The sequence below is a fragment of the Adiantum capillus-veneris genome, chromosome 8, assembly GCF_014529385.1.
Source record: "Adiantum capillus-veneris isolate H3 chromosome 8, ASM1452938v2, whole genome shotgun sequence".
NCBI classification, from domain to species: Eukaryota; Viridiplantae; Streptophyta; class Polypodiopsida; order Polypodiales; family Pteridaceae; genus Adiantum; species Adiantum capillus-veneris.
Window position 1 is genome coordinate 98,675,621 of NC_140938.1, and position 72,089 is coordinate 98,747,709.

Sequence of the window (72,089 nt, forward strand, 5' to 3'; positions counted from 1 at the left end):
GAGTTTTTTCTATATACAATTGTACCACTCTAAACATAAAGTCACACTGCTATTCTTTTTACATAATTCAATTGTCATGTATTGATTTATCTCAAACAGGATGGCACCTTGTTTTATTTCATGGTCAATTATTAGCACAAAATCAACACATTTTAAAATTGTTAACTATACTTTAGTGCGAGTTTGATAGTAGCAGCCCTATCCTACTTGTATCTCTCTCCACACACACACATCCTCCAACTATCTCTCACATTGTGGCTTAAGCTTGTACTAAATGGAATTTATGTTGACTCATTTGAAATTAAGCTAAACCATGAGCTCATTTGATTTGGGATGATTGTCAACATTTGATAAATACTTCACCATTCCAACCTACTCCAATATGGTACCAAAATGTTTTCTCTTTTTATACCTTGTCTAGTCCATTGGTCACTTGCACATAGATTCGTCGATTTAGGCAGTGTGTAAATTCTCATCTCAACGTAGATTCATCGATTTATGCAACACCAGTTGTATGTGCAGATTCACTGGTTTAGGCTGCACGAGTGCAAATTTTCGATTTAGGCAACACACCACAAACTATAGATTAACTATTTTAAACAATATTAAATGCAGACCCGTCAGCATAAGTGTAGATTTGCCGATTTAGGTAGCACATCTCATTGGTGTAGATTCGCCGATTGAGGCAACACCGATCACAAAATCATCCAACAATGTTTGGCCACCACTGTCCTTAGTATGATTTTGTTACCCGGGTATATAAAATGAAAGATATTTGGAATTGGTATATGATGATTTTCTATCGCAACAGGGTTTATGTAATTGGACTTGAGATTTATGACAATTGATTTACTGAACGGTGAGTGTGACCAATGATATCCTGATTCATTAGGTAGGGCATATACTACTTGTTCTGTGGTATGGGACACTAGAATATGGAGTATGTGGATGATGACAGGCATACGCAATGTTGTTGAATTTTATGATTTTTTTAAATTAAAAAATGTGATACTTTTGACACAAATACTAACCATCATTTTTTATAAGTATGGTTTGCAAATTCTTATCCTCGCAATTGAGGACAATTTCTCTCTAACGGAGAGGTATGTAATGGAAATTGATATAAAGTTATTTACTACAGCTGACAGGCGGAAAAAGCAGGACCAATATATGGGTGTTGGGGTATAAAGCCCAATGTGGTCGCCCAGGTAAGTGGGCGGGCCGCCAGGTATGTACACATATTCTTTTGTAAAAACCTAATAAGAACTCACTATGCTCTACACATTACAGTAGAGCAAGTTCACCATATCGTCGTGCTCTTCTTCTCGCACTCTCTCTCGCGTCGCACTTCCGCTCGCACTCCTTCAACTGGTATCAGAGCTCAGATCGAGGCTCGGGGCAGCACTGCAGGAGGCTAGAGTCACCAGCTCAGATTGGAGTGAAATTCGACAGGCAAAGACACGGCCCCAAATCTTGTGAGCTGCTCGTAGGGCTCGGTGTGCTCAGAATTTCATTCTGAGGTCATCTCGGTTACCGTTTGGCTTCGACAAAGTTCTGCGCATGCCATTTTCGACTACGTGGTCTCAGCGGGTGCAGATCCGACTCTGTAAATTTGGGGTTTTCGGCCTACGACTGCAGGTGCTAAGGATATCGACACTCCCAGAGTGTTGATTTGTGGCTGTCTACACATCTAAGGACAGCTCACAGTTCTTGGAGGCGTGTCACATACAACACGGGCACATCTACACACAGACTGTAGGCGACATCCACTAGTTCATCAGGTAGCTTGTGTTTGCTGCTTGATATTCCAGATTTCATCCTAACATTGCAGGTACTTCCACATGGGATGTATTGTCAAAGATGATGTATGTCTGTTGAGGGTTTGCTGGCTGTGAGTCACGCAGCAAACAACCGCCGCAGCGTTTACAGCATACAGTGGGAAATTTGTGGATGTATGACTTTGTGGGAAGTCTATGTACTGTCAGATTTACTGCAGCCTTTGTTGAGGGTTGAGTGAGGTTTTATTGAGCTGGGGGATTCTCAAATGTTGAGATCCTTTCGGTGATACAGGTCTTGGAGCGATCCCTCGAGCACCCTTAGATAGGCAGCTAGGATGTATTGACTGTGAGTTAGACAGTTGGGATTGCATCTTTGCTTTACTGCCATTGAGGCATTGTCGCAGTCTATGCTTACAGGACAGTGACAGGACAATGAGAGACAGTACAGGTGCAGGACAGGTTTACCCGCAGCTTACAGTGTCAGAGAGACAGTGTTTTTTGAGCTGTTTTTTGGTCTGTTTTTTAGTACACCAGAGCCATTTTACAAAGGAGACTCTGCCAAAATTTATGCAGAATCTGAAGCTTTCTTGGTTCATTTGACAGGTTGATATTGGTTCAGAGGTCAGTTTACAAGGGAAACTTTGCCGAATTTTTCCCAGGAAAGTAAGCTACTGTGAAGCGTAGCTATGGCTGGATCACAGGACATTGCTCTTTACAATATCAAGAAGCTGGATGGAACCAATTTCCCATTTTGGAAGAAGCAGATTTGGCACGTGTTGGTACAAAAGAAGCAGATAAAACCTATAAAGCTCAAGGGGATAAAACCAGAAGATATGGACGAAGATGAATGGAACGAAATGGATTAATTGGCACTTTCTACCATTATACTGACTTTGGTAGAAAGCGTTTACTTCAATGTAGCAGACGAGATGTCGGCTTATCAAGCATGGTTAAAGCTGAGTGATCTTTATGAGAAGCAGAGTGCAGCTTCACAGGTATACTGGCTTAAGAAGCTTGTTGACTTGAAGATGAAAGAAGGGACATCTATGTCCAATCATCTGAATGAATTCAACACAATCTATAGTCAGTTGTCAGCTCAAGGTGTCAAGTTTGATGAACCTGTTAGAGCTATGTTCCTGTTGATCACATTGCCGGAAAGTTGGGACACTTTTCGCACAGCTTTGAGTAATTCTGCACCTCCAGATGGTTTGAACATAGCAGGTGTAGAAGGAAGTCTGCTTACTGAAGAAACCAATAGAAAGACAATGGACAAAGGCAAAGGAACAACCTTAGTTGTTAGGGGAAGGACCACAGAAAAGTACAAAGGTGGAAAGAGGAATCAGTCTCGTAGCAAGTCCCGCAGTGTTAAAGGCAAGAGTGACATAGAATGCTACCATTGTGGCAAGAAGGGTCACATGAAAAGAGACTGCAGAGAATGGAAAGCAGAAAAAGGCAAAGAGAAAGATGAAGACCATGGTGAGAAGAACAAGTCCTCAGTGAAGATTCAAGAAATAAATGTGACAAACATTGTTGTAGAGGATGACAGTCTAGTGTCGGGAGACATCTACTTCTTGAAGAATACAATGGACTCAGCTCTTCTTACAACATCTGATGGAAATGCACTGAGTGACTGGATTATAGACTCAGGGGCATCACTTCATGTGTCTCCAAACAAGGAGTGGTTTACCTCTTATGTGACCACTAAAGATCATGTTCGGCTAGGCAATGGGCAGACATGTGAGATCTTAGGTGTTGGCGATGTTCAATTGAAGTTTCAGAATGGCTCTTCTTTCACGCTGAAGAATGTGAGACATGTTCTCGCAATTACAAAGAGCTTGATCAGCACAGGTTTACTTGATGATGCTGGCTACGTCACCACTTTTGGACAGAACATGTGCAAGATATCCAAGGGTTCTATGATAGTAGCACATGGAGTAAAGTCTGGAGGACTTTACATGATCTATGTATCAAATGTCTCTAAAAATGTAATCAATGTAACCGAGCAGCCGAACGTTTCTTTGTGGCATAGCCGGTTAGGACATATGTCCAAGAAGGGAATGGAAATCTTGTCTCGTTCTGGTTATTTGCCTGGCTTTTCATTTAATGATTTTGAATTCTGTGAACATTGTCTGTATGGTAAGCAAACACAGCATCCACATAAGCATAGAAGCAGTAGAAGAGATACACATTTGGCACTTGTTCATAGTGATTTGTGTGGACCTATGCCTAACCTATCTCTAGGGGGAGCTTCTTACTTTATGACATTTATAGATGATTACTCGAGGAAAGTATGGGTTTACTTTCTCAAGCACAAGGATGAAGCATTTAGTGTTTTCAAAATGTTTGTGACACTTGTGGAGAATCGGAGTGGCAAGAAGCTTAAATGCTTACGCACTGACAATGGTGGAGAGTATGTTTCAAAGGCCTTTCAGGACTTTTGTGAGTCAAAAGGTATAAAACGTGAACTTACTGCTCCTTACAATCCTCCCCAAAATGGTGTTGCTGAGAGGATGAATAGGACCATACAAGAGAAGGTCAGAAGTATGTTGTCTAATGCACAGCTGCCAAATGGGTTTTGGGTTGAAGCTGTATCAACAGCTGTTCATCTTGTAAATAGATCTCCTAGCAAGGTTTTGCAGAAGGATTCAGTGCCAGAGATGGTATGGTCAGGCAAAATGCCCTCATACAAACATCTCAGAGTCTTTGGCTGTGAGGCATATACTCACGTTCCAAAGGAATTTAGGAACAAACTTGAGCCAAAGAGTAGAAAGTGCATCTTTCTAGGCTATGGTAATTTTGGTGAGATGGGGTACAGACTTTGGGATCCCGAATCCAAAAAGGTTGTCCGCAGCAATGATGTTCACTTTAATGAATCCAAATATCATTCTAAACTAGAGAGGGTTGAGGAGATTAGAAGAGTTGTCTTCCAAGAAGATGGACTTGCACGTGCAAGACAAAATGTCAGGGCTCAAGAGGAGCAAGGACAGGATAGAGTGGAACCACAGGTTGTGGCTGAGCCTGAGCCACCTATTGTGCGTAGATCTGGACATGTCATGCGACCTCCTGATAGGTTTGTTCCATCTATGAACTATGTCATGTTGACTGATTGCAATGAGCCTTCATGTTACAAGGAAGCAGTGCAAATGAAGGACTCCGGGAATTGGCAATTGGCCATGCAGTCAGAGATGACATCTCTGCATAAAAACTAGACATGGAAGCTAGTTAAATTACCACGGGGCAAAAAGGCTCTACCCTGTAAATGGGTTTACAGGTATAAGATCACCGCTCATGATAGTCAGCCAAAGTACAAAGCAAGGCTTGTTGCCAAGGGCTTTAAGCAAGAACAAGGCATTGACTTTGAGGAAGTCTTCTCTTCGGTGGTCAAGATGACTACATTGAGATGCTTTCTTGCATTGGTTGCCATATTAGATTTGGTGTTGCACCAAATGGATGTCAAGACAGCGTTCTTGCATGGTGATTTAGATGTGGAAATTTACATGCAGCAGCCAGAATGGTTTGTTGAGAAAGGCAAGGAAGATTGGGTATGCCAGTTGTTAAAGAGTCTTTATGGCTTAAAACAATCACCGAGGGCATGGTACCATAAATTCCACAAGTTTATGCTTTCTCAAGGCTACAAACGTAGTGAGTTCGATCACTGTCTATATACAAAGAAAGCTAAGGATGGCAGTTGGCTGATCCTTATTTTGTATGTGGATGACATGTTGATTGCTGGCAAGCACTTGGAAGAAATTTCAGCTTTGAAGTCAAAGATGGCAAAATCGTTTGACATGAAAGACATGGGTGAGGCAAGTCATATACTTGGTATTCGCTTTGAGAGAGACAGATCAAAGAAGTTGATTTGGTTATCTCAAACAAAGTATATCGACAAGGTTTTGTAACGTTTCAATATGGAGAAGGGAAAGGCACTGAGTGTTCCATTGCCACCATATGTGAAACTTAGCAAACAAGATTGTCCTGTGTCTGAGGAAGAACAGGCTGAAATGGATAAGATTCCATATGCGTCTGCAGTGGGTAGTTTGATGTATGCAATGATTGCTACTCGCCTAGACATTGCATTTGCAGTGGGAGTAGTAAGTCGATACATGTCAAACCCAGGCAAGAAACATTGGGAGGCAGTGAAAGGAATATTGAGATACCTGAAAGCTACAAAGAGTATGCGTATATGCTATGGGAGTCAAGAGCCAAGTGTAAAGGGTTTTACAGACTCATATGATGCAGGTGACTTAGACATCCGAAGGTCTACGTCAGGGTATGTCTTTACATTGGCTGGTGGAGCAGTATCATGGCGTTCTAGATTACAAGATTGTGTTACTCAGTCTACTACAGAGGCTGAATATGTTGCAGCATCAGAGGCATGCAAAGAATCAATTTGTCTTAATTGACTAGTAACAGATTTGGGAATCAAAGAAGAGATGCCTGTGTTATATTGTGATAGTCAAAGTGCTATACAATTGGCTCGCAATCCAGTTTATCACTCAAAGACAAAGCATGTGGATGTGAAGTCATTTCATCAGGGAAATGCTCGAGGATAAGCAACTTCAGCTTGTCAAAGTTCACACCACAGAAAATCCTGCTGATCTACTTACAAAAGGACTTCCCTCAGAGAGCTTTGCGCATTTTCACAAGCAGTTAGGTGTAGGGTAGTACATCACTTCTCTACATCTCTTGTATATTAGCTTGTATAGTAGCTTCTCTCACACTTAAAGTACCACATTGGACTTTAAGTGGGAGGTTGTTGGGGTATAAAGCCCAATGTGGTCGCCCAGGTAAGTGGGCGGGCCGCCAGGTATGTACACATATTCTTTTGTAAAAACCTAATAAAAACTCACTATGCTCTACACATTACAGTAGAGCGAGTTCACCATATCGTCGTGCTCTTCTTCTCGCACTCTCTCTCGCGTCGCACTTCCACTCGTACTCCTTCAATGGGCTATGTGAAAGGACATCACATTTACGTATATTTTTATTATTCAAGTGCTCTTTATGAGCTATGACCATTTCTGTCATGTTGGCCAATGTGTATTCATTTTTTAGCATTTAAGAAATCTATAAATAAATATGTGCAAGAGAAAGATGCTGACTCTTGCATGGGGGGAGATTGCACCCACGCCATGTGTCTATTCTTCTCTGCTCTCCTCTCTTCTCTCTCGTCATGCCAGTGTAGCACAGGAGGTGCATTTGCATGTGCTCTCTTACTGTGTGTGTGTGTGTGTGTGTGTGTGTGTTCGTGTACGACTATGATTATATGCTTACAAGATTTGCCAAGTACGCAAATCTGATGTTTATAGCGTGAAGTATGTTGTTTTCAGTATTTTGCAGGGCCTTCCGCGCTCTCGTTGCGACAGATATGGCATGTTGAGAGGAGTTGTGGTTCTTATTGTGTTGATGAGGTGAAGAAAAATTGTCAAATCTCTTCATCTCTTAAAAAATGCATGACTTTGGTTCACGTTCCTACAAAGTAAGCTTGGTGCTAGTAGCTCAAAAATCATCGTTTTTTCATTTGACGCCATTTTTTTTGTCGAGAAATCAATGCTAAGCTATTAGCTTTTGATGAATTGCAAGCTCAAACATATCTACTTAGGGTTGGTTCCCACCTTATTCTCTATTCAGGCATACAAATATGAGCAAGTGTCGGCTTTATTGAACCAAATACAAGAAGCTAATGGACATCAATAAATAAGGTGAGAATCTCACTTTGTAGCACCTTCCTCAACTTCTAGAAGTTTCATCTACACAATCATCAATCTCACATTACAAGCCCAACTATCACATACACATGCTAATGCTATTGCATACAACATGGAAATACAAAGCTTGGACAATATCATAACATCAATTACACTATCTATATAGATAAATGTGTGTGTAGATAAATTTCATCAATGAAGATGATGTGTCACTACAATTGATACTTACTTGCTTGATGCATGGATGTTGGGTATCAATGTTTTGCATGTTGGCATACCACTACACATATACACATATATGTGTGTGTATGTACGATTTGCCGATTGAGGCAACACCGATCACAAAATCATCCGGCAATGTTTGGCCACCACTGTCCTTAGTATGATTTTGTTACCCGGGTATATAAAATGAAAGATATTTAGAATTGATATATGATGATTTTCTATCGCAGCATGGTTTATGAAATTGGACTTGAGATTTATGACAATTGATTTACTGAACGGTGAGTGTGACCAATGATATCCTGATTCATTAGGTATGGCATATACTACTTGTTCTGTGGTATGGGACACTAGAATATGGAGTATGTGGATGATGCCAGGCATACGCAATGTTGGAATTTTATGATTTTTTTTAATAAAAAAATGTGATACTTCTGACACAAATACTAGCCATCATTTTTTATAAGTATGGTTTGCAAATTCTTATCCTCGCAATTGAGGACAATTTCTCTCTAACGGAGAGGTATGTAATGGAAATTGATATAAAGTTATTTACTACAGCTGACAGGCGGAAAAAGCAGGACCAAGATATGGGCTATGTGAAAGGACATCACATTTACGTATATTTTTATTATTCAAGTGCTCTTTATGAGCTATGACCATTTCTGTCATGTTGGCCAATGTGTATTCATTTTTTAGCATTTAAGAAATCCATAAATAAATTAGTCAAGCCAAAAGGCATGACAATGTATTCGTAAAGACCAAATGTAGTACGAAATGCGGTCTTTACAATGTCTTGATCAACTATCCTTATTTGATGATAGCCACTTTTTAGGTCAATCCTACTGAAGTAGGTCGATCCTTGTAGCTTATCAAATAGGTCTTCTACCCGTGGAACGGGAAACCTATTCTTGATAGTGATCCTATTTAGTGCTCTATAGTCGACACACATACGATATGTGCCGTCTTTCTTTTGCACTAATAGCACAGGTGAGCAAAATGGAGATGAGCTAGGCCTAACCATGCCCTTCTCAATTAACTCATGCACTTGCCGCATAATCTCCTCTTGTTGAGCTTGAGAAACTCTATAAGGAGGTTTGTTAGGCGGTGAACTTCCTGGAAGAAGTTCAATTGCATGGTCGTCATTACCTCGTTTAGGAGGTAGCTCACAAGGGATGTCGTCAATAAAGACATCTTGAAACCCCTTGAGAAAATTGGATAACTCTAATTCCTTTTGGTTGCTTTTATTTTCTTTTGCTAAAGCATTAGGTTCATTTTGAAAATCTTTAACAAAAATCATGTACACGAAAATAGAGCTCTTTATTGACTTGTTGAAAGCTGGTGTATGTACAATGGGGATGGTGTTACCCATCTCCCTAGCATCTATATACATGTCCGTTTCCCTGAACTTAAAGGAGATTCTCCTTTCAGGAAATTTAACATGGGCAGCCAGACGGTCAAACCATGGTGCCCCTAGGATTACATCCTCATGCTTGAGAGGAGAGATAAAGAAGTCCTCTTTGTCCACATAGCCTTGGACATGAAGCCTCAATTTCCCGATTAAGGGAGTGACTGAAGCTTCTTGCCCCTTGAAGGCACTGTCTGCGGGTAGGATATCTCCCATCTCGTAGGATTGTATGCCTAGCTTGGTGGCTAACTCCATAGATATGAAATTGTGAGTAGAACCAGGGTCAAAGAGAATAAAAGCATCATGTTCTCTTACCTTTCCCCAAGCATGGCATAGAGAAGATCCTTTGTGGTGAGTTTGGTGAATCTCCTCCTCTTGGATTTCAACCAAAGAAACTCTAGGAGGATCTTGGCGGTTGTTCTTTTGGGGACAAGCGCGGTACGCATGCCCTTGTTCGCCGCACTTGAAACACCGGTTATCTTTACGATAACGCTCAAGCTCTTCAGGAGAGAGTTTATTCTTTCCTTTGTAAACTCCCTTCTCTTTAGCTTTGTTGGAATTGCCCTTAGGAGACTTTTGGACATTGTCCTTCCCCTAAGGCTCATTGGAACCCTTGTTTTCCGGGGGCTTATTATTTCTTTTACCCCCCGTTTGGAAATTGATTCGCGAGGCCACCATAGTATGATGTATTACCGCCGATATGGTACGCGGCCTTTGGGAGTTGACATACTCCGCCATTTCTTCGGTTAAGCCCGCACAAAATTGTTGCTTTTGCTCTCCAAAATCCAACTTTTTGAAGACAGTGGCTTTGAGTTGTAGGTCCCAAAACTTGTCTACATATTTGTGGATGGATTCATTGCGAGAGAGCTTTAAGCTTCGCCATTCGGTGAGTACTTTGTCTTTGGCATCGGTGGCCAAAAACTGCTTCATAATGGAAGCTCTTAAAGCCTTCCATGTTCGTGGAGCTTCATCGTTGGCTCGTAGGCTAGACCACCATTGTCTGGCGGACTTTTGAAAGTGCATAGCTACATGGCGTAGCTTAGAGGACTCCGTGAAGCCCTCATCTCCAAACGCCGCATCGAATTGCTGGATAAAGGCCAAAACTTTGTCTGTAGCACCGAAGGTGCCATCATAGGTAAGGAAAGAGATGCTCTTCCCTCCCTCTTTGAATTTCTTCAGCTTGGACGACCTCTTCCATGCGGCATAGGATTTTCTATGGCCTCTTCTTTTTTATGGTTCAAAAGTTGCACCATCACTTTCTTCAGAAGATGAAGAATTTGAAGAAGGTGGAGAAGAGGGTGACCTCTTTCTCGCCTTTTTCTTGTCTTGATCTTTGTCGTCTTCACCATAGCTTTCATAAGAGGAAGAGGATGAAGAAGATGGAGAAGAGGGTGTCCTCTTTCTCGCCTTTTTCTTCTCTTGCTTTTTATCATCCCTCTTTGAATTATGGCGTGGAGAAGAGTGTGATGGTCTTCTCCGCTTTGGTGGTGATGGAGAGCGTTTAGCCCGCCGTCTTCGTGGAGCCATCTCCGCCGAGGTGGCGGGAGACTCGCTTCTTTCTCGTTCCTTCGGTGGAGGCTCTTGAGTTCTCCTTTGGGAAGGAGATGCATCATCAAGAAGTAAGTTCTTGAGCCCTTCATATGGATTCTCTTCTTCTTCCCGAATCGGAGAGAGACCTCTTTTGGTAGTCTCACAAGGAGGCTTCCTAGGTGTTCTCTCGTCATGGTGATGAGCTTGGAGAATCCCGTGAGCACGGAGCTGCCGTTGCACTTCACTTTGGAGAGATGGATTGCCCATGGCTTGTTGAAGCCTAGAAACAAGATAATTAACAAGCATTGAAGCATCATTAGTAGCTTGCTCATGAGCAAAATCAAAGTTATCAACATTAATTTCACTCTCTTTAATATTGTCAGCCATTCTAACAACTTTTAGGTGTAAACTTTTTAGGTGTACTTTGGCACTTCAAGCCCTAGTTGCTACTCCTCTTTACCCCTTTAGAAAAAGCACTCAAGCTACTGTACCCGCGGCTCGAATACCATTAATTGCAAGGAATAGAAGAGAGGGTCTTTCGACACCAAAACTGCACCGGCTCCTGTCAAGCTTCTAATAGCTCAATAGTGGTTAAGCCGTAGGCAAGCCCCGTAGGACTCCACTATTAAGACCATAGCTCTCGACGGTGATGCCCCGTTAACTGCACAAAGGCAGGCGCACTGAAAGGTTGAAAAATCCCTATTCTACTTACTCACAAGCAATTAATAATACCAACCATTTGTAGCTAGCTTGAGGACCTCCCTTCTTGAGCAAGAAAAGAGAAACCTTGAGCTCTGATACCAATGTAACATTTAATGGCCTAAAATCTTATGTGTAGCGGAATTTAGCATGAACATAGTGGGCATTTCATTAGAGTTGATTCCTAATGAGAATTACAAGAGTGCTTGGGTGGAGAGAGCAACAAAAAGCATAACACCTAGTTAGATAGCATCGACAATACTTTCAAAAGAGAGAGCAATTAAGCTATTGACAACAGTTGAGGACCGGATTTGCATGGAGCCGGTCCCCCCTCCAAAAGGCTTTGTATTATGGTTTCTCCCATCAAGAGAGACATTGTACAATACAATTCTTTGTGTTCCTTCAAGACTAGCTAGTGCAATGAAGATGGAAGCTTCATACACCAAGCAAAACACTTAATCAAACACAACTTGAATTATCCCCGTTCTCAGACCCAAGACCTCACACACCTTCGAAGATGGTGAGAGCTAGCAGGGTATGAGAGTAGATTGAGAGGAAAAAGAAGTATCTTACGAGAAAGAAGTACATCTCCTCACATAATCACTCATATTAGCATAGCTTAGCTTAGTAATTAGCTTGGTAGAGAAGATGAGCATGCATTGAAGCTTGGCTCTTGGTTGGATTTGCATCCACATGCCAAGAGAGTGTTGATGTAGGCTTCTATCTCACCAGCTTGGAGTAGGTGATGAGCTCTCCATTAAAGCTTGGGAGGAGATAGAGTATTTTCCCTTCACACATGGTCAAGTGTGAGAGTGTGTGTGTTAATGCCAAGCAAAAATCAGCCCCCCCCTCTCTTGGGCGAGCCCTAGCTGCTAATTAGGTCTGGCTTTTGCCTCATTGGACCTCCCCAGGTCAAGCCAATAGGAATTAAGCAGCATAAGTGATAGCCTTCTGACATGTGTCCCCCTTTCCCCTTTTGTGAGAGCTTTAGGTAATTAAATAATTAAACTAAACTCTCATTGGACCCCTTTGCCTCTTGGCCAATAGGAATCAGGCAAGCCATGGGGCTCCTGAATGCTCATTGGACCCTTTGGGAGACTGCCCAATAGTCTTCTAGGAGACTTATTTCTCATTGGTTTCTTTTATTAAATGTTTTTAAATTAATTAAACTAGATTTACTCTAGCTTAATTCTCATTGGTCCACTTCAAGGGTCTTCCAATAGGAATTGGGCACACCTTGTGGGCATCTGGCCTAGGGAGCTGACATGTGTCCCTCATTCCCTTTGTGTAAAGGGAGCCTGTGTGTGTGTGTGTGTGTGGCTTTCTCTCTCATCCCCTAGCTTTGGGGCTCGCCCCCTCCCATGTAGGGATGTAGAAAGACTTTTTGGGCACACACTAAGCATCCAATTTTCCCTAGGGTTAACCTTTGGACACAACCTTTGAATTTTGGAACCTTAGCATTTTGGAAGTCTTAATGGGCTGAACCTTAGGGTCTTTTTGGCCCATTGTTTCACATGGCTCTTTTGCAGATGGCCCCCCCTTTGGATCCCTATTTTCCCTCCTTTGGATCCCTACTGTGGCCGGTCTGCTAACTTAACCAATATTCTAGCTTTTTCTCCCTTGGCACTTCCCCACATTAAATGATCAGTTTAATATGAGAAAATCATTTAGGAGAATTAGATATTGATTATTATGACATATTAAGTTGGATTGGGACATCAAATGGTCAAAATTGTGCAATTTTTCCCACTACAACAAATAACCATGTTTGAGTCATGAAGAAACTTTTAGGTGAGAATGTCTACAATGATAGAGATCAAGCATATCAATAAGACGGATATCATTTCTTTATGGTAAAGCATAAATACAAACAAGTGTCACCCTTTTACTACAAAATTAATCAATAAATTTTTATTTTTATTTTGCAAAACTCACAATTGTGAGTGAATTATATTGATCATCCCAAAAAAATTACAAGATCTTGCCATGCTCGTCCCGAGCCATGACATCATCAAGAGACCATAATTACATCGGCTATCTGGGGAGCCACCCCTAACGACCCGCCCCTTTGTCCTTGATACACAAGGTCAATTATGTTCTTCAAAGATCTTCTGTTTTCCAATGGCCAAGATTTCCCCCCTTCCTAAGCATTCTATCTGCTGACAACAAGGCACCGGTAATCCTAGACCAATCATCCGGGTTTTGCTTGCGCACGAGCGTCCATATTAGCACTTTGCTTTCTTGTATAACTTCTGCAAAGCTTGCCACCGCAGGAACTCCTTCAAACACATGGCGGTTCCTTGTCTGCCATACATTATGTAAGAAGAAGTACCTAAAAATTTGAGTGTTGATGAGGAGGGCAGGACTACCCAAATTCTTACCTCCAAGGAATAAATCAGTCTTGAAAAAACCAATTTTCCATGCTCTTTGGACCCACTTGCATATTTCCCCTACGAGGCCTTTGATAGCTGGGCATTCCATGAATAGGTGGGGTAGATCTTCACTAGCCAACCTTGACCCCGAGCATCGATCTATCCCAATCCCTCTCTCCCGAATCTTCACCCGCTTCGGTAGAGCACCCCAAATTACCTTCCATAGAAATACCTTCATGTGCTGCGGAACCTTTGGCTTCCAAATGTTCTCCATTACTTGCTCCCACCTTTCCTCAGGCCATTGTTTTTTCCATATCTTGTTAAGGGGGCTAGACCAATTCTTCTTCAACATCATTGTATGATAAATGCCTTTAGAATGGGGTTTCCATAAGAGACTGCTTTCGGGCCATTTCTAGGCATTCCAATCAAACTCCGAATCACAAATTGGCATCACTACATTGTCAAGCTCTTTCATCACTTTGTTGACTAGCAAAACCTCCAAGCTATTAAGTTGGTATTGGGTTACCAGAAGGTCAATGGTTTTCCAGCTCTTGCTGTCATTGTAAAGTGCCCAAGTCGATTCAGACCCTTATTATTCAGTTTCCTGGTTGTTTCTATCCAATAGGGATTTTGTGGCGGATCTACAACTTTGGAAAGCCAAGGGGACCAATGCAAAATGGAGTTCTTGAAGTATCTGGTTTCCTCCCCCCACTTTAGGACTCCCACTGCTCTCTTGCATTTCCTTACCAATTCCCCTGAGATGCCCCCCAAACTTAGGGTAGACCACATCGGCGCTAATAGTTTGTCATGAACCTTTACCCCTCTCCAATTTCCACCTTTCGAGCCAAGTTTAGCTGCTTCTATCATATCTTTGATCATGATAGCCCAAGCTCGATCCTAGTTAGCCAAGGAGACTACAAATTTGGCACAACAAGCTTCTGCATGGGCCACAAGGTCGATAATTCTGAGGCCTCCTCGATTCATTGGCCGAGAGACTGACTCCCAACAAGCCCATTGCCATAGCCTGGAGGATTTTGTGTTAAAAACCTTTTATTGGTTTTAAGAACTCTTTCTAGTGACACTTAGCCATCTTGAGAAGAGGGCTAGTGAAGGCAATATAAGGGAGCATAAAGGCATTAATCACTATTATCCGGCTTGGGAATGGGAGAAGAGCATACTCCCACCTACTCATTTTTGTTCTGATTTTTTCAAGTACCCACTAAAGTTTGTTTGTGATTTACATTCACCCCCAAGGGACCCCCAAATGTCTGAAAATATTCCCTTTTGTGACAATCTCCCCCGACCAGTCAGAAGGGTCAAATGAGTCATTTTTCGATAGGGAGATCAGCCTTGACTTCTCTATATTACACTGGGACCCCGAAGCTACTGAGAACATTTGAAACAATCTCCAGAGCTTTCTTGACGACCTGGGGACACGCCTTCAAGAAGAGGAAAGAATCGTCTGCAAGTAGTTTTCCTAGTAGTTGGTAATTTCCTGGTAAAGCCAGGCCTTGCAATTCCCCTCGCTCAACACTAGCTTCGAGCGTTGTGACTAAAGGATGTGATCCTATGGCAAAAAGAAGGGAGGCCAGAGGGCATCCCTGCTAAATAGACCTTTTGACCTCAAAAGAGCCCACTATTCTATTGTTAAATAGGAGCTCTAGCTGGCTACCAGCCCCCAGTGCACATATAAGGCGACATAGGCGAGGCCCAAAGCCCAGAGCTTCCATGACTACTTCTATATATGTCCATGTTAATTTTTCATAAGCCTTATCAAGGTCAGCTGCAGCAGAATGCACTCTTGCTTTGTGTAATTTGCGTATTCAATGCCCACCATTGCTGCCAAGATGTTATCGTAAATGGACCTTCCTTTTATGAACCCACGTTGATGGGGAGAGATGATCTTGTTAAGTAAGGGGGCTAGTTTGAGGGCTACTACCTTGGTAATAATTTTGTAGGCCACCGATATCATCGTCATAGGGCGCCAGTGTTTCAGTTGAGAACAACAAATCTGTTTGGGGATGGGTTTGATAAGCCCTCTCTTTACACTTAACTCCGACGACCCTTTAGCATGGCTTTGTTGGTCAAACTTGTGACTGGGACCTTGAGAGCATCCCAAAATTCTCTAAAGAATACCGCCGTCATCCCATCCCACCCAGGGGACTTCTCCTTGCCTAGGGCTTTTTGCCTAGGGCTTGCAATGCTAGTGAACATTCGTCTTCGGAAAATCCCCCTTCCAGGCTAATAGCTTTTGAATGGGGAATCTTCTTCTTGACACTCTGAAGTAAGGTCCCTCTGGCTTCATCCACTTCCCGGGACTGGATCTCTGGCCGTCCAATGATTTGGCTAAGATAGTTCAACATCAAACCAGCTATCTCATCTTGGTTATAAACTCTTAAGTGCTTATAGAACAAGTAAAAGCTATTGGATACTTATGCCATCATGATAGGCAATGCAAATTATGTATCTTGATCTCTTCAAATCATAAGATCTTTTGGTAATGAATGAAATTTGTTTGAAAATCCTTATTTTATTAAATCATCAACACGTCTAAAATATATGATCCTTGCAATGTAAAATGTCAACATATGTCATTTCATATCTCAACAAATCAGTCCTCATAGTGGTGGCATCCCAATCTGTTCTCATCATGCTCACTTGCTCTCTCTATTATTCCCTTTTATTCATCAACAATCAATACTCCATCCTTCAAGGACATTTGACAACACAACATATTACATGCCCATCCTTGTCTCTTGCATGTTAAGCTCATAGAGCTAGGTCTACCAACGGTGATACGCCTTCTTGTGTGCCTAGGTAGCCAATACCACAATACAACAAAGCATGAGAAAAGGGACGATGAGTTGTAGCTTTAAAGATGATTAGCACATGAGGGGAGGTGATAAGGTTGCAAAGCAAGGGTTGAACATAAGTTTAAATCTGAGCCCGATTGTGTACATCTTCAATTTTTAAAGCCAAAGGTGCTTGTGATGGATTACATGTATAGTGCCATCGAACATTGAAGGGTCTACTTATCCATTTTATGGCCATACGTACGATAGAGCCAACATAGAAGAATGGAAACGCTTCTTTATTGAAAATGTAAGTTGTCTTCTCCTCTAGAATCTCTCACCTAATGATACTCCTTGAGAATGGGCAAAAGGCAGTCCGATACTGTTTAACTTTCATTTATCTACAAGCAAGCTTTACTTTTTAGCAACTCGATGCAAAGGATACACTTATGACAATCTGTTGAGATTTAGACTTCTTAAAATAAATTTTCATGATATTAAAAATAATAATAGTGGAGTTGAATTCTTAATAGCCTTAATGAAAAGAGAGCTATGATTTTTAAGTATATTGTAATACATATATCACACATATTATATTATAATTATCGTAAAAATCGATCGCTTCGATAATATATTTGTCTTTAAAGAACATGTACAATTGCGTACACTCACCATTTGAGGACTAATTCCAGGTAAAGAAGCACAATCATGCATCAATTATGCAGACATTAGCTATGTGAACGTAGATATCGGTGGTCATTGAGGAAGTTTTAAAATACTAATTATCACATTAACTATACTCATGTCGATAATGTACATGATAAACACACAAACATACACCAATGAAACCACTATATGTAAGCTTGAGTTTAAGTCTCTCTTTTAACTCACACTACACAGAGAGCATTGTGCATCTACCTTTATGCAGATTCTATGCTTCCATTCTTGCACGCTATCTCATGTTCATGAAGTGGCAATAGAAGTAAAGATGAATGCTTGTAAGCAAACACAACACATTGATTAATCTTTGGGAGGGATTAGGTTCGATCACTTTGGTGAGGTCACATGGGTATGGTAGAGCTTCTGATTTTTCTTTGGTGAAGGGGTTGACCTAAAAGTGAAAATTTTGTAAGGGTCCAAGTACATGGGAGCTCCAGGGTGTGTAAAAACATTTGGGCACATGGAAATATAATTGTGACTTTACTTCTCTTGTCTCTCTCAATTACAATGTAATGCCTCCTCTCTCTGCATCAAACAAACGAAGCACATCATCATAACCTTTGGGTGCTTTTTTCTGAGCTTCGTGTCTTCGTCGTCTCTCGCTTTCTAGCCATTTCTCTGCTTCAAACATCGCGAAGGACATAACTCTGCTGCTGCTCCTTCGGCGAATTTCCTCTCTCTAACAGACGCAATTGTGCTGTTTTTTTTTTTTGTTCTTACGATTTTATTTTCCACGAAATTCTCCCCCTGATCGCTGTAATTTTTCCTGATTTTCGGGGCCGAGTTTTTTTTTTTTTTTTCGCCCCTCCATTCCCTCCCCCTCGCAGGACGTAGCTGCTTAGCGAAGGCGGGTCGTGATCACTTCGATCAACAGGCATTTGCGAAATCGGTAAGCCCACATTTATTTTCTATCAGCATTAGGTCATGCTACGTGTACGATACTGACACGCGTGAGGTCATCATGTACGGAGCTGAATTTGCCGTAACCTCATGCCATACTGGATTTGCACCTTTGTATATATACGCTTGCATCAATTCAGAAGCATCTGTCAGCTGGTTTTTCTGTTTGATGGAAGCCATGGATTGGATGTGAAGCTCTTTTTAATGTGCACATGTGTACTTCGTTTGATGGGCATGGAAGAGTGGCATAACATGTGTGACAATTTATATGCTCAAACGTGTCTACGACTGTGGCATTCATGTACGGTGTCCAGTGTATGATGATGTGGTTATTCTTTTGGGTATGATGTGCATTGCGTATTATCTTCTATTGTGCTACATGATGACATCGGTTGTATAAACAAATGGTCATGTGGCTGATCAACATACCTTCCACATCAGTGTGAGAGGCATGCGATGAGTTGTGTTCGTCTGGCTCTTACAGATGTTGCAAATACTTAACTTGGGTAATCAATCGATGCAGGCTGCTGAAAAGACGTTTTTGAAGGAAGTATCAAGTGCTCAGCAATTGTATGATGACTATACACAACATAGAGGAAGACAATCATATGAGATAGGCCCATTTTGGGCAGCACCAATAGGTGCAGAGGGGGAAGATGGCAACAAATCCTCGCTTTGACATAGCCTCAAGCAGCCTCGACAATGCTGCTTATGGTTATCCAAATTCCCATAGAAGCCATTATTCAACAGGCAGTGGAGGACCCAGTTTGGAACGGGTGTCCAGTTTTCGTGAAAGTCATGATGGAAGCGGGCGGGGTGGTACTCCAGGAGGAGCAGGACCAGCTTTTCCCAATGTAGGGAATGTTATCACACATGGAGAACTTCCTCCATTGTCGCAGGTCTTGTCACTAGAGCAAATAGCAACTGGAGATTCAAAATCTTCAAAGCAGCCTGAGTTGAAGAGAGCTACTGCTGCTGCTTTGGCATTGATAGGGGAGGGCCAAGGAGGCTTCCAGCCAAAGCCCATTGAGCAACAAGGCCCAGAGGAACTTAAGCGTATCAGAAGCAGTTTACTTGAGAATTCATCTAAAGCAAAGTAGGATTTACCTTAGTACAAATATTTCAGAGTTTTTGGCCTTGGATTTGATGTTTTGGATATATTTTTATGCTTCTACTGATTAGTCGCATTTCGTTTGCTGCAAAGTAGCTAGATTACAATTGTTTTATTTGAAAATTTTCCAGAGAGAGATCGCGTGTGTTGTTGGAGGCTATTACAAAGCTTGACAAGTTTCGGACATCTATTGTGTCACGTAGAAGAGTTCGACGTGAAGCACATGCACATGAGCGTCCCCTAATCTCAGTCTCTGGCGAACGGTCAGTGCCTACTCCAAGCGCAGCAATTAACCCTAACAAAGCCAGCTTTTGTGCATCCCCTAGTCATGTAAGCATGGGTGAGGGAAGTATGCCCAAGCTCGAAGACAAGTCTAAAGGACCTGTTCCTAACAGGCGAGTCCGTACGTCCATGTTGGATGTTCGGGTAAGCCTCTTGACAGTCATTTTTGTAGTATGGTTCTACATATTATTCACTACATACGGCTATAAGTATGCTGATTGACCTTTTAATGCAGCTGGAAGGTAGAGCAAATATGTCAACCTTTCAGAGATCATCTGGGATAGCTGAACGTGATCGGGAATCTATCAAGTCAGGTGCCTCTCTTGGGGGCTTACCTGATGAAAAAGACCGCCTGGTAGCACCTAGTGGAGAAGCTTGGGAAAAAACCAAAACAAAGGGGAGACGATCGACAACAAAATCAGATTGTGTCATGACGGCTGCAGCTAGTGGTGTCCCAGATATTGAACGAGAGCATAAATGGGGGGTACAGCATCGAAGCAATACTGAGAATCGGCCCAGGTCTACTGAAGGTCATAGTTTTAGGTAGGGATCATAGCAAAATACATGCTCTAATTTACTCTTTTCAACTCAGCACTAAAGCACTCTTGGATGCAACCACAGGTCTGGCCCTGTGCATGGTGTAATGTCTATCCATAAGTCAGCCATTAGAAATGAGCCAGATAATGCAGGTCCTTCAGGTGATAAGGAGAGTCGTTTCATTATAACAGACAAGGATCAACCAACACCGACAATAAAGAGTGGTGTCAAGTGAGTTCTGGTGTTTGCTTGATCAAATGTGCAAAACCATCATTTGCTTGAGTTTTGCTTAAAATTTTACAGGTTGGCTTCCCACAAGGACGAAGGCACATTGATGAGTCCAACAACTGTTGCAAAAGCAAAGGCTGCAAGGGCTCCTCGATCTGGTACGGGGATTCCTGTCATTCCGACTTCTTCACATGCACCACGCCCACCTTCAAGTGAACTATGGGAACGTGCACCAGCAACAGGAGCTCCAACGAGAGCTCAATTACCTAGCAACCGCAAACGACCTGCTCCATCAAGGTCCTCTTCTCCTCCTGTGACTCAATGGGTTGGGCAAAGGCCTCAAAAGATGTCTCGGGTTGCTAGAAGGATGATTATAGCACCTCCAATGGGTCCTCCTGGACCTGGAGGTGCTAGGGATGAAGGCATTCCTAACATGGAAGTTGCTCCTGTGCGTGAACCGACTCCTACTGGTGTTAGGTCCAACCCTAGTACTTCCCCGGTTGCAGGGCTAGTGAAAAGGGTTGCCAGCACTGCAGCTCTTTCACAAATCAAGTCCAAGCTTGATAGAGTAGCTTCCCCTGCAGGGATCTCAGAAAGTGATGATTCAGAGGGTGCGGATATTAAGTCCAAAGAGAAATGGAAAAAGCATGCCGATTCTGAAGGAAGATTTGCCCCTGTAAATCAGAAGATGGCTCCTCTTTCAGGTAAAAAGTCTCGTGTAGTGCCTAAGGAAGAAGGTGGAGATGGCATGCGTAGGCAAGGTAGGAGTGGGCGTGCTATAATTGCAGTTAGAGAAAGCTCAAATGTAACGCTTATTGAGAAAGGTGATCCCTCTGCAAATGCAAAGCAGCTGAGAAGTGCAAGGCCAGGGACTGACAAGATGGAGAAACCTGTTGACGTGTAAGTCTATAAACCTAGTTCTCATACACTGTTCCTGTGGCCTTTTTTATTGAAAGGCTTTGATCTGTTGGCAAGTCGTTGTGCCTTTTATATGATGCATAAGTTCTCCTCACAGCAAGCCTGGGCGACCACCGAATAAGAAGGGTGGAATAGGGGACCGCAAAGCTCTAACCAGGCCCAGGAGACCTGCCACTAATACTGGCGGTGAAGTTTCTGGTACTTGATTCTAAAGTTTTGGAAACTTTAAAAAACCGCTGTTTTTTGTTTTGTGGAGTCATGCGTGTCTGGCTTCTTACCAGGTGAGTCAGATGATGATCGGGAAGAATTGGCTGCTGCAGTACAAGCTGCAGTCAATGCAAGCGGTGAGACCCTTGTTTTAAGCCTTTTGGGTCCCCAATGCCTGCTCTCATTTTACTCGGACTTATGCGGTGTGTTTTTCCACATTTTCATTGCAACGATGGGTTTCAGCGACAGCTTGTTCGAGCTTGTTCTGGAAAGAGATAGAGCCTTTTTTTGCTTACTTGACGCCTGATGCACGTAACAGCTTAAGCATACAAGTAAGTCTGTCTTTAACTTTCATATTCAGTTGTGTTTAGCTGATCTAATTCCTTTCAAAATATCTGATTGCGATCTTCTATTTGGTTTTAATCAGGTTAAGGCAAGGGAACTTGAAGATGAAGAGTTTTTACCGAGCTTGACAAGTGATACTAAAGCAGAAAAGGCTCAAGTACTAATTTGTTGTTGTTGTGTGGTGAAGTGGTAGTTATTTATTTCAGTTGGATCTTATTTTATGAATACATGCTGCAGAACACTCCTCTCGATTCTACTGCAGTGGGTAGGACCACACACCTTTCAAACGGAGCCATGGATATAAATAGAGGTGTAGTATCGAAGGTTTCAAACTCCAAGAATGACCATACTTTGGATGGTAATAAGGCTGGCTTGAGTGGTGGTTGGCCAATAGTGAAAGAGTTGCCACTTTCTCAAAGGCTTTTAGCAGCTCTTATTATTGAAGGTGATATAGATGATGACAGTAGGGAAGATAGAAGTCAGCTTGAGCTGCAAGGTTATGCGGGGGATGGTTCGTCGCATGATCTTAGTGATAGTGAACAGGCAGGCATGGAGAAGGATCAAGATTCAGAATCAGAGGTTGAGACAAGAAGAGTCACTGTTGGGAAGCTCAATGGACGGACAAAGAGCTCCTCCTATGATGTCTCTTATACTTCTAATGGTCATAGACACTGGGATTCAGAATCAGAGCTTCTCAATTCTCCTGTCAAGTCGGAACTACGAAAGGAGGAAGAAAAACAAGGTTTAGATATGAATGGACTAAATAAATGGGAAGGCAGATACCAGAGCTTGACGCTTGATGAGAGGATAGCTTTGGAGCTTCAGAGCCTTGGATTGTATCCTGAGCAGGTGTTACTACTGTTTGTGGCCCTGTTTACTCTGTATCAAATGTGTTCACATAGGTAGCGTCTTTTATCTTCCCTGGCCAAGTCTCTGAGGATCTTCTCTTCTTGGTACTAGGGGGAATTACCCACAAGAGAAGATGACCAGATTGCTGAGGAGCTTAAGAGATCTCAGCTGGAACTTAAAGAGCTGGTATATTTTGTATTACCTTGATTCAGTAGGCTTGATTTTATTGGTAAATGGAAGTACTTACTTGCAATGTCATAGGTTCATGTGAACAAGGAGAGGCTGTCATCGTTGGAAAAAAATGTGTCCAATGCCAGAGTCATTGAAGAGAGGTAGCTGCAGCTCGATCCTCTTACTATTTGACACTGCTGGGAGTGTGTTCTATATAATTGCTTCACTCATGAAAACGCCCACACATTGGTTTTTTAATTCAGATCATATTTGTTGTGGCATGTGAAGCATGAACATTTTGCATAACAACCAAAAGAAACCAATGCGCACTGATCACACCATGCTGTACATGGTAGCGGACACCATTGGATGTGTACAGTGATAATATAGCATGTGTTTAGGTAAATAGTCTTTTCCTCAAAAATTACTTGAGGACCATGGATATGGCTGCCTGGAGATTTTGGAACCAGGGAAGTACTCGTGGTGCTGCTTTGTGGTTAATCTTGAGCCTTTTCGATTCAAACCTTGACATTATGCTTTGAAATTTGTCTCATGTGTATCTTTCTTTTACAAATCCTTTTGACGTTTTAAGTAGGTTCGTCTCTTTACTAGTGTGGTATTCAGATGGCAAACTTATATCCTTTGAAAACAACCGCTGGTGTCGGTATCATGTAGGGAACGGGAGCGATTAGCTATGATCAAGCTTTTGGAGAATGCCTTCAACAAACGATTGGTATGCTCTCCTTTGGTTGATGCTACCTGGTTTCTTTTTAATTTCTTTATTAAATTTGACACAAGGGGGGCACATTGCTGTTGTGTTTTAATGAAAAAACTTCTTGTAGTCGAATTGCTTATGGGTCTGAATGCTCTGCCTTATTCTGTGGCATTTTGCCTTTAAATAGCTGTCACTGATACACATTGCATGCCAGAATTTCGAGCTAAGGGATAATCTAGCGTGCAAAGTATAGCTAAGGAACTGATAATAAGGACCTTCTTTGCAAACTATTTACTGATAATAAGGACCTTCTTTGCAAACTATTTACTTTTACAACGGTTATCCACTGTATATTTGGTTTAAATCATATGGAATTTAATTTTCAGATGGTTGTCGAAATTTACTTTTATGAGAAGATTTTGTGGTCCAAAGCTGAGTGCAGATACCAGAAGTTTATCTTGTAAAATGCTCTTTAAGGATGATTCTTGCCAAGAGACAGGATCATCGCTGTGTTGAATAGTTGTCGATGAGCGCATCTACATGACTTTATTTTCTCTTCAGTCCTTAGTGTTCTTACGTGTTCATTGAGGGCCAAAGGTCTTAATTCAATTATGTAAATATCTAAAGTGCCCACAAGACTTGGGGGGCTTTTTGTACATAATACAAAGGTGTGTCTTACTGTCCAATGACTACTATACACTCAATCCCCTTGATCTGTCGACAAGGGAGTCGAGTGCCCCTCTATGTAGCAAACATTGCATCACACTCAACTGCGGAAACCGCCTAAATGTTAGGCGCCTGACCAAAAGCCTCATGGTCGATATCCAACAACTGTGGGTGATTTGCCAAGCCCCCTTTCTCCAATTACTTTGCATCCCGACATAATTTGTAAACTTCACCAATCTTACTCTCCAAATCTTCTTATTGATTTCCTTATGTGCCAATGCTAGCTCTGGTTGACTATGTTACTTGAACTTTTGTATCTTTTCAGATGAGCATGCCACGTCACAACCCCCTCGAATTGTAATCACCCTCGATTACGCCTGCAAAAACAACCAAAGGACAAAAACTAGCTTAGTAGACATTGACTCTATGTACCCAGGCACTAGACTGCACACATCCAACACTTGCTCAAAGACACCAGTCACTGATCAATCACATTTCCGTCGAGGGTCCAAGGTATAAATCATGATCATTGTATTCTGTTTAGCAATTCCATCCATACCTTGCTGATCTTTTCACGGATGTATTGAGCCGCTAAATCTTATCTTATCACTATCAGATTGACAAAGTACAACTATGTGGCTTTGCTCTACTTCCCCACGTAGTAGAATGCAAGAGAGAGATGTCTGGGGAGCGGTTCGTTGTATGTTAGAAAACCTCTGAACGACGCAGACGAGATGTCTGGGGAGCGTTTGGTTGTATGCTTGAACCTCCAAAGAACGTAGGCTACAGTCTAAGGGGCGTTTGGTTGTAAAAGGCCTCTATATCTGCTGGCTCGGACCTTTTTAGGTTATTTGCGGGAAGAGTAATGAGGGAGTCGTTGAACAGTTCATGGCCCAGGTTATTTGCAGGGGGAGTGTTCATCGATGACTTTATGTTTCTATGTTTTGTAACATGCATATGTGAGCATTTGTGTTGCATTGTGATGTGCCAACCATTGAATACTCCTTATTGGATGAGTTTTTTCTGGGAAACCAACGACCCAGGATATCAAGAGCTCCAATTTGGAACGAGACTCCTTATTGGATGAGGATTTTTAGAGAAGCCAACGACCCAGGATATCAAGAGCTCCAATGTGGAATGAGAAAACTGATTGTCCCTCCAAATGACCCTTGAATTTTTTTCATCTAACTTGAGTTGTTTTGTAGATATGCTGTAATCACGGGCGATTACTTTCTTTCAAGAAGGGGGGATGTTACAAACTGCTTACGTGTCAAGCCATTGAAGAACGGAGCCAACCTGCAGAGCCCGCCGAGGGCCCTAAACCCTATAAAGAAGCAACAGAAGAAGTAGAAGCGGCACAAGAAGTTTTACCAACTTGCAAAGTCTTGTCGATAGGCCTATTTTTAAAAAAGAGTTCCCACCAACATATGGGACCCCATGCGTGGGGCCCAAGTGACCAAAGACATTAAAATTAAGCACCCATAAGCTTGCGTAAAACTTGATGACGTGGCAGTTGTACGGACGCCCACAAATTGCGCTGACAGTGCCACGTGGCAGCATGTACAGACTTCTGTATTTTACGTTGCAGACATTGACGTGGCATGCTGTACCAAGGTGGAACCAAACGTAAAATACTGTGCGTATTCGTTACGTAAGGTACGCAGTCTTGTATGGATTGAGGTTTAAGGTACATAAAAATACGCACTATTGGTAAAAATCCCTTAAAAGTTAGGAAGAAAATAGGAATTTTATGAGAGAAGCCTACAAATATATCACTCTATATGCTTGTGGGGCCATATGTTTTTAGAACTTGAAGCTTTTCATGTAATTGCTTTTGAGAGGCCAAGGGCCTTTAAATATGTGCCATGGGCTCAGTCTCTGGCACGTCTCCTACTGAAGGTGCAGAGCGCGAGTATCAGCATTGTACTTAGTTCAAGCAATATAAAGAAATACCAAAAGGGGTGTCAACGTTTGGGGCCAGTGCTCTCTTGGGGTGGAACTCCGCCACTCCCCATCTTTTGTGTCGTGCATCTCTTTCAGTTGAGTATTATTTGATGTGCTTAAAGTTGTCCAGTCTGTTCTCTCCCGTTGGCACGTGGTGCCCGTCCCCGGTGACACATGAAACATAGATACAAATGACTTAATGAAACCTCCATACCCTAGCCTTGTCACATGCCCAAGTTCTTTCACACGATGGAAAGTGATGATTTTGACATGAATTCGGTTTGTGATGAAATACATCTTGAGGCAGCTATGGCGGTGGTGGTGAACTACCCATCAATGAGGAGTCGGGAGATTTGTCCTAGGTCTACTTCGGCGTTGGTGATCAACCAATCACGATACCTACCCTCCCTACCTTTCCTCGGACTAGCAATTGAATGGCGATAACTATACCCTTTGGAAAGCGACTGTGATGACTATCTTCAACTCTTACGAGCTTGGAGGCTTTGTTACGAGCAGCTTTCAAAAGCCAAAGGATCCTACGGTAGCGAAGTTATGGTGTCAATGCTCGAATCCTGTCTTTCATAATCCTTAGTACACCATCAATCATAAGTCACATCCGATTGACAAAGGACGCGAAGTTGATTTGGGACTGGCTCTTCACTATATGATCGAGTCTCTCCAATGAAGCAGATAGCGTTTGTCACAAATTGATGACGTGGGAGTGCAAACTGAACACACACACAGCAAAGTGATGAAGTGACTGACTGTACGAAAATCCTTGATTTTTGCACTGACAGTTGACGTGGCAGTACTGTACGGATTTTCGAGTTTTGCGCTTATGTCACAAAGTGATGACGTGGCTGCCAAAAACCCTAATTCTGTTGAAACCCTAACCCTAAAACCAAAAACCCTAATTTTGTTGAAACCCTAACCCTAAAACCAAAAACCCTAATTGTACTGAAATCCTAACCCTAAAATCAAAAACCCTAATTTTGTTGAAACCCTAATCCTAAAATTAGAAACCCTAATTTTGTCTTAACCCTAACCCTAACACTAACCCTAGCCTTGATTTGCTGACATGGCGAGCTGACATGTGGCCTGCTGTATGTACTATGGACACCAGCGTGATTTACAGAAAGCTGGGCAGATTTTGGCTTTTGCTTTTACTCAACGCAAGAGATGAGAGAGAGAGAAGCTTTTGCTTTTATTTTATAAAAGCATAGAAGAATGAGAGAGAAAAAGCTTCTGCTTTATTTTAAAAGCTTTTGATTGGACAGCTTTTTGGAACTTGCTTTATTTTATAAGCAAGAGAGAGAAAGAACCTTTGCTTTATTTATCTTTCTAGGAAGTGCACGCGCAGTGGCAGAAAACCACAGCACCACCCCCAAAACCCGCTCTCAAGAAACTTTTTGCTTACAAGAAGTATATAGAAAAGGAATTAGAAGAGGTGGTTGATGCGCGAATTGCTCAGCTTTTTGACGCGCAGAACAAAGCTAAAAAAGCACGGCAAAAAGCAGAAGAAAGGCACTGACTTCCCGGGCTTTTTGGGTTGTCAGTCGACATTTGAAAAAGCAAAGAAACAGAAGAAGCGTGCTCGATTTGAAGGAGTACCCAATTCTTCTTCTTCTTCTTCTTCTGACAGTTCTTCTAGCTCATCTGACTCGAGCGAAGAAGACCGCAAAGGAAAAAAGCGAAGCAAGAAACAACGCTTCGGAAAGGGCAAGAAAAAGGCGCCCAGTGAGAGGCAGTTCTACAGAGGACTCGTCTACAGACAGTTTAGACTTTGACGACAACAACTTTTATGCAAAGAAGAAGAATTTTTATAAAGCCAACCAATATGACTTTTTGGAAGATAAAAGCAAGAAAGTCCAGAGTTTAAGGAAGGTGGACAGTCAATTAAGTTTGACACGTTTTCGGGATATAGAGATGCTTCGAAGGCTTTGTCTTTTGTACAGCAGTTGTTGCTCATTGGACTATTTTCTTATTTTTAATGATTAATCTCTTTTTTAGGATATTTTATTGTGTGCACTAAGAACTATTAAAAGATTGTAGCTACAGGAACTGCCATCAAGAACGGACAACTCTGATGTGTCATTTGATGGGTGATGGTAAACATCGCGAAGGAGTTTCCGTAAGTTCGGTGGAAAGGGCCGGGTTACGAGTGCCCGTGATGCGTCACATGATGGGTGACGGGTGCATCAGAAAGGGGGCATTCCGTAGGCTAAGGAGGAAATCCGAACTAAGTAAGAAAATACGCGTAAGAACGCAAGCACAAGAATAAAGATGGGTTCAATGAAGCTTTTTACGAAAAGCAGGAACATTCGCGGGAGGGCAGATGCTTTCCCGCGAGGAGTCTGTGTCTGCATTGCATCTGTGCCGTGTTCTGCACCCGGGGACGCCTGGAATGTGTTCGTGTAGCATTGTTTTCACTAACTGAGTGAGTTTTTAAAGTTTGAACAGGTTCACAATTTATTTTATAAAGTGGCCGGTCACTTTTAAGTGACCAGCCCTTTTATTAATAAAATAAAGTAAGGCTTTTCTTTAAAAAAAAGCCAGCGCTAAAAAGCTACGCAGGGGGCTGAATCAGCAATCTCTCTCTCTCTCCTCTCTCTAGGGGGCGCCAGGGTCTTGCTTTTCGGTTCTATTCCCGCCGGGTGCCAGGCCCTATAAAGTAGTAGCCAGCGTTCCAGTTTTAAGACGCCGGAAGCAGCAGAAGAAGCTAGCGCTTGGAATCCTGGAGCAAGGGTTGGCGACGGAAATTGCAAGTGTTCGTGTGACGATTGAGTACGGAGGTCGCTTTTCCGAGCAAGGAGCGACAGGTATAAGGTGTTGATACGCATTGAGAATTGTTGCTTTGTGTGGTTTGTTTTGCAGGAATCTCCCGTCTTACGGGAAAGCCCCTCATGGGAAGTACGGCTTCACGCCTAAGTCCCTTATGGGAAGGAACGGCCTTGTGCCCAAGCCCATTACGAGGAAGCACGACCTTCGGGTCTAAGATTACAGAACGGAGGGGTTTCCTCGGGTTCTAGTGCTTGTATACGAATTCTCCTTGAATAAAGAATACTCTTGACGGGGGGGGGGGGGGACCAGCCCATCTTCTGGTCCCCAATAATGTGTCGATCTTATCCCTTCTCTCACATTTGCAAAGTACTTTATTTTTCAGATTTCTAAGTGCTCGTGTACGCTCCCGTTTTGTGACAGTGGTATCAGAGCTCGGACTCCTCTCTTTCTTTGCAAAGAAGGACAATTTCGGGAAGAACGGGAAGAACCATGTCGAGCCAAGGGAGAAGCGTTGAAGAGGAGCTTCAACAAGTGCAAGCTCAGCTTGCGGATTTGCAACAAATCTTACTATTGCCAGATGTCCAAAAGCTCTTGGGCGGAATGAAGAAAATGAATGGAACTGATGCAGCCAAGCACCCAGACCACCCTGTTGGCGTGAGACCACAGGAGGAAAGAGAAGAAGAATGTGCCGAGGTGCACAAAGGATCTTCGGATCGGAATGAACGGCCTACTCCAAGGAAAGGCCAGGAAAAAGCGCTCTCTTTGCTAGACGAGAGCAAGGACATCTCTATCTCATCTTCATCTTACTCTCCTGATTATACTTCTACTTCTCAATTGTCTCGCCAAAAGAAGGAAGCCGCTACTACTACTACCCTACATCAACCTAAAGATAAGCCTCGATTCAAGAAGCATGGTCGCAAGTCTCAACATCGCATGAGAGTCTTCAAATCGGGTGACAAGGACATCAAGTTCGAAACCTACAACGGACGGAGAGATATCTCCAAAGGACTGTCTTTCATCATACAGTTTGAAGTCTCCTTTACCAATGGGCACTTCACAGAAAGATCCAAACTGTGCCATGTGGGGATGCACCTCAAGGAAACGGCAAGTAATTGGTGGTTAGCCAAGATTCTGGAAGGTTCTCAGGCCAGAACTTGGGAGAGATTCAAATCTGAATTTTATGAACAATTTCTTCCGCCTGACTTCGAGCAGGACATACGGAAGGAATGGGATTGGCTCGCTCAGAAGGATCATGAGAGAGTCATGACCTATGTGGACAAGTATTGGTCGGTTCTTCTGAAGGTCACCCCCTTCATGAAGATTGCCGACGAGGAAAAGAAACGAAAGTTCGAGGCGGGTCTCCAACCGCAGCTTCGAAAGAGTATGAAAGTGTATCTGCATGATACTCTTCAGAGGATGATGGAGTTAGCAATCATTGCTGAGGATTTGCACTCAACTGGTACGCCCAGAAAAATGGAGCATAGCACTTACCGTGCAAGACAAAGAGGGGTCTACGATGACCAAGGGGGCCAAGGAAGAAAACGTCCTCCATCTAGGGACGATGATCACTCTAAGAAGCCAGAGGGCAATGGCAAGCGAACTAAGTATCTTTCTCCTACTCAACTTCAAACCTTCAGAGAGGAAGGAAGATGCTTCTATTGTGGCGAGAAAGGACATATGAAACCGGATTGCCCGTTAAAGCAGCAACGGCAAGAACACGCCCCTACGAGGCAAGATAAAGCAAGGAAGGAACCCGCTCCACCAAGCTCGAACTCTATTCCAGATGTTCAAGGAAACACAGAAACGGAGAAAGGGAAGCGTCAGCTTTTGAAGGGCTGGGGGTCTTTGAACAACGAGCGAGTACTGATTCTTTATGATCTAGGATCCACGGATAACTTCATCTCCCTGGATACTGCAGAACGTTTGTGCCTCACACCGGCTCAGCTTGGCACACCGGTTACATCCGGATCGGCATTCGAGGGGTTGACAACCAATGCAACTCCCGTGCAAGGACAGCTCAATCTTCGGGTTGGCGAGTACAAGGATCGCGAATCATTTTTGATGGCACCCATCGAGGGATGTGATATCATCTTGGGTATGCCATGGCACTTCCATGACACCTGTCCCCGATTATGTGGAAAAGACCCTCACATTTGATCATGGGGGTAAGAAAATAAAGATTCATGCTGATATAGGAGATTGGCAGTTCCCAATTGTAAGTCATATCTCCATTAAGAAAGAAATGAAGAAGTGTGTTTCTGCTTACTTGATTTTTGCACGTGTGAAGGATAAAACTAGTGGGGATTCACTCTCTAGTCTGGAAATTAAGCGTTTTCAATTTATTGAAAAGTACAAAGATTGTTTCACAGAAACACTCCTGATGAACTACCTCTGGTACGCCCGGAAGATCACCGCATAGATCTTATACCGGGTAGCTCGCCTCCCAATCAACCCCCTTATCGGGTGAGTCTTGCTCAGCAAGAGGAAATTTTGAAGCAAGTCAACGAGCTTCTAGAGAAAGGGTTAGTACGGCCAAGTGCTTCACCCTACTGCTCTCCAGTTCTACTGGTGCAGAAGAAAGATGGCACGTTTCGAATGTGCATAGACTGTAGGTCTTTAAACAAGATCACGATCAAGAATCGCTTTCCGATCCCTCGGATTGATGATATACTTGATAAGTTGCAGGGTGCAAGTGTCTTTAGTCGCATAGACTTAAAGAGTGGGTATCATCAGATACGGATCGCCCCTGAGGATGTCCATAAGACTGCTTTCCGCACAACCTTTGGACTATATGAATTTTTGGTAATGCCTTTCGGCTTGACCAATGCTCCTGCAACGTTCAATCGCATGATGGACCGCATTTTCAGCCCGTATCGAGCTTTTACGGGAGTATTCTTTGACGACATACTCATCTTCTCTAAGTCAGAAGAGGAACATCGAAAGCACTTGGACTTAGTGTTTCAAGAATTGCGAAAGCATGAGTTGCATGTGAATGCAAAGAAGAGCGAGTTCTTTCTCTCAGAGATACACTATCTCGGCCATATAGTCTCTCACAATCAAGTGAGTATGGATCTTGCCAAGATCCGAGTGGTAGAAGATTGGCCTATTCCCACTACGGTACATGATGTACGTAGCTTCCTGGGATTATGTTCGTATTATCGAAGGTTTGTCCGAGGATTAGCTCATGTAGCAGGACCACTTCATGATTTGACAAAAAAGAAGATTCTTTTCAGATGGGGATCGAGACAACAAGGAGCTTTTGATCGGCTCAAGTACTTGCTAAGCCATGGACCTATTTTGATAGTGCCTGACTTAAGGAAACCATTTGAGGTTCACTGCGATGCTTCAGGCGATTGCATTGGAGCAGTGTTAAACCAAGAAGGCCATGCAGTGGCCTACGAAAGCAGACGGCTTAAGGATTCAGAGTTGCATGCATCAATCTACGAAAAGGAACTCACGGCTGGGATTCACGCCTTATCCAACTGGAAGCACTATCTTCTAGAAGCGGATTTTGTGATCAAGACTGATCACCAGAGTTTGCGGTATTTTCTTACGCAAAGGAAACTATCTGAGAAGCAGATGAGATGGGCAAACTTTTTGTCTACGTTTCACTTCCAAATCCTTCACACGGCTGGGAGTAAGAATGTGGTCGCGGACGCATTGTCTAGGCGGCCAAGGGTGAACGCTATCACTTCGGTGTATCACCAAGAATTAGAAGCTCTATCGGATTTGTATCCGAATGATCCAGACTTCTCCACCATTTGGGGAAAGCTACATCGTGGAGAGAATGAGTTTCCCTATTCCATTCGGGACGGTTATCTCTACCACCATCAGGCCATATGTGTGGTGGAACCATTAAGAAAGAAGATCATGGATGAAGCACACGCTTCGCCTTATGCGGGTCATCGGGGTATTCTCCCTACGACCTTAGCAATGGAAAGATATTTCTTTTGGCCTAGCCTTAAAGCAGACATTGATAAGTATGTCAGGGAATGCTTGGTTTGCAAAAAAGTGAAGTATGATTGGCATAAGACGCCTGGGTTACTACAACCTTTGCCTGTCCCTAATGAACCTTGGGAAAGTATTGCCATGGACTTCATCACGGACCTCCCTTGAACTCAGACTGGAAATGACGCGATCTGGACCATTGTGGACAGGTTTAGCAAGCAAGCACATTTTATACCAGTCAAGAAAACGATCAAAGCAGATCTGATGGCTAGGGTCTTCCTGGCACAGATCTTTAAGCATCATGGAATGCCTAAGTCTATTGTGAGTGACCGAGATCCTCGCATGACAGGAAATTTTTGGCGTGCCTTGATGGATAATCTTGGTACGAAGCTGAATTTTTCATGTGCCTACCATTCTCAAACGGACGGGCAAAGTGAGATAGCCAATTCCATAGTATTGGATATGTTAAAAGCTTATGTGTCAAACCGGCAATCTGACTGGGAGAAATATTTGCCTCTTGTCGAGTATGCGTATAACAATACCATACACTCATCGACGGGGAAAGCACCTTTTGAGATTCTCTATGGTAAGCCTTTGCTTCCATCGATCCTTTTAACTAAGGATAAGATCTTTGCAGTAGATTTGCTGATGAATTTGTCCGGGATTTGGACACAGCCTACGGGCAAGTTAGGAGAGCTATTTTACGCTCTCAGGAAAAGCATAAGAAAGCTGCAGACAAGCACATGAGGAATCTAGACTTAACAGTTGGACAGTTAGTCTTACTCAAGTTTGAGAAGGCAAGACTTAAGAAACAAGCGTCTCATAAGGGGAAGGTGGTAAAACTTTCTACCCGTTATTATGGGCCGTTTAAGATCACTAAGCAAGTGAATGATGTCACATTCCGATTAGAGCTACCGCCTAATTGGAGGATCCATAATGCTTTTCATATCAGTTTACTCCGGCCGTATGTGGGACCGCCTCCGAGTCAGTCTAGTGCTGAGGAACCTCCTGAGGTTGAGGAAACAGAAGAAATACTCCAACCGGAGCAGATAGTAAGTCATCAGGAGCGGCCCCTCAAGTCCGGAAAAATAACACGGAAGTATTTGGTTAAGTTTAAGAACTATTCGAATCTAGATGCTCAGTGGATGACGCGGGAGGAATTAGTAGCTTATCCCGAGATACTGGAGGTATATGTCCAAGCACTACAGTTGAGGTCAACTGTTTAAAAGCCAGAGGGATGTTGCTAATTGGACTATTTTCTTATTTTTAATGATTAATCTCTTTTTTAGGATATTTTATTGTGTGCACTAAGAATTGTTAAAAGATTGTAGCTACAGGAACTGCCATCAAGAATGGACAACTCTGATGTGTCATTTGATGGGTGACGGTAAACATCGCGAAGGAGTTTCCGTAAGTTCGGTGGAAAGGGCCGGGTTACGAGTGCCCCTGATGCGTCACATGATGGGTGACGGGTGCATCAGAAAGGGGGCATTCCGTAGGCTAAGGAGGAAATCCGAACTGAGTAAGAAAATACGCGTAAGAACGCAAGCACAAGAATAAAGATGGGTTCAATGAAGCTTTTTACGAAAAGCAGGAACATTCGCGGGAGGGCAGATGCTTTCTCGCGAGGAGTCTGTGTCTGCATTGCATCTGTGCCGTGTTTTGCACCCGGGGACGCCTGGAATGTGTTCGTGTAGCATTGTTTTCACTAACTGAGTGAGTTTTTAAAGTTTGAACAGGTTCACACTTTATTTTATAAAGTGGCCGGTCACTTTTAAGTGACCAGTCCTTTTATTAATAAAATAAAGTAAGGCTTTTCTTTAAAAAAAAGCCAGCGCTAAAAAGCTACGCAGGGGGCTGAATCAGCAATCTCTCTCTCTCTCCTCTCTCTAGGGGGCGCCAGGGTCTTGCTTTTCGGTTCTATTCCCGCCAGGTGCCAGGCCCTATAAAGTAGTAGCAAGCGTTCCAGTTTTAAGACGCCGGAAGCAGCAGAAGAAGCTAGCGCTTGGATTCTGGAGCAGGGGTTGGCGACGGAAATTGCAAGTGTTCGTGTGACGACTGAGTACGGAGGTCGCTTTTCCGAGCAAGGAGCGACAGGTATAAGGTGTTGATACGCATTGAGAATTGTTGCTTTGTGTGGTTTGTTTTGCAGGAATCTCCCGTCTTACGGGAAAGCCCCTCACGGGAAGTACGGCTTCACGCCTAAGTCCCTTACGGGAAGGAACGGCCTTGTGCCCAAGCCCATTACGGGGAAGCACGACCTTCGGGTCTAAGATTACAGAACGGAGGGGTTTCCTCGGGTTCTAGTGCTTGTATACGAATTCTCCCTAAATAAAGAATACTCTTGACGGGGGGGGGGGGGGGGGGGGGACCAGCCCATCTTCTGGTCCCCAATACTGTGTCGATCTTCTCCCTTCTCTCACATTTGCAAAGTATTTTATTTTTCAGATTTCTAAGTGCTTGTGTACGCTCCCGTTTTGTGACAGCAATTGGACATCGCTTTCGCGGGAAGATGCTACTCAGAGCACTCTAAGATTCGGGAAGCTGCCTCTTACTTTAAGGGGAATGCTCGAACTTAGTGGTCCACGCTTCTTTTTAACAAGACTGCGCCAGTTAAATGGCTGAAATTCAAGAAGCTTTTTATTTCTTCTTGGCTTACTCGAGAGTATAAACGCAATATACAAGCTGCTTGGAACCATCTTCCGATGACCAAGAAAGATACAGTGGACGCTTATTGCGAGAGATTCTGGAGCTCTTTTCTACCCGCCTCTTCATTCAAGAAGATCTCGTTCAGAGAACAGATTGAGCTGTTTACCTTGGGTCTTCCTACAAAGATTCGAGATCACTGCTTGGAACAAAAGTAAGCTTCTATTCAGGAGTCGATGAGTCACGCGAAACGGGGTTTTGTCATTCACTCTGGCAGTCTGACCTACCCCACATATGAGGCCATGACACAACGAGCCGAACAGACTTCTGGGAATAAAAGTAGAAAGAAAAAGAGCAACCCAGAGAAGCAGGATGTACGACCCAAGCTTACTCCTCAGGAGCGAGCTCGCTTCATCAAGGAGGGGAAGTGCTTTGGATGCGGGGAACATGGACATATCTCCACGAAGTGCCCTACAAAGGCACAGAAAGAACAGAATGATAAGGACGATGACAGGCCTGAGAGTTCGAGAGCAGCTAAGGAACGTGGACGAAAAGGCAAGATGAAAACAGGATTGGTTCTAGGTTGTGTGGGTACCGATCCCAACACCATGGACGAGAGTACAAAACTTTGCCGAGCTTGGGGCAAAGTGAAAGATCAAGAGGCCCTGATCTTCTTTGATGGAGGAGCCAAGGCCAACTTCATTTCACTGGAATTGGCGGCGCTGCTCGAGATCACTCCCGATCGGATGGGACCACTTGCGGAGGCAGTTCTAGCGGCACCCGGCAGGGACGTAGCCATTACACCTGTCATTAGCAAACTTTGGTTGCATTGTCAGGGGTATTTGGGGCACGAGGACTTCTTCATAATGCCTTTGGAGGGTTGTGATGTTCTCTTAGGGATTCCCTGGTACCACAAGAACAACGCCGTGGTCGATTATCGGGCGAGGAAAGCGACTTTGACTACAGAGAAAGGCAGAACCATTGTACTCGATATTAAACTGAAAGGCGAGTCTGTCCCTATTATATCGGCTTCGGCCATTTCAAAATTAATGAAATCTAGTCTGTTTGTTTACTCGATCTTTATGAAAGAATTGAGCAATAATGATAAGACAAATATGTCTAAACTTGATAAAGAACGCCAAGATTTTCTCCACTCTCACGCCAATTGCTTCTCAGAAGGCCTACTAGGCGAGTTACCACCTGCTCGTCCTAAAGATCATACCATTGATCTGATACCTGTAAGCACACCACCGAATCGGCCACCTTACCGTGTGAGCTGAGCACAGAATGAAGAGATTCTGAACCAAGTGAAAGACCTCTTGGAAAAGGGTCTTGTCTAGCCTAGTACTTCACCGTATTGCTCTCAGTGTTGTTGGTTTTGAAGAAAGACGGATCTTGGAGAATGTGCATCGATTATAGAGCTCTCAACAAAATCACCATCAAGAACAGATTTCCGATTCCTAGGATCGATGATATACTTGACAAGTTACAGGGATCCTCGTGCTTTAGCAGGATTGACCTGAAGAGTGGATATCATCAGATCAGGATCGCGCTGGGAGACGTCTACGAGACAGCTTTTCGTATGACTTTTGGGTTATTTCAGTTTTTGGTGATGCCTTTTGGCTTAACCAATGCTCCTGCGACATTTAACCGGATGATGGATAGGATTTTTCGAGAGTACATGCTATATATTGGCACTTTCTTTGACGACATCATTGTTTTCTCCAAGAATGAGGCAGAACACAGAGATCATTTGCTTCAAATCTTTTAGGCATTACGAGATCACAAGTTAGTGATTAATGCAAAGAAAAGTGAATTTTTCCTACCAGAAATACACTTTTTTGGACACATTGTCTAGCAAGAGTGCAAATGGATCCGACCAAGATAGAGACTATACGTGATTGGCCCCATTTGAAGAATGTCCATGAAGTTAGAAGCTTCTTGGGATTGTTGTTGCTAATTGGACTATTTTCTTATGATTAATCTTTTCTTTTTATGATATTTTATTATGTGCACTAAGAACTGTTAAAAGATTGTAGCTACAGGAACTGCCATCAGGAACGGACAACTCTGATGTGTCATTTGATGGGTGACGGTAAACATCGCGAAGGAGTTTCCGTAAGTTTGGTGGAAAGGGCCGGGTTACGAGTGCCCCTGATGCGTCACATGATGGGTGACGGGTGCATCAGTAAGGGGGCATTCCGTAGGCTAAGGAGGAAATCCGAACTGAGTAAGAAAATACGCGTAAGAACGCAAGCACAAGAATAAAGATGGGTTCAATGAAGCTTTTTACGAAAAGCAGGAACAATCGCGGGAAGACAGACGCTTTCCCGCGAGGAATCTATGTTTGCATTGCATTCGTGCATGTGGTTGCATCCAGGGACGCCTGGGAAGTGTTGTTAAATGCATTGGTTTTAACTTATAAGGTTTTATTGAGTTTTTGGGTAGGTTCAGACCAATTTTAAAATATGCCGGCCGCCCACTTAATAGGTGGGCAGCCACTTAGAAGATAAAGCAACAAAACCAGCCAGCGAATTCTCTCTCCCTATTTCGGGTAGAACAGCGAAAAAAAAAACGGCCGCGATCTCTACGCGAGCAGCTATTCGTGCCGTGGCCAGGGAGCTATAAAAGCACCACATGCCCTCAGTCAAAGAGGGTACCAACATCAGCAAGAGAAGACTCTGCTGCAAGAGATCGCGAGACTACGAAGCACGGAAGTCGCTTTTCCCGCGCAAGAGCGACAGGTATCTATTGTGGATTCGCCATACGAATTGTTGTCGCGTGTTTGTGTGGTTTGTTTTGCAGGAATCTCTCGTCTTACGGGAAGGCCCTTCACGGGAAGTACGGCTTCACGCCTAATTCCCTTACGGGAAAGTACGGCTTCACGCCTAAGTCCCTTACGGGAAGGAACGGCCTTGTGCCCAAGCCCTTTACGGGAAAGTACGACCTTCGGGTCTAAGATTACAGAACGGAGGGGTTTTCTCCGGTTCTTGTGCTTGTAAAAAAGATTCTCCCTAATAAAGAATTCTCTTTAAGGGGGGGGACCAACCCATCTTCTGGTCCCCAGTATTGTGTCGATCTTCTCTCTCTCTCTCTATATATATTTTTTTCTCTATATCCTTTGGCTTCAATAATAAGAGATATATTCTATTTATCTGAGTATATTTTATATTGTTATGCGCTCCCGTTTGTGACAACTGTGATCGTACTACAGGTGGTTCATTCGAAAGTTTGCAGAGGTTGCTTCCCCTTTGCATATCTTGACACAGAAAGGAGTTCCTTTCTTGTGGGGATCCACAGAGGTGACTGCCTTTCAGACATTGAAAGAGAAATTGACTACAGGACCAGTTTTGACTGTGCCGGACTTGCAGAAGTCATTTGAAGTATATTGTGATGCTTGTGGTCGTAGCCTGGGTGCGGTCTTAATGCAAGAAGGCCATGTCATTGCTTACGAGAGCTGATTATTCTTAAGCCGGAGATGATAGCACAGATTTATGAGAAAGAGCTTTTGGCGGTTATCCATGCTGTTACTCAGTGGTGGCATTACCTACTCGGAGCGGTTTTTACTGTCTTTACAGACCATCAGAGTTTGCGCCACTTCTTGTCACAGAAGCAGCTTTCGGAAAAGCAGATGCGGTGGGCGAACATCTTGTCACAGTTTCACTTCTAGATTGTCCATGTGCAGGGATAGAAGAATGTGGTGGCAGATGCTTTGTCTTGGAAGCCGTTGGTTCTAGCTATTTCCGCGATACATCATAGGAGCTTCCAGAATATGGTTGACCAGTATGCCACAGATACAGATTTTGCAGACGTTTTCACACGGATACGGGATGGGGAGACAGTAGCAGGATACTCCATTCGGGAAGGCTACTTGATGAGAAAAACCATGTTGTGCGTTACACAGCCGTTGAGGGAAAAGGTTATGACTGAATGCCACTGTCCACCTTTTACGGGTCACCGCGGCATTGCTACCACCATGAAAGAGGTAGAGAGATACTTCTTTTGGCAAAGACTCAAAAAGGATGTAGAAGAGTTTGTGCGCAGTTGCTTAGTATGCCAGAAGGTCAAGTTTGACAGGCATAAGGCACAGGGATTGTTACAGCCTTTACCCATACCCACCCGTCCCTGGGAAAGTATTGCAATGGATTTTATTTTTGATCTCCCGAGAACACAGAGTGATCACGATGGTATCTGGACTGTTATTGACAGATTTAGCAAACAGGCTCATTTCTTTCCAGTGAAGAAAACAGTCAAGCCGGATCACTTAGCGAGACTGTTTGTGGCCCAGATCTTCAGATTACATGGCATGCCTGAGACGATTGTCTCCGACAGAGACCCCAGATTTACGAGTTTGTTTTGGAAGGCAATTTGGGAGAACATTGGCACGCGGTTGCAGTTCTCGTCATCGTTCCACCCGCAGACTGATGGGCAATCTGAGATTGCAAATTCAGTGGTTCTAGATTTATTGAAGTCTTATATCTCAGATCAGAAGACTCAATGGGAAAAGTACCTACCTTTGGTGGAATTTGCCTACAATAACACGATACACTCTTCGACGGGGAAGATGCCATTTTAGATTGTTGAAGGTGCTGCGAAGGTTCCACCCTTCCTAAGCACGAAAGATAAGATTTTTGAAGCGGATGAATATACGTGAGACTTAGATACGGCTTTTGCCAAGGTTCGCGAGACTTTGCAGAAGTCTCAAGAGTGATAGAAAAAGGCAGCGGATCGCCATCGTCGCGACTTGAAATTGAAGGAGGATGATTGGGTGCTCTTACGTTTTGAGAAGGCACGCCTGAGAAAGAAAAAGGGAAAGGAGAGGCTTTTCCAAAGCTTAGTATGCGATACTACGGACCTCCAGATCACTGAAAAGATAAATGATGTCTCCTTCCGACTGAAACTGCCAGATACTTGGAGGATTCACAATGCATTCCATGTGAGTCTCTTGAAAGCTTTTAAAGGTGATGTGCCTGATGATGGGGAGCCTGATGAGCAACCCGAAGTGGAAGAGATCCTTGTTCTTGGACAGATTTTGGCACATAAGGATACGAAGAACAAAGGTAAAGTCCGAAGGGGTTCTTGGTTAAGTTCAAGAACTATCCTGCATTGGATGCAAAGTGGATGGAGGAGGAGGATCTAGCAGATACTCCTCAGATTGTGAAACTTTACCTCGATGCTTTTGGTTTAGCATAGTCTACTCCAAATGGAACCCAGAACTCAGCTTGGCCGGAGATCTGGTGCAGTGGGATGCACAAGAGGGGAGTCACTCCGCTCCTTTGTCAACAGATGCCTTGATTTAGATACTAGAGTCACTGATGTCTCTTTGAGCTTCAGGGATACTGAAAGCTGACAGTATTCTGCTGTATGACTTTATGAAATGGAATTCCTGATTATGATACTGATTTATTCCTCACTTCTTTTAAGTGCAGGAACTGATAGACGAAATGACTGCAACATTTTGGTCTGATTGATCTCGAATAGACATGTTTGCAATAGGGGTTAGTCAATCGGACATCGATAAGGTCTCGGTTGGATCTAGATGCGATTGCTAGCTACATTGCCGATAAATCATGTTCTAAGATCCGAATGAATGTTGAATGTCATGTGATGTCCTCTGATGTCTAGTGATGTCCTGTGATGTGACTGTCGATTGGTACATGTGCTAGATGTGTGTTCCTAGTACGTAGGTACTAACAGTCAGTGTCTGCTAAGACAATTTATGGCTTCTGTCTGTTTTGCAGGCGTAATCGAGGGGGGTATGTCACAAAGTGATGACGTGTCTGCTCGAGAGCATGCGGGAAACCCTAGCCTTTTGACTCCTGCTGAAAATCCTAATTCTGCAAACCCTAACCCTAAAATCTGCCAGAAACCTAAACCTAACCCTAACCCTAAAACCTGTCCTAAACCCTAACCCTAACCCTAGGCAGCAGGACCTGTAAGGTGCAGTGGAATGAATGTTGTATTGTCTCAAGATTAGTGATCTTTACTGCTCAAGGTTCCTTTTAGTTCTTAGGGAAAGAGAGAGTTTTCCGTCTTGTAGAGTGCTGTGGTCATGAACAAAGTGAGTGGATGTTGTGCGTGCAAGTGAATGAGACTGAGAGAAGGAGAGAGAAGAGATACGACACCGAGAGGTTGTAAAACCCTCCTCCAAAGGCCCCACTCTCGTCGGCGAGAGTGGTCTATTCTTTGATTGCACAAAGGTGTACAATGCGTATGCAATGGACAGATGCAATGGACAGATGCAATGGGACTATGCTGATGACGACGGCGACTTGGGCTGAAATCTGAGATCTTCTAGATGCTGAATTTCTTGGACTGTTTCAAGGCTGAAAATGGACTGTTTTGTCTGCGTTTTCTTGGGCTAAACTTGGGGGATCATCTGCAACTGAATGGGGGAATCTGCTACTGTTCTAACTGCTGAAAAATGACTGTTTTTGTCTGGTCGAGAGGATTATGAAAAACGCTGCTGAAAACTGCTATTTGGCTGCGTTTTTGGATGGAATTTCCTTGCTGAAAAAGGCTGGGACAGCAGAGGGTTTCTTGCTGAAATCTGCAGGTTTTCTAATGCTTAATGACTCCTTACCTGGCCATGGTAATCTGCTGCCATTTGCTTGATGAATTCGCTGATTTGGCTGAGGTGTGTCTGGCGTTAGTGGAGGCCAAAAACGCTGATGTCATGCTTGTGAAAAACGCTAGCAAAGATGAGGTCCCCTGCGATGGTGAGGATCTGCAATGGTCTGCTAACGCCTGTGGTTGATGGCGAAGACTGCAAGAGAGAAAAACGCCAATGGTGGGGATCTGGCCCGGCGAGGATGAACTCCAAAACGTTGGGTGTGCTGGGGGGGGGGGGGGGTACTGCTTAGAAGTTTCTTGTTGAGCGGGAAGCTCCTCCTGCCTCTTCTGCCAGAAAGTGTGAACTTTGGTTTGCTTATATATTAACTTAGCAAAATTGCCCTACCTACTTTTGTAGGAAAGTCACTTCAAAATAATAAGTGAAAATCTCAATAAATAGAAAAATAGGCTAAATGCACTGGAAAATTCCCCTAACTGATGCTAATGGATTCTGATGGGAATTTTGATGATCATGCTGTGTGCAACCGGAGGATATGCATCTATGCTAAGTGACTGGGCATGCACGGTCTACGAATAAACTCACAAAAGTGCCAGATCACTACTAATCTAAACTGGATCGGACTGACTGAACCCTGCTGTGGTGTAGCTTGTCCACGGACACATAGGGTTGGGATGTGTCACGTGACATCCCTTCCTTTTCAAAGTGAGGTACTGATACCGAACTGTATGGCGTCGAGGGAGATCGCCAACAGCATCCGGAATCCTGGAAGGGACTCTTCACCGGCCCACTCTGATGTTTGGGTCGTGCGGTACTTGAACTTCATAAAGGTCTGCAACACTTGCTTCTTTGGGCCGCGCCGAAAGCGACTCAAAATCTTCTGTGGCTCCTTTGATGCTTCAACTTCGTCGAGAGTCCTGCTTCTTTCGTCTTCAAGAATCTCCATGGCTGAAAATTCCTGAAACCATCTCCAACACAAAACCATGAACATACCCATTCCATGTAAAGTGAAGGAAACAAATTTTGTCTTCTCTAAAGATTGTGTATGCAATGTAGATGAACATAGAGACGGAGTGACAACCCGTTCATCAAACACATGCAAACAATGCGATCGAATCTTTTCTGTTTGATCAAAATCAATCAACTGTGGCAAATCACAATGGAAATGCCCATGCTTGGTGCTCAAACTATCATGTGCTCTTTCGGAAACTGTGTCATGCCAAGGAAGAAACATGGAATGCGACTTCCTTTCATACAAACTTTTCAGCTTTTCACGAAAAATCCGCATACATTCGTGCTCATCCATGAGAGAAAGGTGCTCAACATACAATATGTCATGCCTAGGAAAAGGGATCACATAACGATGCTGACTAAAATACAGGAAACCTTCACGAATGAAACACTCGAACAATGCGTGCGTATCAATCATGCGATACTTCTTGTGATGGTTCTTTGGACCAAGGCTCGAGAGCCAAGATCGGTTCTTCCTGAAGGGGTTCTTGGGACCTAGGCTCAAGAGCCAAGATCGATCCTTCGTGATTGATCGAATCTGCAACGAGGTTAGCTTCGCTAGAAAAAGCATCCACTAACACCTCATCCTGGTGAACAATCACATCTTCTTCATGCAATTCATCATGCTTGTCTTTTTAATCCAAATCATCATGCAAATCATTATCCTTCAAATCATCATGCTTCTCATAATCATGCAAATCCTGTGTGTCATGTTGTGGAGAAAAAGAGATTGAGAGAATCTCCTTATCCCGAATCCTTTTAACCTTGTTCTGCATATTAGCAATGAGAGATGGAGAAGGAGCAGTGTCCATTCCATGAAAGACAGTAGGAGAATCACTTTTGGCATTGAGAGTTAAAGTGCTAGCCTCCCAATCAACGAGAGGGTTTATTTCACGAAACCATTTCATGCTTAAAATCATATCACATCCTGAGAGAGGAGAAACAACAAATCTTCTAGTGAAGGCAGTCTGTTGAATTGCAAACAACACATCAAGGCACTCCTTCATGATGAGAGCGTCCATACCAAGACGAAAGCCAGAGACCTCGATAGGAGATCTCGGACTAACTTCGAGGCGGGCTCTCTCAACAAGAGAGGGGATGATCACATCATGCATACTACCTGGGTCAAACAATATGACAAAACGGTGCCCCGACGTACGACCATAACATTTAATGAGAGAATCATCAATGGGAGGGTCTTGAGAAACTGTGGGCACAATCGTGTTATCATTCATTGCATTGACAGATGTAGTGGGTGCTGTGGATTCTTTAGATTCATTCGATTCAAGCTTAGGACATGTTCGTTTTATGTGACCCTTAATGTGACAATGAAAACAATGACCTTCCTTAGAATACGCGCTTTGTTCTTCCGAAGTGATGTATCCTCCTACAATTCCTTGTGCTACCTTTTCATCTGGAGTAAGCTTAGGTTTAGCAGTTGTGTTAGCCTTACCCTTAGATTCATTGTAAGAATTCTTTGATGAGAGACTGTTGGAAGATTGGTTAGAAGAGTTATCATTCTTACCATTCTTACCGTTCTTACCGTTCTGAGGGTTCTGAGAAGTCTGCGAGGTACTTGTGGAAGTCTTGTTCTCCTTAGGCTTTCCTTTGTTGTGCTTCATCTCGTGGGCGAGAGCAATTGCTACCGCTTTGTTGAGATCGATTGGATCGAGTACCTCGACATCATACTTGATATACTCGTCCAATGCGTAAAGAAATGCCTCCTTGTGCTTCGCATCCGATTTGCGTAATTGAGTGCCGAGCTGCAAACCCCGATTAGAGAAAGACATAACCGGCATACCATTTTGCTTGAGAGCTCGCCAATCGTCCGTCAATCGTGCAAGGTACTGAGGTGGCATAAACCGCGCCTTGAGCTTGTCTTGGAAATCAGCCCAACTAAAAGAGAGGGGCGTGAAATCGTCGGCTGCCTCTAGGTGCGCGGCTAGCTGTGCCTCTTGCCATGCCTGGTACGAATTTATGGCATCACCGGCAAGGTACATAGCTGCCGTCAAAACTTTGCTATTTGCCTGTTTTCTTAGTTGTCGCAAAATAAGCATTAAATTGATGCAACCAAGAATATGAATAACAGTAGCATCCATCTTACCGTCATACTTACTGAAAGTCAACTTCTCTGTGACTGGATTGTGTGAATCCGCACCGTGGCTTGCGCCACTTGACAAACTCCCACGATCTTTGGGTGGTTCGGTCTTCGAGGCTAGGATTTGGGCTATAAATTCTTGATTGCGAAGCTCCCTTTGAGCTTCACGCTCGGCCTCCTTTTCTGCTTTGCGTTCTTTTCGTTCAGCGCACTTGCGTTCGAGAGCAAGTCGCTGTTCTTCTTGTTTTGCGGCAAGCACAATGCACTCACGTTCCTGAGCAAGTCGATTTTCTTCTTGTTGTGCAACAAGTTTGTCGTTTCGTTCATCGCGCTCGCGGTCCTTGGCTTCTTGTGCACGGTCCTTTGTTGCTTGTTTATCTGCTTTGCTTGCAAGTTGTGCCAAGGCAACTCGATTCGTTTCTTGTTGTTGTGCCATCATGTCCAACATCGACTTGACCATCATCTCCATAGGAGTGAGGACAACTCGTTGCGTAGATGGCGAAGGGGGAGGGTTGGAAAAATCTCTTGGTGGGGAGAATCCTTCGTCGCCTCTCTCATGCTCATCACCTGAATGCGAAGTATCCATGCCGCTTCGGGTGACGACCATGCACTAGGATCTTGGGGTCTTAAGCTCGCGAGGAACTTGGGTTCTTGAGGGTCTTGAGGTTCTTGGGGTTCTTGAGGTTTTCTTTCGCTTGCAAATCGCGTTGGAGAAGGATCTTCTCTTCACCCGAGTTCTACTCCTTTCTGCGGGCGCGCACCTTGGCGGCCTTGCGCTCACACCAAGGTTGCTTTTTCCCACCTCACGTCGATTGGCCGGCCGCTAAGTGCACGGTCCGCTCTCAATGAGTGAAAAGAGACACAAGGGGAGGCTGGACAAGCCCTTCTTTCTTGGGATTCCTGTCACTCTTCAACAAAACACGATGAGGAATCGCCACGCCCAAGTAATCTTGGGTTCGTGCGACCGCAACAAGTAAAAAAAATAAATTCTTGTGGTTCTTTCCTTGAGTAATGCAGAACACTTCCAAAGCTCCGATACCAATGTAAGGTGCAGCGGAATGAATTTTGTATTTTCTCAAGATTAGTGATCTTTACTGCTCAAGGTTCCTTTTAGTTCTTAGGGAAAGAGAGAGTTTTCCGTCTTGTAGATTGCTGTGGTCACGAACAAAGTGAGTGGTTGTTGTTCGTGCAAGTGAATGAGACTGAGAGAAGGAGAGAGAAGAGATACGACACCGAGAAGTTGTAAAACCCTCCTCCGAAGGCCCCACTCTCGTCGGCGAGAGTGGTCTATTCTTTGATTGCACAAAGGTGTACAATGCGTATGCAATGGACAGATGCAATGGGACTATGCCGATGACGACGACGGTGATGACGACGGCGACTTGGGCTGAAATCTGAGATCTTCTAGATGCTGAATTTCTTGGACTGTTTCAGGGCTGAAAATGGACTGTTTTGGCTGCGTTTTCTTGGGCTAAACTTGGGGGATCATCTGCAATTGAATGGGGGAATCTGCTACTGTTCTAACTGCTGAAAAATGACTGTTTTTGTCGGGTCGAGAGGATTATGAAAAACGCTGCTGAAAACTGCTCTTTGGGTGTGTTTTTGGATGGAATTTCCTTGCTGAAAAACGCTGGGACAGCAGAGGGTTTCTTGCTGAAATCTGCAGGTTTTCAAATGCTTAATGACTCCTTACCCGGCCATGGTGATCTGCTGCCATTTGCTTGATGAAAACGCTGATTTGGCTGAGGTGTGTCTGGCGTTAGTGGAGGCAAAAAATGCTGATGTCATGCTTGTGAAAAACGCTAGCAGAGATGAGGTCCCCCGCGATGGTGAGGATCTGCAATGGTCTGCTAACGCCTGTGGTTGATGGGGAAGACTGCAAGAGAGAAAAACGCCAATGGTGGGGATCTGGCCCGGCGAGGATGAACTCCAAAACGTTGGGTGTGCTGGGGGGGTACTGCTGAGAAGTTGCCTGTTGAGCGGGAAGCTCCTGCTGCCTCTTCTGCCAAAAAGTGTGAACTTTGGTTTGCTTATATATTAACTTAGCAAAATTGCCCTACCTACTTTTGTAGGAAAGTCACTTCAAAATAATAAGTGAAAATCTCAATAAATAGGAAAATAGGCTAAATGCACTGGAAAATTCCCCTAACTGATGCTAATGGATTCTGATGGGAATTTTGATGATCATGCTGTGTGCAACCGGAGGATATGCATCTATGCTAAGTGACTGGGCATGCACGGTCTACGAATAGACTCACAAAAGTGCCAGATCACTGCTAATCTAAACTTGATCGGACTGACTGAACCCTGTTGTGGTGTAGCTTGTCCACGGACACATAGGGTTGGGATGTGTCACGTGACAGGACCAATTTTCGGATAATGCGCTGGCATGATGACGTGGCAGTACCCGGATTTTGCGGCGCTTTTTCAACCCTCCAACGACGGCAATTCTGCTTTTTCTCTACGCTTTGGCAAGGAGAGAGAGAGAGAGAGAGAGAGAGAGAGAGAGAGAGAGAGAGAGAGAGAGAGAGAGAGAGAGAGAGAGAGAGAGAGAGAGAGAGAGAGAGAGAGAGAGAGAGAGAGAGATTACTTACTTTATTTTTATGAAAACTCCCTTGAGAGAGAGAGAGAGAGAGAGAGAGAGAGAGAGAGAGAGAGAGAGAGAATTTTTAGCTTTTGATTTGGAAGCTTTTGGGGCTCTGCTTTTGGGCATCCCTTGTAAATAAATAAATAAGCGGTGAGGGCTCACTCTGTAGAGCATCTGGACGCTGAGTCTGAGAGTGAAACCCTAACTGCTCTCTTGTACTTTGACATTGATTTAATACATAAAGAAATACCGAAAGGGGCGCCAGTCTTTGGGGCCAATATCTCTAGGCACGAAACTGTGCCGGGCCAGTGCAAATCTATTGTGATCTGTAAATTGTTTTGAAGTGGTTATTTGGTGCTGTCGTGATTGATCCTTGACTTGGAGTGTCCAAGTCTCTTATAAAGAGCAACCCAGAGAAGAAAGATGCACGACCCAAGCTTACTCCTCAGAAGAGAGCTCGCTTCATCCGGGAGGGAAAGTGTTTTGGATGCGAGGAAACTCGACATATCTCCGTTAAGTGCCCTAAAAAGGCACAGAAAGAACAGAAGGACAAGGACGACGAAAGGCCTGAGAGTTCGAGAGCAGCTGAGGAACGTGGAAAAAAAGGCAGATAAAACGTAGAGCTGGTACCACATTGCGTGGGTAATTGGCACAGAAAGAGAGAAAGAAGGTAAAGCGAACTGACGGTACTTGGTTAAATTCAAGACCTACTTCGCAATGGATACGAAGCGAATGGAGGAGGAAGACCTAGCAGATATTCCTCGGAATGTGAATCTTTACCTTGAAACTTTTGGTTTAGCATAGTCCACTCCAAATGGAACCCAAAATTCAGCTTGGCCGGAGATCTGGTGCAGTGGGTTTGCACAAGAGAGGAGTTACTCTGCTCCTTTGTCAACAGATGCCTCGATTTTTGAATACTAGAGTCACTGATGTCTCTTTGAGCTTCAGGAATACTGAGAGCTGACAGTATTCTGTTGGATGACTTTATGAAATGGAATTCTGGAATATGAATTGGATTTGTTCTTGACTTGTTTGTAAGTGCAGGAACTGATAGACGAAATGACTACAGCATTTTGGTCTAATTGATCTCGAATAGACATGGTTGCAATAGGGGTTAGTCAATCAGGCATCGATGAGGTCCCAATTGGATCTAGATGCGATTGGTAGCTACATTGCTGATAAATCATGGTCTAAGATCCGAATGAATGTTGAATGTCATGTGATCTCCTGTGATGTCGTGTGATGTCGTGAGATGTGACTGTTGATTGGTACATGTGCTAGATGTGCGTTCGTAGTACGTAGGTACTAAAAGTCAGTGTCTGCTAAGACGGTTTATGGCTTCTGTCTGTTTTGCAGGCGTATTCGAGGGCGATTACAATGCTTTCAAGAGGGGGGTATGTCACAAAGTGATGACGTGTTGCCATAAACCCTAATTCTGTTGAAACCCTAACCCTAAAGCTAGAAACCCTAATTTTGTTGAAACCCTAACCCTAAAACCAAAAACCCTAATTTTGTTGAACCCTAATCTCAAAATCAAAAACCCTAATTCTATTGAAACCCTAACCCTAATTCTACCTAACCCTAACCCTGATTTGCTGACGTGGCGGACTGACACGTGGCATGCTGTATGGACACCAACGTGACTTACGGAAAGCTGGGCAGATTTTGGCTTTTGCTTTTACTCAACGTAAGAGATGAGAGAGAGAGAGAGAGAAGCTTTTGCATTTATTTTATAAAAGCATAGAAGAATGAGAGAGAAAAAGCTTCTACTTTATTTTAAAAGCTTTTGATTGGACAGCTTTTTGGAACTTGCTTTATTTTACAAGCAAGAGAGAGCCTTTGCTTTATTTATGGGCTTTTGATTTTCAGCCTTTGGGGCTCTGCTTTTGGCATCCCTTCTAACTTTAAATATGTGAGCAGGCCTCTCACAACTCAGAGCAAATCTTTGGGGCCAATCTCTCTTGGCACGGAACTACGCCAGGCCGTGTCTACCAAATTGAACTGTGATTTTAAAGTTGTGAAGTATTTTAAGTGAATCTCTCTCGTGTCGCTACAGATTCTAGACTTGGGGTGTCCAAGTTTGTTAGAGTGGTATCAGAGCATGAGGCGTGTGCTTTTCTCAAAGCATACCGGTCCTACTAAAGAGCAGACAGATCACTTGGGCACAATGTTGGAAATTGTTATTGAAGAATCTCCGTGCTCCAACCTCGGACTTATTAGCCACTCCCACCCTTACTTCATCGCGCATCAGGTGCGCTCCTGTCTTCATCGCTCTGTCTTACAGAGCATAAAGCCATTAAGAATCCCAGATTACATATGGGTTCTTGTGAAGAATCTATGGAGATACATCTCTCAACGGAAAGGCAAAGAAATGAAGATTTGGGCAAACGTTTTTTTGGGGGAGAAGTTTGCCAGAGCAGAATACAAGTGTCCTCTGCAAGTTGACATGGGTGTGAAAAGATTGATGAAGTACTCTAGAGACCCGAGATTTGCGAAACATCTGAAGATTACCCGATTGATGAGATTTATTCGAGATGGCATGAGGCCATTGATTCCCCTCTCAGGATGAGACGAAAGCTCAAAGGACAAACGAGTGCAGAAAAACGGAAGCTTCACTCGCATGAAGAGCTGGAACAGAACTATTGACTAGAAGATGAACCCGATACTGGAAAGGACACTGAAAGAGATACTGATGTGTTGACAATCTGGTTCTTTGTGAATAGATAACCGGAATTAGGAGTGAGGAACTCGCTTCTGTATGGATTGGGCAGCATGCACTCTTTTGCAAGGAGGTGAGCAATTTGCTTGTCTGTTTTGCAGGTGAAATTAAGGATGAGATGGTGAGAATAGAGAGCAACGACAGCTCATGAAGATATCCTTTCGATTTGAGATAAGAATGATGAATTTGAATGAACGAATGATGATGCATGTTGAATAATTCTAGTGCATCAAGACTTCTGGACGGATGAGATAACTAGATGATTGAAACACTGTGTTCAATCAACGTAACCACGAAACGCGTTTCAGCAGGCCTGAAACGCGAAACGGGTGAAACGGCCGAAACGTTTCACCTGCAAGGTGAAACGCCGGGAGTGAAACGCCTGAAATGAAAAATTGTCTTTAGAGAATTTAGCCATTGAATAGTTATTTATTTATTATGTATATGCTATTTCAAGGTTAACATAGCATGTGTCTCTACTCACTACAGTGTGAACACCTATTTTGTCGATACGTAACTCTATATATACACAAAATTGGCGTTTCGGTCAGACGTTTCACTAAAGCCTTAGCCTAGGGTGAAACGTTTCGGGGTGAAACGTTTCGGGTCTGAAATGTTTCGCGGTTACGCTGTGTTCAATATGAACTAAGTGTGTGAATGAGGAACTTTGAAATAGGAATTTCCGAAGTGAGATTAATGTTGTTTGGAAGAACTTGCTAGATGTGTGCAGATAACAGGTGAAATCGATGATAATGGATGACAAATTCGGAGCAATGACAACTCCAAAATGAATCTGACAACGATAAGTATCATGAATTTTGAAGGAAACTAATGGAACTTGCTATTTGTGAATAGATAACAGGATTAAGAATGAGATGATGATGATTTTGGAGCACTGACATCTCCCGAATGAACATGGTAACGAATCATGAATCACGATTGATTCAATGGAATGAATGACTAGACCACTCTGTTCAGTATGAACTTAGTGATGGATTGGGATCCTCGAAAAAGATTTCTCGCACACGACAGTGCTTGAGACGAATGCCTACTTGCACACGATAGTGCTTGAGTCGAAAATCTCTATAGACATGATCGCAATATGGGATTAGTTAATCTGACATCCGTGAGGTCCGGAATGGATCTAGATGCGATTACTAAATACGTTGCCGATGGTCATGGTCTAAGATTTGGAATGAATTTGTCTGTGATTTGTCAAGTGATGTCTGGTGATGTGACTATCGTTTTGTACAAGTGCTAGATGTGTCGTGTCTAGTGCGTGCGTACTAACAGTCAGTGTCTACTAAGACAGTTTATGGCCTCTGTCTGTTTTGTAGGCGTAATCGAGGGCGATTACAATTCTTTCAAGAGGGGGGTTTGTCACAAGTTGATGATGTGGCAGTGAACCCAGACACACACTGCAAAGTGATGACGTGGTTGACTCTACGGAAATCCCTTGATTTTGCACTGACGGTTGATGTGGCAGTATTGTACGGATTTTCGAGTTTTGCGTTGACATGTTGACGTGGCAGATTGTATAGATATCCGCATTTCACGCTGGCTGCTTACGTGGCATGGCTGTACGGGATTCCGTAATTTGCGTCGGCTGCTTTTTGCCAGTTTTTGAGGACTAGTTGCTTTTGGAACTTTTACTTTTGAGTTTAATTGATTTTGGGGCTATGCTTTTGGGCATCCCTTGTAAGAATAAAAAAGCCCTAAGGGCCTCACTCTTCAGAGCATTTAGATGCAAAGTCTGAGAGCAGAGGACCCTACGGGAGTTGTACTTTGCTCAAAGATTAATATAAAAAGAAATATCCACGAAACCACACCGGGCCGTGTCGGCCAAATTGAACTGTGATTTTAAAGTTGTGAAGCATTCTAAGGGAATCTCTCTCGTGTCATGACAGATTCTAGACTTGGGGTGTCCAAGTTTGTTATAGCCTTAGAGGTGTTGTAAGAGACTTGGACACCCAAGTCGGAAATCTAGCACGACACACGAGAGAATCGCTTAAAATACTTAACAATTTTATCACACTTTTAAAGTAGAGTCAACACGGCTCGACATAGTTCCATGACCAGAGGTATTGGCCCCAAAATCTGGCGCCCTTTTCGGTATTTATTTTTATTTTAATGCTTGAGCAAAGTTACAAAAACCGAGGGTTCCTCTCTGCTCAGTGCTCTCTTGCAAAAATCTGAGAGAGAAAGTACCCCTGAGTACATCTTTATAGACCCATGACCTTCAGACTCAAAAGCAAGTACATGAAAAACTTAAAACTCAAAAGCTTCTTGCCCAGAAGCTGCCAGCGGAAAACGTGGAAATCCGTACACTGCCAGGTAAGCAGCTGTCAGCGCGTTTCGCAGAGCTGTCCATGCAGCATGCCACGTCCATGTCAACGCGAATTGCGGATTTTTTGTACAGTTGTCTACGTCATTAGTGCCACATCATCAACTGTCCATATCATCAGTTTGTGACATATCCCCCTCTTGAAAGAATTGTAATCGCCCTTGATTACGCTTGCAAAATCAGACATAAGCCATAAACCAGTTCAATAGACAGTGACTCTAAGTACCGATGCACTAGACGACACAAATCAAGCACTTGCACAAAGACGACAGTCACTGAACATTCACATCACATTCAAATCATATCACATAAAATCCATTCAGATCTAGGACCATGATTCTAACGTATTTAACAATCGCATCTAGATCCATGCCGGACCTCGCTGATGTCGTATTAACTAATTCTTATTGCGATCATGTCCATAGATTTCTCAAGACCAAAATGCTGCATTATTTCGTCAATCATTTCGTCTTTCAGTCCTGCACTCAAACATAATCACATGTGTGAGTAATCAAAATCAGATTCATTTCAGGGAATTCCAGTTCATCAATCACACAGTGAGTTCATATTGAACGAAGCGTTTCAATCATTTAATCTAGTCATCTTATCGCTATGTAGCCATCTCATTCCTCGGGAACTTTTGATGCGCTCACCACAAAATCATTCAATCATTCAAAATTCATGATTCTTATCTTGAACCGTGATCGGGTTCATTTTGGAGCTGTCATTGCTCCCAATTCATCATCATCTCATTCTCGATTTCAGTTGTTATTTGTTCACAAATATCACGATCTTCGAAGCACATTAATTTCATACATAAATCAAAGTCATCTTCGAAAATTCTGATATCAAAAATTGTTCATTCATAAGGTCATAAGCAATATATTGTCAGCACATCAGTATCCCTTTCACTTTCCTTGTTGTGTATTTGTATTGGAGTGAGTATCTCCTCGCCCAATTCTATTTTAGTTTGTGAGTCGTTCGCATCCTTGTGCCTTTTTGGGGCACCGTGCATACGTATGTCCTTGTTCCCCACAATCAAAGCATTTTCAGGTATTCGTCTTTCTGTTCCGCTGTCAATCGGGGACGTGCATCTTTCTTTCCTCTTCCTCTGTCATCACTTGTCGAAGGTTGATCTGTTGGATAAGTCAAGTTATGTGAATGCATAGCAAACTCTTGCTAGCATGTCCCATCAACTGCTGTATGGACTCAGATTTCTGTAACAAGCAGTAACCTCGTATCTCTTTGGGCAGTCCACAACAAAATTGCTCGATTTGTTGCTTAAAACTGATCTTTTTAAAAGATGTGGCAAGAAAAACATCCCAAAATCTCTCGCAATAAGCATCCAGATTATCTGCCTTGGCCATCCGAAGATGATTCTAGGAAGTAATCACGTCATGTTCGTACTCTTGAGTGAGCCACGAGGAAATAAAAAGTCTCTTGAACTTCAGTCACTTTGTCGGTACTTCTTTTTGTAACAGAAGAGTAGACCAATGTGTGTGCATTTCCTTTCATGCCAGAACACTTCCTAAGCTGACCTGAACCCTAGACCTGAGATAGCTTGTCCACATGCACATAGGGTTAGATGTGCAAGATGCTGCCTTTTTGATCTTGGAGTGCTCTGAGTAGCGGCCTCCAGAAAAAGCTATGTCAACTGCTCAATAAAAGCGAGGCCCTTGTGCGCATCTCGAAAGCCTGAAAAGGTATCAAATTTTATTGCTTGTCCGCCCTCCTTGAATTCTATTGCGCTTATCTTCGATAAAGTTGTATTGATTGGCTCTAAAAAAGTGCTTTCTTTTTTAATAAAACATATGGTCATCAGAGTCCGAACCTCTCAAAATGTCAGAAAATTTCCAAAATCTTCGATGGGATCTATTTTTCTTGGCCTTATGAGCCTCTTTTGCTCTTGTTGCGCTGCAACACACCTCTTCAAGGTGTAGCGCATCATGAATGCGGGAGTCTTCTTGGTCCATCATTATTTGCATTATCATAATTGAGATCGTAGAGATGGGACGGGAAGAGGGGGTGGGCGGGTTGGGGTTGGTGGAGGGAGAGGAGTAAGAAATTCCTGAACATTTGTTGCAACTATCAATTCTATGGTTTGGGGACAAGTGTGCTGAGCACTTTATCAAACACATGACAAACTCAAACATCGTGGAAGTAACGAATGCAGGGAGACAATAAAGGCGATAATTTGGCAAACCAAGTTTGAGATTGCATCAATGGAGTCAGATAAGATTGAGCTGAATGTGAAAGCCTTAAGAGTCTTCTGTATTAGGTTGCAAGAAATGTTCTGATTAAGAAAGAGCATGCCTAAGGAAATATTTATTTTGGCACAAGTATCCACCACTCTTTTCAGGGTCGATAACATATACAAGCAACACAAGAATACCTACAACAGTCAAAGTCGTCATTTAATGATGTACATGGTCAAAGGGCAAGTAGAAGCTCGTTAAGTTTCATCAATCAATAATGGGTTTACCTGGAAAGTATATTTCCATCATCTTAGGGGAAAAGAGGGCCCCCTTTTTGAAACAGCCCTGTTTTGAAGAAGACCCCTATGTGCTAAACATAGAAGGCTTAAACTTTTTAGGCATCTTTCGGACGTGTCAAACCAAAGAAACTTGCATGGAACGGGAAAATGAATTTCCGAGTGATGGGTTGAAGTTTCGTGCAACAACGTTCGAGTGTTGCTTGTGGTCTGATATTCTGAATAGCAGGCCATAGGTTACTAGTCAGAAAATGGAATTGACTGTGTTCAAGAACTTAAGGTTATGTGGGCATGATGAAATACTGAAAAGGTGACGAAATGCTTGTATAAATGCTGGTAAAGAAAATTAGTTGCATCTTGGGCATTTTTTTTGCGCTATCTATTTATCTACTTCAGTTCTGACTGACCAGGGTACCAGAGGAGGTCATCTAGGGGTCTCAGGAAGTAAAAATGCAGCATCGAAAGCTGGACGAGCTGCAGCTGTGGCAATAGCAAAGAGGAGTCTTGCAAGATGGAAGCATTATGTGGACACGGAGGAGAGTTGCTTCAATGAGGCTGGCCTTCGTGAAATCCTCTTCTGTGTTCCGCCAAAGGAGGGTGACATGAAAACTTTGTCAAATACAGGGGAAATGCGAGTTGGCATTAACTCTGTTGGGTTGACTTTGACGGGGTCTTCAGAGTTGAAGCTGGCAGGTTTGTGTAACTTTTTTATTCTTTTGGCAGATGTGTCTTGCAATTTTTCAAGACCATCGCTTTGCAGTTTTACAATGAAAGTTTTGAATGAATTGTCTTGAAAATAGTCCCCATTGTCCGTTATGGGGAGTAATCTTTTCCAAAGCATTCTTGATTGGATATCAACCCCCCCCACCCCCCTCCCCCCCCTCTCCATTTTTTCATCAAGCATACTAGAGATAGACTGCCTGGCCATGGCAACTGGCATAGAGAAGTAATTGTTTTTTATTTTGTTCATGGCCTGCGGATGTATGGACATTATGCTCGATTGTCTTGTGAACCAGTCTGGCCTGCTATCGTTTTTTGTTCTCTCTCTCTCTCTCTCTCTCTCTCTCTATATATATATATATATATATATATATATATATATATATATATATATATATATATATATATATATATATATATATATATATATATATATATATATTTATATGTATAAAGTTTTAAGTGTAGGAGCTATATTACTGACTTGCTTTGGTGGATGGCTTTAGCTTCAGCTGGAACTCGATGGATTTGCCGTGCTTTTGGGACAGATAAGGTGGATAAGGACTCGTGTGAAAGTGATCAACCGGCTGTTGGCACCCCTTCGGAGCGTACTGGAGACAAGGATGATATTTGGTGCACGCGTCCCAATGAACGCGAGGTTCTACTTGAAGAGGTGGGAGGAAGTGGAAGTGTTGGAAGTGTTCTATGTGGGACCAAGGGGAAGAGGAGCGAGAGAGATGGTACTGGTAAAGGTAGTGGTCGACAGGGTCTTGGCGCAATCAAAGGCGAAAGAAAGACTAAGACAAAACCGAGGCAAAAGACTGCTCCCTTACTGAAAGCTGTCAATGGACTACTTGGAAAGCCTTCAGAGTTGCCGGAGAAGTCTGGTGCACGAATTAAACAGGAAAGTATGGGTGTGGGGCTTGGTGGTGCCGATGCACAAGGAGAAGGCGAAGGAACGATTGACCTCTCACATTTACAAATTCCAGGCATGGATGATCTGGTTGGGAATGGTGATCTGGGAGGGCAAGGTCAAGATTTGGGGTCCTGGCTGGACTTCGATGATCCTGGGCTACCTGATGCTGGAGGAGATTTTATGGGCCTTGATGTGCCCATGGATGACTTAGCAGATTTGTCGATGATAATGTGAGTTGAGTTCATTGCGGCAGTTGGGTTGTTTCCTTGCCATGTACAGGGGGCGAATTATGCCACAAATACGGATCTCAACCACAAATTTGCTGATACCAAGTGTCAAATCTGTTATTAATACGGGCAGTTGTAGCAGAGATCTCTTCATGTCCTCCAAAATGCTGGAAGGTATGTACAAAGCTCCTTGTTTCCTAACCTCGGGAAAAGAAGCATTAGTGCACGTGGTTGGGTTCCATTTTCTCTGGGCTTGCTTACCCAGACACATGTTGTAACTCTTCATTGCACATTTGTGAAGTCTCACCCTTTTAACCAATTTGTATGTCTGATCATGAGAATGCGCATGTGGAAATGTTGGATCTTGGAGAGAGAGAGAGAGAGAGAGAGAGAGAGAGAGAGAGAGAGAGAGAGTTAATGGCCTACATTGGTGCTTGCATTTATGCTCGAATCATGATCCATGTCTAAGATACTAGCGCATCTTTGCAAGGAATACATGTATCCTTAAGGCCCTTTAACCCAACATTGCACATTATTTAAGTTGCTTTTATAAATAGCTCTAGCTGTAAGATTGACAGCAACCATATATGGTTGTGTGTGCGGTTATGGGCGCAAGAAGCGACGACTCAGATCTTAAAAAAACCTATTGAGCATATTATTGGTAGGCTTGATAGTAGATTTAATGCATGCAATAGCAGCCATTTTCGGTTACTGGTCATGTTCTTCTCTATGGAGCATGTCATTAGTGCTTCACGCCAGTAATGAATTAATTATAAATAGACTGTTAATATAATTGCGGGTGTGCATGCTATGTGGAGAGTCAACTTATGGAGGACTGTAATAGTCACAATCCCCCACCCTCTTCCCCCTTAGCCCTTTTGCGGACGTTCCTAAATGAACACTTAGATTAAGTGTTTATTTCCACTTAGATTAAGTGTTTATTTCTGGGATGCTTCTGTTGGGTAAATGCAGCGTATGGATCTTAGGGGATATAACCCTTATGGCATGCATAACACAAACCACAGAAGCAAGTGGTCGAGTTGGGTAATTTGCATGACTTGCATGCAAGGGACTCAACAAGTGGCAGATCTAGCTAGCTATATCTATGGTAATGTCCCATGTATTGGACAAACTTATTTCCGAGGAAAGTTTGCAAACTTATTTAGTACTACTCATCTACATGCACATCAGAAGCTAGAAGTCAAATTCTACATTACAAAAAGACCATAATTTTATTTTCTAAATGCATATTGTAATGCATCCTTCTCATCTATTCTATATATTAAGCAGAGAGACATTCAGGGGGCCACGTGGTGCAATTTGCTTCATCTGGCAGTGTGGCCCTGTATCTTCGGCAACGGTGAGGACAATGCGTGAGGAGAGGCGATGGGTACACTAGTATTTGTAAAAGGGATGCACACTAGCTCCATGCATACTTCATGGCTTGGGCAAAGCCTTTCAAATCGTTTACTTTCACCTTCTCTTTTATGATAGGATGCGATGCCTACACAAATCTATCCATATAAGTACAAAGGTAATGCTTGATCTTTATCTAAAGCGCTCTCAGCTCCTCCACCATTCCTTGAAATTTTAAACAATTATTCTGTCTTCATTTTCTCTTTGTTGAAAATTTGGAGTTCCCCTAGTAATAGTTTGGATCCTCTCCTCCATGTCTCCTTAGAGATACCATTAGCTTCTCCCAACTCCCCTTATTCTCCTCCATTAGGTTTCTCTCAAACCGTTCCCTCAATCAATAACCCAAATACCTTTATATCCATCATCATCCTTGTTTGCATTTAGAGTGGATATATATATATATATTATTGTTTTTATTTTTATATATGTTAAACATATATATATAACTATATTTGTGCAAAATTCTCAAAATGTTCTTCGTTTTGTGTCGATAGATAGATAAATTGGTAAATTTTGAGACAATTTGAATCCATGCCTTGAAGAGTTGTTTATTCCTAAATTTAAGAAAAGCCAGTTCTTATTGATCAATGTATTTATTGTGTATTTGGTAGGATTAAGAGCTAACAAAAGGAAGAGGCAAAATAATAGATCCAGAGTGTGTGTTCGAGTCTCAACACACAGAAGAGGATCCTCCTTAATTGTTAAAAGGTTCCATGAAGAGAAATGTTGACTTTAGCCTATGGATATTATTGGTAGGGAGGACATAGCCTATGAGTCTAAGGGTATTATGGGGATAGAGGACCTTGCCATGAGCTCAACTATGGATGTTGAAGAGGCAGACTCATAAACTTTTGCAGTTTAGGAGCGTGCATTCCCCAAGATTCATTTGTTAACCTAAAAAAAGTGAAATGTGTGCTTTTCTACTATTGCCAATGGGTCACCTACCTAAAAGTATGGCACAAGAGTAGAGGGAAAAAGAGGCAATTATTGTAGAAGAGCGTGCAATCATCAAGGGAATTTTTTTGACTTTGCACTATCTTTAGGAGCCGTTGATAAATTTCACAAGGTATCCTATATCTTTCATGCTATATTTAGTCTTGATGATCTTCTAGCTCAACACAATAATTTCTTCAAGTTTGAAAGAAAGGTTTGGGCAAGAGGTTCAAAAGGGGTGGTCATCCTTGATGACATGGTTGTGGTCCATTTAAAAGATTGTGATGATAAAGGACATTAATTGTCAGTCAAACCAAACCAGTGCCCTTCGAGTCGACCTCTTCATCTTGAGCCTCAAAATTTTGATGTCCATTATTTTTCGGAAAGCTTTGTAATTATGTGAGAGTTTGATTTTATTCAGATTAATTTGAATCTGTCTGTGCTGAGGTGTAAAATGTATAAATGAGTCTGAGCCTTGTAAAGTCGGCCATTGGTCAAGCAAGTCCTAGGTATAAACTCATTTTTGTAAGTAAGAAGGAGACACTTATCAATATCACAAGTTTTGAGTTTTGGAGTGTACGATCGAGAGCGGCTACTCTCATGCGCTTTGTAATCAACATATCTTGAGCTGTGATAATTACATTTCGATTATGAAACTTGCAATGTGTTCTTTGTCTATTGTTCTTACATTAAAGTATAATCATTTTCGATTTTGTTGTGGTTTATGACTACGCATTAGTATCTCAAATCTATTGTTTTGAGAGCATTAATGATTGTTTTTTGACATTCCGACCATATGAGAGTGTTCTTAGACATTAGGACAAATCTTTTGGTATATTCTGTTATTACAGCTTTCAAGATCTTGATCATGATGGATCGTGATTTTGGTACCTCATCGGATTGTGATTAAACTTGGTAAGTTGGTGTCCCTAAGTGTCTTAGACCTCCTTCCAAAGTTTCAAATTGGATTTCGTTCGAGTGCCAAAATGGTGCGATAACTGATTGCAATGATATAAAACATATGCAAGATCCAAGAGTGATAGATTTGCTGGTGGTAGAGATATTGTCGTTCCATAGGTTCACTACTTAAGGTTGACACCCTCAAAGAGTCTCCGTGTCCCATCCAAGTGGCTTTCCTGAGTATTGACATTATGTAAGCGTCAAATAGCTATGCTACAGACGTTCATCTCTGCGACCTGCTAACATTGGTGTCGTTGTCCGGTTAGTGATCCCTAGGTGGTGAGTGACTTAGTCGTAGCTTTTTACTTATAGATGTTTGATTTTGATTTTCGATTTATTTACACGTTAGGAGTCAGGCAGCTAGATACGGGGTTTAGTGCTTGGTAGAGGTTAGAAGTCGAGGACTTGCTAGGTCTACTCTTGAGAGGTATTATAAGTTGTGAGTGAGATACGAAAGCATTTCATTTTGCATATTTTCTGATGCTTTGAAAGTGTTGTTCCATAGAGTCCGTTTTTCTTTCAGTTTTACATCATTTGTTGGTTTTTAGTTATAGGACTCAATTCCGTATTTAGAATTAGGTTAGGTAACATCTAAAACCATCAAATTGAGCAAAAAGGATCGGGGAAAGAACTGTCAAAATCATACTTTGGTTGCTGAAACCATAAACTTTGAAATCTTAGAAATCTGATGGTTAGAGCTCAAAAGCAAATAGAAACCCAAAAAAGGGGTGAACTAAGCCAAAGAGAGCTTATCTGAAAAGTTTTAGGCCAAAATCTGTAGGAACATGGATTATGATCTATGACCCCCTGAGGCAATTTAGGCAAAAACTGATACGAAAGAGTTGTGAGGTCCAGATCAGAAGACACACACTTTTGGTGAAAAATTGACACATCAAACTCATCAAAATAAAAAAAATTGGACAAACATATAAAAACTTTGGAAATAGATAAAGATTGGTCTTTTTTTATCTTTTGGAATCCAAATTAAAAAATAAGTGGAAATTCAACCTTTACAAGGGACATGCACAAAGCTGAGACTAAGGCAGTGAGTAGCTGACATAATTTGGGACAATTTTTGAAAAGGTCATCATAGCAAGAAACAACAGAAAATTGACAAGATCACCAAAATACTAGTTGTAAGTCAAAAAACACAAGCAAACACACAATTTTGCTTTGGTCAAAGAAAAAGATTTTCAAAATCCAAAAATAAGTAGGTAGGTAGGCTTCATAGAATGTAAGTAATCACCAAACTAAGTTTGGGATCCATATTAAGTTTGGGGTTTAGATCTGATGAAACATGGATCGCGATCCATGCTAAATTTTTGGATTGGGACCTTACAGCCTTGTAACGGAGACCAATACAAACAACTTATCCAAAAGCGAGGATACCAAAACACTTCAAGATGAGGACCAAGCAAAGCCATAGTCATTCAAGACCAAAAACCACGAAACAAACATAAGAAGTGACTTTTGGGAGACCTAGGGGGATCAAACCACCTAAAAATCATACAACAGGGATCAAAAGATTGTGAGAGACCTGTGTGCTAAGTTTCAGGAGGTTTTGACACTGGGGTACATGGATCACGATCGATGACCCCCTGTCACAAAAAGAGCACAGAGTGGTTCCAGAGTTAGCACTAGTCCCTGGGAGCATAGAGGTGGTTTCAAAATTCAAATTGGAGAACTTGTGCAAATTACAAGCAAAATAGGATTTTGTGTCGAAAGCGCAAAAAAAATTGATTCAAGCATATTGTTGACTAACCAGCCGGCTGTATAACCAGCAGGCTGTAAAGTTACAGCCAAGTGATTTTTGTACAGATTATGGGAATCAAAGTTTGCAGCACTATTTGCTTTTGATTGGACATCTCTCTGAACAGAAATCGACGGGATCCTTGGATTTTCGGCTTCCTATATCTACACATTGAGATAGTAAAATCCCAGACACGATTTTCAGCACAAGGGTACCGTATATCAAAACCGAAAGTCAGGTTGTAAAACCCGAGGAAAGGGAGACTAACCGAAACTCCCTCCTAGAGCACCTGTTAGTGGTTATGAGACGGGAGATGTAATGGTAGGAGAACATAGAATGATGAGAATGGTTGCAAAAACTCAAAAAATGCAACCTTCTGAAGTGGCTAATGTGTAGCAAAGAAGTACAGCGGCTTAGGAGATCCATACGCTCATGTTTTGATATTTAAGCAAGTCTTAAGGATGAAACAAGTCGCAGATTTTCATACGCACTATGAAGGCTTTGGTTTGACATTGAAAGGGACTGTGTTGACTTGGTTTCAGTCACTAAATAGTAGAGATTTTTTGAACATTGATCAACTCTTATGAGAGTTTGCTAAGGAATTCTCTAAGAGAGAAATCAAGCACAACACGGTTTCTCAAATCTATGCTTTTAAACAAAAGAAAAATGAAAAGGTGAAAGAAACTTCACTTCGCTTCAAGCAATACATCGAAAGATGTCCAGTGCGATAGTTACCACATGACGATTGCTTATCAGTTCTCTTTATAGAGGGCCTGAGAAACGAAACTCTCAAAAAGGTCTTACACTCAAAGGCATGCACAACATTCGAACAAGTCACTAGGGAAGCATTGTACCTGGTTGACAATTCCAAAACATACGGGGATGTAACAGAGGACGTAGAGACAATCACCAACAATGCCTTTTCTACCACCAGTGAGTCAACTGCAAACGTAGTGCTCTTATTTCAATCACACAAAATGTGGATCACCTAGTCAAAGAAATGGTCCGTAGAATGAATCAAACCTACATACAAAACCCTAATCTGAGGCTGCAACAACCACAAGCCGTCAATGCTCCGAGAGTGTTGAAGTGGTGTACCATTGAGCAGAATTACACAAATCATGATACTAATGAGTGCTTCTATAATTGGAATTATGTGAGGAAAAGGCCATATGGGCCTCCAGTGGTACAAGAATTGTCGCCACCTCCAAGGTATCAGATTGGACCCAACAATGCAATACCAGGAGGAGACAATCGTAACCTGTGTTGGGACAACAACCATCTTTGTCTCATGATAATAGAGCCATTGTATGCTACGTGTGTAAAGTTAGGGTGGATCATTAAGACTAGCATTCATGGTGTTAACATGCCAATGACAAAATTAATTACACAATAGAGATAGAGTAGAATGTAGGTGCAAAACTAAAATGATTGATTCAACTGGAAAGTGTGTAGAAAGGGTTCATTATTTAGAGCTTGTTACGGCATCACTGATGAAATTATACAAAGGTTCCAAATCAACCCATCCAACTTGCAAACTCGTGGATGACCTTTCAAGCCATTTTAGGAGTCCATTAACTAACTCTAGGTGACTCCACACCCTTGAGTATCTTTTTCACATGCTAACACATGGTTACGTGTCACATATGCATTCCGGTAGGATAGAGGAGATACACACCAACATAACAAAGCCAACAATTCCCAACAACGTGCAACCGACAACGGAGTCACTCATATCCCATCCAATGATGCCACCAACTGTTTACTATGAGGAACCTATAAAAAACCATGTGAGGGAAACTGAGAGTGTAGCTTATGCCAATGCGGAAATTCCATTTTGGACTAGTGTTGATGAAGCTATTGAATCTTGATACATGGCTCAAACTTCAAGAAATCAATTCACGATGGATGAAAGCATGCTCATGTTCATAGCAAAACAAAACTACAAGCTTAGGGGATATCTTCCTAGGGCAGGCCAGCCAATGGGGGCACCACTAGCTGCCCAGCCGAAAGGCTCATGCTTTGAATGTGGAGGTGACCATTGGGCACGAGGATGTCCACATAATGGTCGGTGAAGGAAAACTTTTTGCTTCTGTAACGGATGTGGGAGAGATTACTTGATTCAAAATTGTGCAAAGAATCCTGACAACCTGGAGAAGGCAACTGTCAATGTCATTGGAATTTTATCATACACGAGCGAATCCGAGTCAGAGCCAGCAGTTCTAGTCAAAGTGGCGACCAGAGCTCAAGATTAGAAAACAGCAAAAAATCAACCTGTAGCGGACGATTTAAATTTTTATTAACAAACCAAATTTGAAAATGGGTCATTAGGACTCAGCGAAAATCATGGAAAGCAAAATGAGACAAAATGAAAGCGAAAAGGCTGAAGGAAAAATAGCTTTGGAAACGGAATCAAACCGAACAAAGGAACAACTTATATGTGAACAAGAGAGCAAGAAAAATGGAAAAGGGTTGAAAGAATCGAAGACTGTTTCTCGCGGATCAGTCTTAGTGAAAAAGGTGAACGAGCATTTTAATGCCATGTTGCAAGCCTACGAGGCAAGATTGAAGAACAACCAAACTTTGGAACAAAGACTTCTGACCTATCTGCATCCTGAATTCGAAACCAAACGAATGGAGATGTGCCAAAAACTCATAGAAGCTGCTCAAGCTCTGATACAGCCGAAAAGTTTGAAAGCTCCCGCGTAAATAATGCATAAGCTAGAAAAGGTAAACACGGGAGCACGTGAGAAAACTAACACATGAAAACAACTTAAAATCTACAAATTTTGTGACCGTTGTGGAAGGGATCATTTGCTCATACATTGCGCTAAGAATCTAGACAACAAAATCAAACCTACGAAAGCGGACAAGGAAGAACCATTGGGTACAAGGGATACTGCGAACACAATCGATGAAGTTAAATTCTCAAAGATGCAGCCAGTTCTTGAAGTAGACGAGCCGTGGCCACAATCACTGTGAGAGACAATCAGAGTCAGAAAAGACGTAAGCACCATGCTACTGTCAGTACTAGTCCCTAAAATCAACATAGATCATAAGATCTATCCGAGAGATATTCAATCGTTGTATGGTGATGCAGGTAAGGAGGTATCTATAGAGAGTAAACCGGCAACCATAGGGACGTTACCATCCTTTATAGGAGAAAATGAGACAAAATCTGTAGTGAAAATTGTGCCATCTGTAAAGAATGAGGATGCAAGAGAGCTACACAAGACAAGCACAAAGCACACAGAGATGGAAAGCTTCTTCTTCTTCTTCACAGAAAAGAGAGTACAAAATGACTAAGTGCTAAAGCTGAAAAGTAGCACATATGTACATGCGGTCACTAAGTGTGAACTCGCTAGAAGCGTACTAGGCTGGCACTATAAGTGTAGTCCAGCTGTAGAATCACTGGCAGAGATCCTCCGTGTCGGTCACCTAACGCGCCAGTGAGTAAATGCCGTAAGCGGCCAAGACCCGTAGTGGATGCCAGCTCAAGGTGTAGAGCTCGACATCTCAACACTCCCCCTCGAGCTCTGCATGTCGCAGAGTCCAAGCATAGTCCGGAAACGTCGAAGCTTCTCAGCTCCGAGGGCCTTGGTAAAGATATCCTCTATCTGCTCCTCTGTGCTGACGTAGACCAAGTCGATGTCGCCCGCCAACACTCGCTCTCGAACGTAGTGGTAATGGACCTCTATGTGTTTGGTCCTGGCATGGAACACTGGGTTCCTAGCCAACTGCATGCTGCTGAGGTTGTCACAATGGATGAAAATCTGCTGGTCCACCTGCACTCCCAAGTCCTCAAGTAATGTGCGTAGCCAAGCTACCTCGCACGCCGCAACTGCTGCACCTCTGTACTCGGCCTCTGTGCTCGATAAAGCAACCGTAGGCTGCTTTTTGCTGCTCCAAGTAACAACAGCACTCCCAAAAGAGAACATGAAGCCACTCGTAGATCTCCTATCAACAATGCTACCTGCCCAATCTACATCTGTATACCCATACAATGCTAATGGTGCATCTGCTGCATAGAACAATGCGTAGTCAAGAGTACCTTGCACATACCTAAGTGTGCGTCGTACTCCATCCAAATGTGGCTTCCTCGAAAGTTGCATGAACTGACTCTCCAAGCCTACTGTGTAGCTCAAGTCTGGCCTCGTGATAGTCAAGTAGATTAGACTACCCACAATCTTCCTGTACATGTTGACATCCTCAACAACATCACCCTTCTCTGCACTCAGCTTTGCATTCACATCCAAGGGAATAGAAATTGGCTTACAATCAGCCATACCATACTTTGACAACATGTCCAAAGCATACTGTCTCTGTGATAGCCATACACCCTCTGGAGTCCTGATCACTTCAATGCCAAGAAAGTAGCGCAACTCGCCTAAATCTTTCATTTCAAACTCCTGTTTGAGAAGACCCTTCACATGGTCAATCTCCATAGCATTGTCACCAACAATAATAAGGTCATCTACATATATGGTAATGACCACAATCCCCACATCACTCTCACGTACATAGAGTGAATGATCAGCATGAGCTCTCCTAAAACCAATACTGACAAGATACTTGGCAATCCTGTCATACCATGCTCTAGAGCCCTGCTTCAAACCATACAAAGCTTTGAGAAGTCTGCATACATAATCTGGGTAACCTGGATCGACATAACCAGGTGACTGATCCATATACACTTCCTCTTGCAACTCACCATTCAAGAAGGCATTCTTTACATCCATTTGATGCATAATCCATCCTCTAGATGCAGCCACTGCTATGACAGCTCTCACTGTCGTCATCTTTGCCACTGGAGCATAGGTCTCCTCATAGTCTATGCCATACATCTGTGCATAACCCTTTGCGACCAGCCTTGCCTTGTGACGCTCAATGTTACCATCAGCCTTATGCTTGGTTTTATACACCCATTTACAGCCAATAGCTTTCTTGCCACTTGGCAATGGCACCAACTCCCATGTGTCATTTGCTTCCAATGCAGCCATCTCTTCATTCATTGCATCATCCCAATGCACATTTCCAACTACATCCTCAAAACATGTGGGCTCCACATCCTGTATCACCTTAGCCATGTAGGCTTGGTGATGCGCTAGATACCCATCATAAGTCAATTTCTGAACTGGATTTCTGACTCTATTAGATTTGCGCGGTCCTGGGTCACTCCTTTGCCCTCTAGCATCTTCTTGTACTTTCCTTACACCAGGTGTCCTGACAGCCGGAATTCCAAATTCCTCATCAAGACTTTGTTCAGAACCATCTGAATCCATGTCTACATGTGAAAAACCTGATGATGCATCAACCATAAAGGGAGGTTCATCAACCTTTTCCTTTCCTTTTCGTGATACATTCCCTGTACCTGTTGGTGGAGTAACCTGCGTACGTAGTCTACCATTCCATGGTTTCTCAACAGAGCCACGAGAAGAGGACTCTTGTGGTCCACTCAAAACCTGTGACTGTGGCCTCACATTTTGTACAACCACATCATCTTTTACATCAGCCCCAATAGTGCCATGTGCATTACTGTACCAGTTGCTCATCTCATCAAAGACTACATCTCTGCTCACTCGTAATTCTCGTGTAGTAGGATTGTAGCACCTGTACCCCTTTTGTTCAAGGGAATATCCCACAAGAATACATTTCTCTGCTTTAGGATCCAATTTCCTACGCAACTCATGTGGTACATGCACGTAAGCTATGCAGCCAAACACTTTCACGTGTGCCAAATCAGGCTTTGTACCTGTAAACTTTTCCTCAGGTGTTACATCATGCACCGCAGCTGTAGGTGTCCTGTTCATAATGTACACAGCTGTATTTACAGCTTCAGCCCAGAAATGATGAGGCATGTTCTTCTCATTCATCAATGCACGTGCAACCTCTGTAATGTGTCTGTTTTTCCTTTCTGCGACCCCATTCTGCTGTGGAGTATATCTGCATGTAAACTGCCTGTGTATACCATGCATTCGCAGAAAATCTGAAAAATCATTGGAGAAGTACTCTCCCCCTCCATCTGACCTTAATGTCTTGATTTGCATATCTGTCTCCTTCTCAATCATGACTTTGAAGTCTTGAAAGTGACCAAACACTTCACTTTTGTTACGCATGAAGTAGACCCATACTTTCCTTGTATGGTCATCAATGAAAGAGACATAATACCTGCAACCATGTATACTTGCAGTATCGGTTGGACCCCAAACATCTGTGTGCACCACCTCAAGTGGCTTTTTACATACATTGCGCTCATGTGGAAATGAGCCCTTTGACTGTTTTCCAAACTGGCATGCTGCACACACTTTATGCATACCATCCACCTTGAATGTGGGCAAACCTTTTACAATCTGTTTTGATTGCATGCTGCGCAATCTCTGCTCATTGACATGGCCAATGCGTTTGTGCCAAATGTCAACATCAGCCACAACACCTGTGCCCTGTGCAAATAATGCAGCTTTTACCTCAGGCATGTCTACATTGAGCGTAAACATTCTGCCCACACATTTGCCCTCTGTGATCAGCTTACAGCCATTCTGGAAATCTTCTACATAACAGCCATTTGGATTGAAGCGAACCTGCAAACCCTGCTCAACCATTTGTCCAACAGAAACAAGATTCTTTTTAATGTTTGGGACATGAAGTACATCTGCTAAGTACTTTGATTTCCCACTCTTCGTATTTAGAGGTATGTCCCCTACATGAGCAATGGGGTGAGTTGTGTCATCTCCTGTCTGCACATAGCCTGACACATCTGGTTTGCGCATATCTCTAAACCACTCTCCACGAGACGTCATGTGATTAGAGGCACCTGAATCCACATACCAAACATCATCTTGGGTGGAATTCTCTGCAGTCATTGTATTCATTACATGTTGCATAACAAACATGCGCTCGTTTTTGCTGTCATCTGCATCTCTGCTAGTAGATGCATAGTTGCCCTGTTCTCTCTTTCTACTTGCTTTTCCCTTTGGACAGTCACGTGACATGTGACCTCTTTCACCACAAGTCCAACATTCTCTACTATCTGGAGTATGTTGCTGCCTGCTTGATCCTGCACCACGACCTCTTTGACTCCCCCTGCCTTGAGACTGGTTTCCCCTGCCACCTGTATTGTTTTGATTTGATTGACCTTCCAGAAATTGGCCCCTGCAACCCCTTGGGCCTCGACCACGACCTCTACCTCTACCTCTGTTGGAGTTAGAATAGAAGGCCTGTTCAGAATTATTTCTGCCATGAGAAGAAGATGTGTCAAGGTTCTTCTCCTCAAGAATAAGCATAGAAATCAAATCTTGGAACACGGGGATGTCGTCTCTTGTATTCATGGAAGACCTAAAATGTACATACTCATCTCCTAGACCATCCAAGCATGCACGGACAATGTCATCGTCTTCCACTGAAACTTTAATAGATCCAAGAGCCTCAATGATACTCTTGATCTTCAAGGCATAATCATTGATTGAGAGGTTGTTCCTCTTAACCTGATTTAGCTCCGACTTTAGTTGAAGCTTCCTGGCCTTGGTGTTCACCTCGAACACTCTGCCTAAGTTTCTCCATGCAATGGCGGGGGTTTCAGCATCCTGTAGATAGCCCATCATGCCATCTGTGATGCTCATAGACAGCCAATACATCACTTTGCTCTGGCCTTGTTGCCAGTCCCTCAAAGCTTTCCTTTGTTCTGCTGTAGCATTTGCCTCGGGAATCTCTGGTTCCTTTTCATTGTCTCCTTCTACATAGTCCCAATAACCTTTTCCTTTTAGGAAATTTGTTATTCTGAACTTCCATGCAGGGTAGTTATTTTTCTCAAGCTTCTCAGTAACAATCTGACTGAAACCGTCAGACATCTTGAAGCACTAAGACAAAATAGCTGCAATCTGCAAAAACTTGCAAATCTGCTGAACCTGCTATCGTGGTTCCTGTAACGCTTTCTACACTCAACGAGTGTCCACAATCAAGCGTTTCACAGCCACTGTACTTGTACAGTAAATCTCTGTATACTGCACTTTGGAGACCTGTTCAGAAACTTGTGCGAAAAACCCCTATCGTGGATTGCGAACGAAGGGATTGTGATGCTCTTGCTTTCTTAGCCTCTCTTGCCTGCACCAGGCTCTGATACCATGTAAAGAATGAGGATGCAAGAGAGCTACACAAGACAAGCACAAAGCACACAGAGATGGAAAGCTTCTTCTTCTTCTTCACAGAAAAGAGAGTACAAAATGACTAAGTGCTAAAGCTGAAAAGTAGCACATATGTACATGCGGTCACTAAGTGTGAACTCGCTAGAAGCGTACTAGGCTGGCACTATAAGTGTAGTCCAGCTGTAGAATCACTGGCAGAGATCCTCCGTGTCGGTCACCTAACGCGCCAGTGAGTAAATGCCGTAAGCGGCCAAGACCCGTAGTGGATGCCAGCTCAAGGTGTAGAGCTCGACATCTCAACACCATCACAATGGAGTTATATTCCAAGGGTGACGGATACAAAGACCTTACATGATCGAATGTCTTCTCCTATAAGATGCATCATTACTCTTGCGGAACCTTCTGAAAATCAGACCATATCTATGGGGACAAATGAGCAAGAATCTAGAAAAGATGGGATTGAAAATCCATCCAAAAGATTATCTTATAGACAAAATTAAGGAAACAAATCATCCTAAGAAACCCAAAGCAGAACCTGTCCAAGTGAATAAGGTGGGCGATTATTGCGAAGGAGAAGAAGGAAACATCACCTTACCTCTAGAATACAAAGGAGTAAAGAGAATAGTGATACTTGACAGTGGGGTCGGAGTAGCCATCACTAAAAAAAGAATCTGGGAGAAATGGGAGAGACTAGCTCTAAGAAAAACGCGCATAAGATTACAACTAGCAGACGTGTATGTTGAGAAACCCTTAGGACTATTGGAACAAGTAATTGTATCTTTATGCGGGATAGAATATGAACATATCTTTGTTGTAGTAGATTTTGGTAAGGAAATAACTTTGAAGTTATTTTAGGGCGATCCTTTATGCATAAACTCAAGATGGTTCAAGATGCGGCACAAGAGAATTACAACTAGGGTTAACACAAAGGACCATACTTACACCTGGAGGTAAATCAAACCCCGATAGAAGACTTTGCTATCACTATGGATGCTGGAACACAATTGCATGCTTGGTTAGTGAAGGATGCACATATTTGGATGTGCGGAGTGTCGGAATACGGGAGTCTGCAAAGGGAGGTTTGTGTCCTAGAGCGCTCAGTAAAAGATAACTATTACTTGAAGGAACCATCTAGAGGAGTTGTTTGAACCCTTTGGATGGAAGAAAGTACTGGCGACGCTAGATGTCTGTTTAAGTAACTAATTGTGATAAGGATGGTTATGATATAATTCTCTTTCAGGTGGTAACCACTATCTTGAACTCATGAGGTGTAACTAAAACAACATAGATATTAGAGACAATCAATTGCAAACGGATAGTAGACGAAGTTTTTGTATGAGATCTTTCGCACAAGGTTGAAGACGAATACCATGATTCAAGGAGCGATGATTTGGGGAACGATGTGGAAGAAGAACTTTCAAGTGGCTCAGAAAACCAAAATGCAACAAAACAAAATGAGCCTATCTTCTATGAGTTTCCTAACCAAAAAGTGCAGAGACAAAAGAGATATCAAATGAGACGAGCAAAAAAACAAATTTGAGAAACCAATTCTCAAGTTGATGACCAAAACACAATATCTCATGCTCATGGGAGCAGATGATTGTGTCTGATATAAAATCACCAGAAAACCTGTGAAGTTGATAAGTTTTTGGACAAACTCAAAGAATAAAGCAAAAAACAACTGAAAAACAAGATTGAAATATCAATGAGGATGTCAAAAACTGAATACCA

General features: G+C 42.9%; 1 protein-coding gene across 1 annotated transcript; it reads left to right on the forward strand.

The window, feature by feature from the left end:
* Positions 1-17,734: 17,734 nt before the first annotated feature.
* LOC147452625 (uncharacterized) lies at positions 17,735-57,523 on the forward strand. The gene is made up of 16 exons (XM_086518262.1): positions 17,735-18,118; positions 18,653-19,225; positions 19,372-19,666; positions 19,758-20,065; positions 20,144-20,290; positions 20,363-21,187; positions 21,303-21,403; positions 21,487-21,549; positions 21,656-21,744; positions 21,840-21,914; positions 21,995-22,606; positions 22,718-22,792; positions 22,868-22,938; positions 23,453-23,510; positions 55,709-55,991; positions 56,525-57,523. The coding sequence occupies exons 2-16, from the start codon at positions 18,786-18,788 to the stop codon at positions 57,166-57,168; spliced, it is 4,086 nt and encodes a 1,361-aa protein (XP_086374388.1). The 5' UTR covers positions 17,735-18,118; positions 18,653-18,785; the 3' UTR covers positions 57,169-57,523.
* Positions 57,524-72,089: the final 14,566 nt, after the last annotated feature.

Excerpts from the sequence above, each read along its gene's own strand:
- LOC147452625 (XM_086518262.1), top strand. The coding sequence starts at position 18,786 with ATGGCAACAAATCCTCGCTTTGACATAGCCTCAAGCAGCCTCGACAAT. Across the intron at positions 21,404-21,486 it reads TACTGGCGGTGAAGTTTCTG|GTGAGTCAGATGATGATCGG; the intron begins GTACTTGATTCT and ends GCTTCTTACCAG. Across the intron at positions 23,511-55,708 it reads ATGCCTTCAACAAACGATTG|GGTACCAGAGGAGGTCATCT; the intron begins GTATGCTCTCCT and ends CTGACTGACCAG.